The following is a 69,035-nucleotide window of genomic DNA, read 5'->3' as shown; positions in this document are numbered from 1 at the left end:
CACATTCTTGATTGAAGCAATCATCAAACGGGGGGGGTGGGTTCTTTACAAATTCCTTAGAAAACAAGGAGGCACCAGCTGTAAAGAGGCTCGAGATAGAGAGGGGGTAAAGAGGGAAAAAGAAACAACACAAAATCCAGGACATTTGTTTATTGAGGTAATTAAGGGTGAAATTAGTGTTTACATACCTCTTATGTTTATCTTCTCTAGCGCATATCTTTTTTAGAGTATATTAGGAGATCAAGAATATAACTTACAGTTGAAGATTATTACCTACCCATAGTTGGAGACTATTAATTAGTTGCATTCTCAGATGCTGACTGTGCAGGTTACCTAGACAACATAAAATCTACTACCAGCTATTGCACGTTTTTAGGCGGCAATCTCCTCCCATGGACTTCCAAAAAGCAACCTACAATCTCAAGGTCAAGTACTGAATCTGAGTATAAGGCTTTAGCCCATGCAACTGGAGAGTTACTTTGGATTCAATCTTTGCTAAAGGAACTTGAAATTTTTCTCGAATCAGCACCCATATTATTTTGTGATAACATCGGTGCCACATATTTAATTTCAAATCCCATGTTTCATGCTCGCACGAAACACATCGCCATTGATAATCATTTTGTGCGTAATCTAGTGGCTCAAAAATCACTCACAGTCAAATTTCTCTCCAGCAAAGATCAGCTAGTAGACGTGCTCACCAAGGCTCTCGTCTATATATTGGATTGACTCTTTCAAATACAAGTCATTCAACTGTAACGGAAGATATGAAACAAGACAAAATCAATGATTCTATGAGATAATCGTATCTCATACCCTAACAATCTCTCATTCATGCTTTTGATTTTGAATTAAAGATAACCACAGTAAAAGTTGATGTGATATTAATGATGAAGATGATTAACATAATGTAAAGATATGTGAAATAATATTATCCCTAAGCACGCTCTACTTCTCTTTCATATTACCATATTAGATCTCATATCTTCTCGAGCAAGCTAACACCCTCATACTTGATTCAGAATAGAAATGAAGGTAGAATTATCCATCTCAGTCTACATTTATTCATTTCCAGGCCAAAATTCGAGTTTATTTGGTAAAACTTTTTATAGGATTTTTTGGCTTTTTGGTTGTGATATAACATAACAGTAATAATAATTTTTAGGATTTACGAGTATTTTGTGTATTGAATTGTTTGTTTTAAAATGTAAAAAATTGTGATAAAAAGTGTCGTCAAATGAGTATCATGTGTAAGAGCACCAGTAGCAACTTCCTTAAATTTCATTCCCTTTCTTACATGTAGGGAAAACTCACAAAAAATTACTTGAATTAGATTTCCTTGTTATTTTTTAAACTAAGGAAATACCAAGGGAATTAAAAATTGTACCCTACATCTAAGGGAACAAAAGTGGTTCCCTTAGCATTGCTTTAATATAATTTTTTTTTTTTTTTTAGAAAACTTTCTCTTTCCTCTCTTATTGCTCTAAATTAAAAAAAAAAAATAAAAAAATAAAAAAATAAAAAAAATTAAAGAAGCTGCGCGCTGCCATTTTTTCTTTTTCATTTTTAACGAATGATCTAAGTATTTCATTTATTAAAGATCACGAGCATAAAACTCTTACATCACAAAGCATAAAGCTCTATAAAATCAAAGTCACATGTAATAAAGTTACATAGTCATAGATATAAACAAAATTCTTACAATAAATTGTTATCTATGATTTTCATATTCTACTAACTATGTACAAAAATAGTTAAAGATCATATCTGCTCCAAGCAGACTAGATCTAAGATAAGGGTAGCCAAACATCCTAGAAAAAATTATTTAAACCGGCCGTGAGAGATAACTCCTCACACCGAGCTATTCATGCCGTGAGAGATTGTAACGCCCAGAATAAAATAATTGCGAATATAAATAATTAATGAAAACGTAATAATTAAATTTAAGTAGTATTTATTATGGTAATATTTGAATTAGTTATTTTAATTAATGAAAGTGTTAGTTAATTAGTTTAAGGTTAGTAGCTAGTAGTTAGAGCTAGTAATAGATAATATTTTGAAGTGATTTAGAAAATAATACTAGAAGATTAAATTAAAGAAATAAACATTTGATTTGGTCAACAAAAGTGTCTATGAGAAAAAGAAAAGAAAATTGTGTGAGAAACATCTAGGAGACAATGCTAAGGCTTAGCTTTGTAGACATTAAAGTTTGAAAGAAAATAAGAAGAAGAGAGGTTCACGTGGGTTTTTATTAGAAAATGAAGTCTTGCCTTTGTAACTCTCTCCATTGAAGAGAAGTGCATGAATAAATAAAAAAATAAATAATAAAAATAAAAATCAAAGAAGTCAACAAAGCATGGAGATGTAATTAATGTTGGTTCTCTGCAATATTCACAACCAAGATGAAAATGTTGCAGAAATAATGCCAGCTTTTGCAGCATGAAAGCTGGTAACATCTTTTCATTTAATTCATCTCCACGTTTTGTCTGTAAAAATACACATTATTTGTCATTGTTTTAATAAGTTCAAAATACGCATGTTACATTCAGACAAGATGAGTAATAAAAGGTAGGCTACATTAATGCTTAGCAAACAAATGAACCAAATAAGACAAATCGTGAGAGAAGCAAATCCCAACAAAATCATTCAATAGTTTCTAAGCCTTTGGCTATAAGAGTACACTGATGCATCTTCATATTTTGTCTATCATGTGTTTGGTTTCTGAGTGTTCATTTCAGGAAATTAAGCCAAAGCTGTAAGTATAAAACTTACTGACCCTACACCTGATGTTTTATTGCATAAATTGTATAATATTTTTAGTGTGATTAGGAACCTGTATATGTTGGGTTATCATTATGATAAATTATGTTGATATGATATATTTAATGTGTTTAAAGAAAATGAATTTTCAAAGGAAAATGAGATATGATTATATGTGATATGTGAAAAGTTTGTAAAAGATGGGAACCCAGTGGTTAAGTGGGGTTATACACTTAGCACCTCGAAGCTATAAGAGGATAAATTGGTAGCAATCCAGCGGTTAAGTGGGAGCATACACTTAGCAAACTCCAGCGATCAAGTGAGAGTGTACACTTGACATATAGAAATATGAAATGAAAAATGAATATTTAAATGTGTGAAATGAACTTGTTAATGCATTTATTATATGAATCAAGCATGTGGTATGATATATATTGTTTTATGTTTTTATTTATCGTTTTTCATTAACTTGATATAAATTGTTTTAATACTCCATGGTATGAGAAATGGGTTTGATATGTATTAAATGCAAAGAAAAACATTTTGAGTGTTTATTAAGTATGCATTAACAAAACTCTAGGCTTGATTTACAAAACGGTTATGAAATTTTAGAAAGTAAACACCTTTGTGAAAACCTTACAAAGATTACCGTTTAATAAATTTAAGATAGAGATTTTCAAAGGAAAAAGAGGGGCTCACATCACATATGTATGATCAGAATATTTTATACTTACTGAGTGGTGGACTCACACATTTCCCTTGTAAAATTGTGGTATTTTACAGATACTGTTAAGGAGGAGATAAATGTTGACCCTTATGATTGTTTATGATTTTGCTCATGAGGCTTGCAGGAGGCCTTTTACCTTTTGAAGGATTGACTCATGTTTAGTCAATATTTAAAATTATGTGTGTAAATGTCGTTGTGGCATCCTTGATTTTGTCTCAAAACAATAGTAGTTTCATGTTGTTGTAATAATATTATATTCTATTTATAATATGGTATCTCAGATAGAAGCTCTGGTATTATGTGATGAAGAGTGAGATGTTATCATTTTTTTAAAAAAATTCATACATGTTTTATTCCGTTGCCAATGTATGTAAATGTAGTAGCGCCATGTGGAATTATGATATTTTTGTTTTGCGACTTATATAAAAGTTGGGGCGTTACAAAGATAACCCCTCATACCTAACTAACATTTATCTCATATATAGCCCATGATGACATCTAAAGAGAAAAAAAACTCTTATTCAACCAGCAAATGTTGCTGCTAGTGATCTAAGCAAAAAAAAAAAAAAAAAACCAAAAAAAAAAGCCCTCATGGAAGGCCCGAAGAAGACAATACACATGGTCTGAAATTGTTGCTCTCCTGTTATTATTATTTAGGCCAAATATTAGTTAGAAGTTAGAACACACCCATGGCCATACCAAAGGATCTTTGACTTGAGCCGATCAAGTTTTCGGATTCGGATCCTCTCCAATTCATTAGAACTGGAGAGGGGCTGATTGATGGCTTTGATCTCTTTAAAGAGATTCAAGGCCAAAAATAAGCCACGTGGCTGAAGGAAAAAAGAAGAATAAGCAAATGGGACTTCTCCGTAGCTTATCTCTCATAACCCTTGCCTTCCTTTGCTACTCCTTGTGCATACTACTGAGTCAACTCAGCCTCCATTTTCCTGTGACTCCTCCAACCCATCGACAAAATCCTTTCCTTTCGGCAAAACCTCACTACCCATCAAGAAACGAGTCCAGGACCTCGTATCCTGCCTCATTGCCCATCATTCTCTGTCTCTGTCTCTGTCTCTCTCACGCACAAAGAAAACAATAAAATAATTTCTATAATAAACATAGAATTGCCTGAAATTAATTTCTCACTCAAAATCCACCCATCTCAGTTCCCCACAATTTAACATCAAAATTACATAAGAAAACTCCCGAACCCTAATCGGAAACGGAGAAAAACTCCATCCGAATCGAAGAGATCACGAAGCCCCCTTAAGGAAAATGACAAACTTTGCAAAAACAAATCCAAGCCCTGAATAAAATATTATCAAAAATAAACAAACAAACGAAAAAACAAATATATTTCAAGAAAATATAGAACTAAAAAGTTCTAGAAACTAGAAAGGCCGGCTCGGCATTGGCAGTGTGTCAAATTAGGGAAAAAAAAAAGAAAGAGAGAAAGGGCAATACAAAGAAAAACCGAAACAAAATTACGCGTAAAAAGGAAACAAAAAGCACAGTGTGTAGAGCTTCTTGCGCTAAATTTGGACTCAAAGAGAGCGACAAACTTAGCGGGATAGTTAGCGGCGAGAATGATATGATAGTTGGATTTTTGTTTTCTTTTTTTGGTTTTAAGAAACGTGGGCCTGAGTTTCTTCGCTTTTATGGTTTGGTTTATTTACTAATATTACAAGCTTTTATGGTTTGTTAATGGGTTGGAGGAGTCACAGGAAAATGGTGGCTGAGTTGACTCGGTAGTACGCACAAGGAGTAGCATAGGAAGGCAAGGGTTCTGAGAGATAAGCTACGGAGAAGTCGTGTTTTTCTTTTCTTAGCCACGTGGCTTATTTTGGGGCTCAGATCGCTTTAAAGAGATCAAAGCCATCAACTGGCTCCACTCCAGTCCGTTAGAACTGGAGAGGATCCAGATCCCAAGTTTTCCTACTTCTCATTGTCCCCTCGTATATAAATGGCAATGTTTTTCTGCTTTGATAATAGAGAGCACTGCCAAGACAATCAATGTGACCAATTAAGAACTTTTAATGTATGTCTATAAGTTAGATGGATTAATTCTTTATAATTGAAAGAAATTTTAAATTTTCAAATTATGTAAAGTCAAACCGTCTTCTAATCAAACGACATGAAAAATGCTATATATTAAAAATATAACATGTTATCGAGGCAAAAAAAAAAAAATATATTCCAAAATGTTTTTTTCTTCATTTCGGAAGAGACGCTTATTCTTTATTAAACCAAAAGACAATTTTTTGCTCAAAGCTTTTATATGACATAAAGTGTAAGAACCTGATAAAAATATACTTAATTCTCATTGTGTTAACATGTCACATTTTTAATATGTAGAATTTTTCATGCCATTCGATGCATGAAACGACCTAAATTCACATCATTTGAGAATCTACAATTTTAAAGAAATTGTAGGGACATGTTTGGGTGTTGTATTAAATTTGATTATATTTGAAAAAGTTGTTTGGATTGGTTTTTTAAGTTAAAATTGTACTTGGAATTTACTAGACCTGTTTTTAACCTAATTTTAAAAAAATTTAACCAAACTCAAAAAGAATGAAAAAAAAAAAAAAACCCAGGGGCCTGGGTGTCTAGGGGTGGTGGTCGGACCACCCCCATCAGACGCCCCCGAAATTAATGGTGAGTGGCCGAGCCACCTCTAAGCGATTTTCGGTCGTAGCTCGACAACCCCCGTCTGAGCCACCCTAAAATAGCGGCTAGGGGTGGCCGATCCACCCACAAGCAATTTCGGGGATGGTCGACAACACCCTGTGGGGTGGTTCAAAAATCACCCCAATTTTATTTCGTTTTTTTTTTTTTTTAAAGAAAAATCAATTTTGTAGTTATATAATAATAAATATATATATTCAATTTAATTCACACAACCAAACATATTTTTTCAAATTTTGTTCTGAATTCTTTAAACCATTTAAATATAATTTAGAAAAATAATTTTTTTTTTTTATATTTACAATTTTAAATATTAAAAAAAGAAAGAAAGAGAACACCCAAACAAAAAATCTGTTTGATAAGTAATTGTGAATTGAAATATTTATTTGAATAGTAGTAAGAAATGATTGATGTGACATAAAATTTGAAAATGTTTTATAGAACAGTAAAAAAATTTTATTTTGTAGTGAATTTTTTTATTTGAATAGTAATAAAAAATTATTAATGTGATGTAAAAAGTGTAAAAAAAAATTAAAATATTTTTGATTTTATATGATTTTTTTAAAAGAAGTGAAATGGAAATTGTGATCCAAGTTGGATAGCACCTGAGGTTGTCTAGACTTCCTTTTAAAAGTAAGTAAAGCATGCAATAACTGGTTCCAGACTGTCTCTGCTGTACCTTTTCACAGGGCATTTTTTTCCACATGCTTACCTCATGGCCATGGGTGAACAGTTTTTTCCACATGCTCACTCAGAAGGAAAGCCCACCGTAATTTCTCAATTCTCACTGACAATAATTACAAATCGTACAACTTTGGAAATTTCAGACTTAAATTGCTCTGACAATGCATTTTGTCCGATCTTTTGACTTTTACCCCTCCAACCATTATAATCGCAAAATTAATTTCGTTGTTGACAAAATTTACTCTGCAAGATCGTGTAGCACACGCATTTTTTACATGGGCTGCCCCCCGCCAAAAATTCAAAAATGATTTCTACCTCCAATCCCCCCTCCCCCCCCCCCCAAAAAAAAAAAAAAAAAGGTTGCGTGGACTTTTTTAAGTCCAAACTCAAATTACACCATAAAAATTCAGAAATAATATTTTATGTAAAATAACCTTTCAGAAACATGACATGACCCGACACATTTTTATTTTTTATTTTATTTTTCATCCTTTTTTTTCTTTGAATTTTTCGGCGTTGTTTAGTAATCTCTTCCCTTTCTCCCTCCTTTCCTAATGCGCACCGACAGGACAAGCTTTTGACAGGAGGGCTGAAAAAATTCAGCCAACTTTTTTATGATAAGACAAGCTTTTTTCTCGTTTTACCACTGTATACAACGTTTATATTGCATAATTTTTTTTTCCTGCCAGGGGTAGAATGAATAAAACAAAACATGTTTTTTTTTACCCATTCTACCATTGTATACGACTATTTAAGCTGCTAAATTTTTTTTCATGTCAGAGGTAAAATGGAGAAAAAAGGGTTGTCCCATCTTGAAAAATGGCCGAATTTTTTCAACCCTTCTGCCAAAAACCTGCATTGTCAGTGCGCGTCAGGAAAGGGGAGGAAGAAGGGGAAATGGATTACTAACCAGGGCCTTTCTCTTCTTTTTTTTTTTGGATGAATTGTTCTTTCTCTTTGTGTCCTCACTTTCTTCTTTTTCTTCCTTGATATTCTATAAATCATCTCATCTTCTAGTTCTAATCTTCTTCTTCCTCTTCCCGGCCTCCTCGCTTTTTCTTCTTCTTATTCTCTCAGTTATTCTCATTGTATTATGTTATTTTGGCCAACTTATATATTGTAATACCCAAAAAAAATTAAAAGCTAAAAAAAAATTATAAATAGATATTCGGAAATAATGACATAAAATAGTGAATACTGTCGTATGATGGTAAGTATAAACTTAAGATTTAAGGTAAAAGAAAATACAAGAGAAAGCGACATAATTGCAAATATGGAAAAAAAGAAAAAAAACACCCTAGTCACTCCGAAGGAAAAAAAAAAAAATTTTAAAAAAATGACAAAATAATAACACTAATAATAGGGATTCAAATGTGAAAACGGTGAATTTTGAAACTGAAAATGACTCGCGCCGAGCATAGCTGGACGGCCATGACATGAGGGCCAAAAAGAGGAGAACAAGGTTTACATGCATATAGTTTTAATTGTGGGACAAATTCAATTAATGAACTAAAAGATAAAAACAAAAACTCGTGGAACAATTTGATAAAAACATTAAAAATCAGGAAGTCATTGAGGAATTTTCCTTAATTGTTTGTGTTTGTTTCTTTATGTTTTGAAAAAATATTTTCAATATTATCACATCCAAACACACTTTTCAATATATATATATATATATATATATATATATATATATATATATATATATATATATATATATATATATATATATATATATATATATATATATTATTTTCATTAAGTAATACTTTTCAAACATAGTTTTCATGGACTTCTAATAGTTCATTGGAAAACCTATCTAACAAGTTTTTTCGGTAGCATCTCTTTTCATACAATAGATCCTATAAAGAATCCTACCCCGTAGGAAAGGATAATGTTGTCGAGTAAATAGAACTACTATTAATGCAGTTTTAGCTGTGAGTACGTTCAAAGCAAGACAAAAGGGTCCATTTTGTTGCGGGAGGGGGAAACAAATAGTCCAATAGCTAGGTTTATGTCTTTATTGGGGCTATTTCAAATTTCAATTTTATTTATTTTTTAAAATTCTGAAGATCGAACACGTGGAATGCGTTCATGAACTGAGATTCTACAGAAGGGGCCATGCAGTAGTAGTGATCGACTAAAAAGACCTTCTAGCTATTTAAAGCTTAAAATTAAATGTTCATGATTCACAAAAAGATTGCAACCATGATAAGCTAGCTAGTGTTTCCACAAAACGAATTAGTAACGTTGAATTTATATCCCTCAAATTAAAGGAGTTATAATGTCCATACATATAACATTTGACCTCGACTTTTTTGGGTTCCACTTGGCCATTTTCATTCCTTATTTGATGTTTCTACTCCATTAATTATAAGACTAATCAATCGCAAAAGATGACTTTTATCAACAAGTACAAAACTGTAAATCCTTTTTGAACTTCTGATTATACATGGCATATATATGTCACTAAAGTAATTCCATTATCGACCACGCAGGTCCCATTGGTCCAATATTGTTCCAATTAAGAACCCCATAAATCCATGTTGTCGAGACAACATACAAAAGTTAGGGATCGATCATCATTTCTTTTTTAATATCTAGTGTATTGCAGGACTTGCAATTCTTGAAATTCAGGTCGTTGCTTTATAATTAAAAGTAATGATTCAATGCCACTCAAATATACAACTTTTCATCACTTTGTCTATGTGTCAAGGTGGTCTCCTAATACTTTTTGAGTTTTTTTTTTTTTTTTTTTTTTTTTTTTTTAAAAAAAAATAAATTAAGGTGAGGGACCACCTTGCCACATAGACAAGGTAGTGAAAAATTGTATATTTAGATGGTAATGAATCATTACTCTATAATTAATTGACGGCTGAAAACACCCTATGTCAGTAAAAAAGTAAGAAAACCAAGAATAAGTAGTGCACATAGAGATATGATATATTTACAATTTTTGTACAATTTTTTTTTCTTCAAACTAATTAATTATTAGATTTGTCTTTCTACATGTAGACATAAATTTCCTATGATTAATTTTTTTATTTTTTTTAAAAAGAGTTATTTGTAGTTGTACAAGAGTTATATAAATGTCATAAATGTTTCATATCTCAACTGCACAACCCCCTCTTGCACACCTGCGTGGTGATTGATGGTAGTGTTCTCATAGCCTTAATTATAGGATAAAATTGTTATTTTGGATAATAATTTATCGTAATTTTATGATTTAGAAAAGAAAAAAATACCTTTATCATATATATATTGATTAAAGAGGAGTTTATAGTTTAATATAGAAATGTTTATATCCCATATATATTAATTTTATGAAAGATATTTTTGTTATTGTGAAGCATATTAATATTGTTTGGTAGTTTAAGAGAGTGCATTGACACAATATATAGTTTAAGAGACACGTTAACAATTTGATGATAGTTTAAAAAAATGAGTAATTTTTTCTTAATTTTGTTTAGACCTATTATATTTTGATATATATATATTCTTTGAGTTTATTGTCAGGCAACTCATGATTATTGGGAAGTGTCAATTGAATACCAAACTGGTCGGGCAGTGCTCTATAGCATAAGACAAGACCCATTTGTTGGATTAAATGTCAAAAAACATAAGGATAGAGGCAAAATTGCGATGTGAGCTGTATCTCACTTTGAAGGGCAGGGCAGACTGGGGAAGAAGACGACCTTCAAGGCTTTTCGTTGCCTGAATATGCCTTTAGAAACACTACAATTACTAGCTCCAGCTGCTGCCAATCGGATAGGAGTCAGAATAACAGTAACGTGCTGATATCATGATGGTTTCAGTCTACTTTGGAGGGAAAAAGTTTTGGCAAAGATGTCATTGATTGGACAGTTAACTTTTTAGTTAAATTAAAATAGACAAAAATCCTCCAATATATATGTTTTTTCAGATCAACAACGTTATATGTTACTGACATTAATGCAATATTATTCATTAATATTGCTTTAAATTCCTTTATTAAGCCGGCCGTTAAACTCCCGAGTAATCTGCAGGATGGCCGGCTTAAATTTATGGGAAAGGAAATATAAAAAATAATTTTTATTTTTTATTTTTCTATCTAATTATTCAAATCTCGCACTCCCGACATCGAACTCACTTCTGTACGTACAAGACGAAGAATTCGGGATATATTCTTAGTTCATGAACTGAGAGGAGACAGAAAACTAATGGCCGACAGGAATTTGAGGGTTAAGCCGGACCCACGACCTGTCCAAACAAGGTTGTGCCCCGGGTCCGAACTTCCACGTTCTAACTTCTAAGGATTCTGAACATTAAGCAATCGGGTGATCCATGGACCACAATGGTCCATTGCTGAAATGAGTACACGTTGCATGACAATTACCAACAACGAGAACTCCTTCCCCGGCACTCTGCTTCTGTGCATTGCAAAAGTAGCACCTTTGCATCTTTATGGGAATGGACTAAAATTGTAGATAATATATTTTAAATGTTATAGACTCTTTTTCCATAATAATTGTTGGGGGTAAGGGATATATGGGCACATGACGTAAGATGAGATGGGATGTCACACTGTAACATGTCAGCAATTGAGGATGTGTGATACTTTTAACTTGTTTGGTGTGTGCTGGACAAATAGCCATCTTCCATCTATCAAAAGTTGATTTAATGTGGTTCCCTGACCCAAAAAAATCTTATTTCTATGAGAATAACTTCAGTTCGAACTTGGTAGAAACCATGTCCTTTATACCATCTAATAGAAAAAAGACACATCATCATATTACACCAAATGAAATTATGTAGAACACACACGATTAAAACTTTCATTTCTCAAATCAATCGACAATGAAAACTCTCATTATTGTTCAATCTGCAAAGCCCCATTTCTCGTTCAATCTGCAAGCACCTAGTCACTGCCCATTCAGCGGCGGTGTTTCTCAGATTTCGCGGTGGCTTTTGAATCTTGAATGGGGAAAATGGGGTTTTGTGAATGAGAATAGCTTTTCAAATTGGGTGGGAGTCCAATGTTGAAAAAGCCGGTTGAGTGGTTTGGCATGAGTGGTGGAAGTGTGGTCCTGCGTGGGCGGTACCAGAGTGGTCTGACATGGGTGTTGGCGGCGTTTTTCGGCTTGGGCAATGCAGACAGCGTCCAAACCCACATCGGAGGATCAGTGTTTGGTTTTGCCTAGCTGTGGCGGCGTAGTCTAGCATGGGTGTTGGCAATGTGGCCCAACCTGGGCGGTGTTGACAGCGTCTGGCCTGACTGTGGTGGCGTGGATTTGGGGTTGGTGGCGGTAGCGTCCAGCCTAGGCAGTGCCACGGTGGGGCTGCGGATTTGGGGCGGCAGTGGTGCCTATCTTCCGGTGGGGCAGCGATGGTGCAAATCTTCAGGTTATGGGAGGACCACGTCACATCAGCTTAATTAATTTTATGGATGGAAAGTGGATACTTGTCCAATATACAGCATTACTCTGCGCATGAAGAGTAATGCTAAAAATTAACAACATTTTTATTCCACAACTATCTAACATATGTAATTAATCTCAACCAACCTTTCGATTAGTACTCCCTGTTTAGAGAAAAAAAAATCGACGGTTGGTTAGTATTACCACATTAATTAGCATCGCGCATAAAACACAAACTAAAGTTGTTATTGTGTTAGGATAAATTTCCTTCAAACTAGATTGAAGGAAATTTCTCTAACCAAACTAAGAGGAAAAAATTAGCCATTATATTAAGAGATGTGTTATATATCATTTTCATATCATTATCTGTTGACGTGGTATTACCAATTAATCCACATCTAGATCAATTTTAATTAAAAAAAGAAAAAATCAATGGTGAATTGACATTGCTACGTCAGCAAAGAATGATGAAAAAATGACAAGAAAATACAAATTAAGTAGCATATCTCTTATAGTAAATTGAGACATGCTATTTAGTATTATCTTGTTATTCTTCTATCATTTTTTGCTGATGCTGCATTGTAAATCTACTTTTAGATAAATCTTAATTAAATTATAGGATTAGTAGTAAATGATATGGTCTCAAAATTGGCATAAATAAAGATCCTGAAATGAATTTATTTTAAAAAATTATCTTAAAATTAAATTGTCAAAACTACCATGCATATATAGAACTATATAATATTGATATTGGTACGTTTATCTGCATAAATAGTGGACGTCGAACAACCTTCCTTCTTCTTTTTTTCTCTCTCTCTGGATAGGAGTTGATTCGATCACGGTGATAAGGATCCTCTCCAATTCAATGAATCGGAAAGAATCTAATTAGTTTTATTTGAAGGGCAAAATTAAAAATAATCCAAATGCTCACAAGAGCACTTGATCGAACTTTGTTTAGAAAGGCCGTCTACAAAGAGGCCAGGGACCAGACTAGGGTGCCATTTCCAGCAGGGCGAGCGCTCCCAGCCGTCGGATTCAAGATTTTCCACGTACGTGGATGCATGGGACAAAGTGATTTCAGGAGGTAGCTATTGGAAGTACTAAGTTGAGAGATACCTTAAAGGCTAAAAGAGACATTCTGTGTTAATCAGATCATAACTTCATAAGTCGCCTGCAATTAAGGAGGATCGATAGAAGGGAATAATTGCGTAGATTGATACCCACAAAGAGATCGAGCGGCAGGAAAGCATAAACTCAATATTGGCCACAATATATACCTAGCTAGCTAGCTCACGTGAGGATTATATATATTACTCAAAATTAAATATTTGCCCTATAGTTATTGAGAAAAGCTAGAAAATTAAAGAAAATTAATAACAATGAAAATGAAAGAAACAACCTGAATTAATGAAGAAGTGGGCCGGTGTCGATCAATTTGGATTAATAGTAAAAAACTAAAAAGTGATGAATTAATTAATTTCATAAAAAGAAGAAGAAAAAAAAATTATGACATTAATTAATTAGTTCAAAGGTCGCTGCAAAGTTTGTAGACGGGGGATAGCTATAGAAGATAAATTAATGCTACGCTCTTCCTCCCCCCGATCCTCTCCTTAATTTCAGAAAATCTGTGACCAATCGTGCTGCTAGTCGGCATGTTGGAAATACACTTAGACTTGTTTGAAGGGATAACCAATAATAAAATGGACTTCCACCGATCAAAATTAGAGGAAACATTTGAAAAATCTTATTGAAGTCAACGCGCTTTTAGTTTCTCTCTAAAGTATTGTGGCTTCTCTTTAGAATTCATTTTTCAAAAGAGAAATCTATGATGGGGTTGTAATATAAGAGAAGTATGTACTTAAAAATGTATTAATATTGATTTTTTTTTTTAGTCTAGGTTGATTTGTGTTTTCTAGCTTGTATAAGTTGATTTAAGTTTACTTGTATAGGTCGACTTATTTAACTATAAATAGGGACTTATGTATTGTAAACAATTAAGTTAATGAGCACTATGTAGCCCTTAATTAGGGCTAATTTAGACGTAAGTGTCTAATATCAGACTACCAATAATTCATTGTTTCATTTTTTCTCTATTGCTTCTGCTTTTATTATCATATTTTAGATTTATACACAAATTTCAGCAAACATATAATTTATCCTATAGGACAAACTTAATTCAGCGACTCAACTACCCCCTATAGTCTATAACACTCTCAAGAGTTATATCCTTTGGCTAATGATTTAGTTTGGGAGAAATGAATTGGATTAGATCATAAAACTAAGTTGTTTTGTGGGTACATATATATCATATATTAATGGGAATATGGGATAGGGATGGGACTGCAAATTGGTCAATGGGGGGCCATGGGCCCCTTTGTTTTCAAATTTTGTTAAGTTAAAATATCAACGCATCTTAATATGGGAGACATTTGTTCTTAATGACTTGCATAGTTGCATCTAATGTATAATTAATGGTGCGTTTGAGATTGCGATTTCATACATAAAAAGTGCAATTTTAAATCAAATCACAGAAAATGAACCGTTTGGAAATTGAAAACGCAGAAAACTTATTTTTCAAATCGTAGGCAATTTGGTGCTTTTTTGAAAATGTATAATTTTAAAAGACTAATCTGCGATTTTAATGGCTAAACTGCGATTTTGCCAAACGCTTAACTGCGTTTTTAAAAATCACTTTTTCAAATCGTACATTTTAAAATCTCACTTTTTGAAATCGTAAATCCAAACGGACCCTAAGTATAATCGAAAAATATTTTGCTTCTTTAATTTATTTAATAATATTATTTTAAATTTCAGTTTTTTTTTTTTGTTTTCATTTTAAATTTCAGTTGCTAACAAATGTATTAATTCATTTTGTATCCCATGTTCAAGATAATGATTATTAATTTTACTATCTTGAATACTCATTACTGAATTTCACCTAAATTATATATCTTTTATATTTTGTTTATTGATAATAAAAAAATTATTTAGAGATCCTTTTTGACATTTCCAATTAATAAAACCTGATTTTTCAAAAGGAACTATTTCAAGATTATCTAATACTTTTAGCTTGCACAAAGAAAGACAAATTAGTTCTAAATTTGTTGTTCTTAATTGTAAAAATATTTCCTGAGATCAAATAAAACAAAAACTAATGCGCGCAAGCGATTGAGTGAGTAATAGTAACTAACATTTTTTTTTTTTTTTCCTTCTAATCACTTATTAGCTATGAAATGATTTGAATGACTTGAACAATATTGTTGGAAAATAATGAAATTGGAGAAGGAGAGAATAATTCAAATTTAAATAAGCTACATGCATGTCAAAAAAAACATAAAAATAATTAAATAAGCTAGACTTAAATAGAGAAATAGAGATAGCAAATGAAAAGTCATAAAGATAAGAGTTCGTAATTGAATAAAATATTTAGAGACTTTGCATCTTCTTAGCATTTTTCTTTTCATATTTAACCACGTGTAAAATGTTAAAGAGAATCATAAATCGTATTTCTTTACTTTGTTTCGATAATGAAATATTGGACTCCAATCATAAATTAATCCCATATGTTGAACTAATTTGTTTTCCGTTAGAATATATTAATTCTTACTCAGGCTTTCAAATTTTTGTCTGTGCGTGGACATGTGTCGCAAGCAACCCATGTCTCGTGAAACGACAATCCAGTGACATCATAATTTATTGTTGTTCCTTTGTATATTTTGATGAGAAATGCTAAAAATACTCCTAGTGCACAACATGTGCACTAGGAGTACACGGATCATTCTCTATATTCTGATAGGAATCTTGGCTACTCATCACAAGGCCTAAAAAACATTTTTCTTTCAAGAATATAACCTTGAAGAATTAAGTTTTCAAGATAATCAAATGATATTAATGCATACTCTAATTACTTATTTATCATAATTAAGGGCGTTAATAAAAAATATTAACCTCGTAATTAAAACTTTAAATATTTTTGTATGAAATAAATCTTTATTAATGTCTATTAATTGGGGCCTTAGGAATCCACCTAATGGTGGAGCCGCCCTAATAGACTTGTATCATATTATATAACTATTGGTCTTTGTAAGAATTGTGCCGTCAAATCCCATTTTCAGATTATTGATAGAAATGAAAATTAACCTTGAATCTAACCTTTGTACACAAAAATTATGTAAAGATCGAATATTTTATTTTTCCGGCAATTCAAAATGACCACCGGTTATTAGATATCGATTATTAAGAGCACAATTAGTTAAGAAATAAAGGGTCTGTTTGGTATATATTATAATGTAACGAATTTTTAGTGTTTTATAAATATTTTATTTGTTAATATTTTTGCTTAAAAAAAAAAAAAAAAAAGTTGCATGTCCTAAAAAGACAATATTACCGCAGGAGCTAAAATTTTCGCAAGATTGAGAGACGTGTCGCTCCCCTGTCAAACGTGTTGCTTATAGATTCGAAAGTCGTATATCTGGTCATTCCCTGATCACTTGTATAAATGCAACTCTACATATTAGTCATAGCCTTCATTACAAATCCTCCTAGCCAAAGTCTCTCTCTGGCTTCTCTCTCTCTCTCTCTCTCTCTCTCTCTCTCTCTCTGGCTCTGAACCTTTCAGGTTTGTTCGATCACCCAGTTAGTACGGATATAGTGTAGCTAGCCTGAAAATGTTGTCTAAGAAAGCTAGTTGTGATCAGTCACACGGCCAAGACTCTCCCTACTTCTTGGGGTGGCAGGAATATGAGAAGAATTCTTATCATGAAGTTCAAAATAGTACCGGAATCATTCAAATGGGCCTAGCAGAAAACCAGGTAAGAGAACTCAACAATTCTGTTTTTCTTTTTATTTTATTTTATTTTTGTCTTTTAAGCTCCTTTGTATTTACGATTTTAAAACGTGCAATTTAAAAAATTAATTTTTAAAAATATAGTTAAACATTTGATAAATTTATAATTTAACCTTTAAAATCGATTAAATCGTTTATTTTTAAAAAGCACCACATTACATGCGATTTGAAAATGCAAATTTTTTTACATTTTCAAATCATAATTTTTTTAAAAAATACACTTTCAAATGATACATTTTTTATAATTTACTTTAAAATTGTATATTTTATCTACGAAATCACAATATCAAACACACTCTCAAATGGAATGAAACTTTTGTTTAAAGTTGCAACTTTTAGCCAAAGTAAAAGTATCGTTCCATTCTCGATCATAAAGTTTTGGCAAAAAAAAAAATCCTAGGAGTGTAGGATAAAAGTGCTAGCAAGCTGTTTTTGGCCACTTGATTTATAGTATAGGAGAAGATATATTTGGCATATTGGGACATCATGATGGGCGTCCATTGCCTACATCACGCATTGCGGATTACTCTTACACATCTCATTAGGTCTAAAGATCAGTCTCTCTTGCAGCTTTCGTTCGATCTTCTCGAGTCATGGCTTGAAAGCAATTCGGATGTGCTGGCGTTGGAGCGAAAGGGAAGATCTGTATTCAGAGAACTGGCTCTCTTCCAAGACTATCATGGCTTTCCTGATCTCAAGAATGTATAAATCTCTGTAATAATATATAACGTACTCCCTCTTTTGATAAAAATAAAATAAAATGGAGTGATATAAAACTACTTATTTTCAATTTACCTGTACAGAGATTGGTGGAGTTCATGGCAAAATTAAGAGGGTATAAAGTAGAGTTTGACCCTAACAAGCTCGTGCTTTCCGCCGGCGCAACTTCTGCGAATGAGATTCTAATGTTCTGCCTTGCTGAACCCGGTGAAGCTTTCCTTCTTCCCACTCCATACTACCCAGGGTAACAATATATAACTTTTTGTTCTTCTCCAAATCTTCTACTGACTACTGCATTTTAAAAATATGATTTATTCTGTTTTTTTTTTTACTTCTCTTTTGGCAGGTATGATAGAGATCTCAAGTGGCGTACTGGTGTTGAAATTGTTCCAATACATTGCACGAGTTCAAATGGCTTCAGAATTACTGCGTGCGCACTGGAGGATGCGTATCAACAAGCCCAAAAACTCAATTTAAAAGTTAAAGGGGTGTTGGTCACGAATCCTTCGAACCCTTTGGGCACGACAATGAACCGGGATGAACTTAACCATCTTATTGATTTTGCTATCACAAAAAGAATCCATGTAATAAGCGATGAAATTTATTCAGGAACCGTTTTTGACTCTCCCTCCTTTGTAAGCATCGCAGAAGCTTTGATGGAGACAAGTACTGATGACGCTGACATATGTAACCGCATTCACATTGTCTACAGTTTGTCAAAGGATCTTGGTTTGCCAGGATTTCGAGTGGGCATGATCTACTCCTACAATGAAACAGTTGTTGCCGCGGCTACAAAAATGTCAAGCTTTGGACTTGTTTCTTCTCAGACTCAGTATTTTCTCTCCAACATGCTCTCTGACAAGAAATTCACTAGAAAATACGTAAAGGAGACTCAAAAGAGAATCAGAAAAATGAAGGAAATGCTTGTTTCCGGCCTTCGTGGCGCAGGTATTGGGTGCTTGAAGAGCAATGCCGGTTTGTTTTGCTGGGTGGACATGAGGCACCTGTTAAGCTCCGACACGTTTGAAGCAGAAAAAGAGCTTTGGAAGAGAATTCTTTTCGGGTTTGGTTTGAACATCTCTCCCGGGTCTTCTTGCCATTGCTCTGAGCCGGGGTGGTTCAGAGTGTGTTTTGCAAACATATCCCAAGAAACATTGCAGGTTGCATTGCGACGCGTCGAGGCCTTGGTTGAATCCTTCGGAGATAATTTCAACCACCAGCGAACTGTTCGCAACTCAAGAAGAAGCCGGCCGTCACTTTCCAAGTGGGTTCTGCCTTTACCGTACGATGATCACGAACAAGCCGACCGTTAGTCTCCTACAAATGTGAGCCGAAGTCAAATCTGTCTTCTAAGTTCTGATCCACGAAGCATACACTTCTAAAGGCTGTCTAGCCTGTTTGTCAGTTCCCTATGACCAATAAATAAAGGCCAGTTATGTTGGTGATTTTAGAGTGTAGGGTTATTTGGTCCATCCACCATGATGACTTCATGTTGTGGATAAGAACTCTAGTACTCAAGGCATTCCTGGTTGGAGAAGTACTGTCAGATTTCTGTTATAGTGCAAATTGCAAAACCTTCATGCATTCACATATTGACGTGTGTGTTCCACATCCTACAATCTTCTCAAAGTTTGAAAATTGTGTCCAATGTTTACTTCTGCCGGCGAAAGCGACAGTGTCGAGTGTGTGTTTAATTGGGGGGTGAAAATACGAACAAATAATAACCGTCTATATTTACTATTAGTACGTAACAGCTATTTGCATAAGCACGTATCAGCTATTTGCATATACGGTTATAAAAACTTATTATCCATATATGTGGATAACGAATGACGATTTAAAGGTATGCTAATGTAACTAATAACCACGTTTGAATTTCCTTTATATGTAATATATATTATAAATATATTTAATTAAATTTACTAAAATTATATCGTTTTGAATTTGATAAGTTTAAAACTTTTAGTTTATGTTAGGTTTTTTTTTTTTTTTTTTTTTCATCTTAAAATCTTACCTCACTATGTTTACTTTTTTTTTTTTTATTTTCTCTATGATAATTAAAATTCAGATTATTCTATAAGACAATACCTATATAATTGATAATTGTCTATCAAATAAAATGGTCCATCCACCATGATGACTTCATGCTGTGGATAAGAACTCTAGTACTCGGGCATTCCTGGTTGGAGAAGTACTGTCAGATTTCCGTTTTAGTGGCAAAATCTTCATGCATTCACATATTGACGTGTGTTCCATGTCGTACAACATTCTCAAAGTTTGAAGTCCACTGTTTACTTCTGCCTGCCAGCCAAAGCAGCAGTACTGAGTGTATGTTATTGGGCGAAAATGAAGCGTACAATAACAGTCTGTATCCACTAGTAAAACACTTAGGGGGTTTTTTGCCCACCAATAACCGGTCCACACGTCAGTTAAAAAAATTAAAACAAAAAAATTGAAAGGAAAATGTTAGATTTACAACATCAATACAACAACTGCACAACAACCAAAGAGAGAGATGCTGTCGGAGAGAGAAAGAGAGATGCCGAGAGAGAGAGAGAGACGAACAGAGAGAGGATCCGATTGCCGGAGGAGCAGGAGGCGACTTCCAGTTATGGGTCGTCAATTGGTTGCTGGAGAACTGACTTCCAGCGAGGCAGGGACGGTCCGACAGGGGCTTTGCAGACTGAACAGTAATTGGAGGCTTTGGAGCTTTGCTTGTCGATTGATTTGAGAAATGAAGGTTTTGCTTGTGTGTGTTTTGCATATTTTCATTTGGTGTAATATGCTGATGTGTCTGTTTTTTATTAGAGGGCATAAAGTGCTTGGTTTCTGCCAAGTCCGAACTGAAGTTATCCCCTAGCACATAATTGCTATATGTATATACGGCTATAAAAACTCATTATTCGCATATGTGAATATGGATAGCGATTTTAAGATATATATATATATATATATATATATATATATATATATAGATGTAATTAGTAACCCTATTCGAATTTCCTTTATAGGTAATATATATTATAAATATATTCGATTAAATTCACTAAAATGAGATTATTTTGAATTTGGTAAGTTTATAACTTTTAGGTTATGTTAAGTTTTTTTTTTTACTATCATTTCAAAATCATACCTCACTACATGTACTTTTTATTTTTATTTTGTAATTATTTTGTAATTTTTTTTTTAATTTTCTCTTGGTAATTCAAATTTAGATTAATCTATAAGGCAATGACCTTATATGATTGATAATTGTGAATTGTGTAACAAGTGAAATCTTAATTTATTTAAGCTTGTATATAGTAATAATCATATTATTTAATGTTACACATATATTTATAAAATATTAGTTTATTTAAGCTTGCATATAGTAATAATCGCATTATTTAATGTTGCACATATATTTAGATAGTAATTCAAAATGCCCATTACCTCATATGCGGATAGCGGATAATAACCGCAATAACCGCGCAGATACGGATAATACTAACATGATGTGGATACATATACTTAAAAACGATAATTACATTATGCGAATGCGAATATTGTTAATGACCACGTTCACATTTTCACGCTCAATTAATAGTGTACATTTTTCTGTTAGGGAGAGAGAGATTAGAGGCGCAGAGCGGGCCTTATTCCGAAATTGGGCCTTTGCATCTGGCAGGCCCATCTGACTCTTGCGTAAATCATATGCAACCGCTAATTATATTTATATTTAACCAATATCACACCCTAATTCCGCAGATATCGCTATCGGGAATGCGAAGGTCCCTGAACTCGAGCACATGTTAATAATGGTAGATCGTGATCCAGCGTGACATTATTACCTCTCTCTTTCTTACACGCACGCCTCTTTCTGTCTCTGTCTATGTCGCATATCATATTTTTAATACATTTTTCGTATCTTTATTAAATGCATGAAATGAAAGGACCTAAATTCAAATAATTTCCGTCTGCCTCTCTGTCTTACGCGGACGGTTGGGGGCGTTTGGGCGGTTCGAGTCTCTTCAACTTGGACGGTAACCCTCGCTGTCGGCCACGTGGCGGTCCAGCAACAATTTCTAAATCGAAACCAAAATCACTCGCACTCGCACTGGACGTGGCGTTCCCTCGAATTTTTGCAGATTCTTAGGAAACACGCGAACGTATACATACACTTTATGTAATTGCGTGTTGCTTCCATTTTCTGCTCCTTGTGAAAAATCCAGGGTTTCGGCTTTTCCTCGCTTTCCCTTCAAATCGAATCCAATTTTTGTTTCTGTGAAGTCCAAGCAGAGCGCCGCAACGGCGTACAAGTTTTGATCCGGTCGCGTTCTTCGTTTATTTTCTAATCGTTCGGCATTGGTCGGCATTGGTCGCATAATCGACGAGTTCTTGTTCGTGTTTGTCAATCAAAGACTCCTGTAGGTACTCTTTTTTTTTTTTTCTTCAAACTTGTTTTTTTCAATGGTGTTATACTTTAATTTCATGACTCTGGGGTTTATTTATAGCGATTAGTTAAGTTTCCATTATGCAATTCCAGCCGAAAAAGGTTTGTAAGGTGCAATTCTTTTATTATAGATGAGGTTTGATTGCATGACATCAACAGAACAATAATACGTAGAAGGAAAGTGTAACACTTTTGTTACCACTGAAGGAAATACTTGAATGAAATGGAACAGGAAAATGGAAAATATGAGAAAAAGAAGGTGAATGAACTTTTATTGAAAGAGCCGATTCGAGATGGCTAGTCTCCACAACCTTGGCATTCGAGGTGCCAAGAGCCTCCAAAGTTCCAAAGAACCAATTACATTCAGCATACCCAAACTCATCCCCTTTCCCTCCTATTTATACAATACAAGAAGCAACATAACTACTTCTAACTCCTACAACTACTAACTAATTCTCCTTCCTAACAGACCCGATATCTTCACACTCCAACTCCAGCTTCTCCCAATTGATGTGTTACAATACTCCCTCCTTTAGAGCACCTTGCCCACAAGGTGCGGGTAAGTGAGAGAGATACTTATTACAAGGGAAACCCAACTTATGAACACACAATTGCATCCCAAAGCCAAAAACTAACCCAAAGGTTGAACTGGTAGTGGAATCTTCTGCAACATACGTGAAGGTATTTTCTTGATTGTGAGCTGTTGAACACATACACACCAACCCACCAACACAATTGTGACAGAAGGAAAACCTTGCATGTGTGGCATACATGCATGGTGAGCATGTGTCTACTTGTGAGCTGACTAACAAACGCACGGAAGACATTCCCCTTGATAATCTTCTTCCTCGTTCTTGTAGTACTTGTTCTCCGCCTGGATCAAAAACCCCGTAGCCGCAGCCAAGGAAGAAGATAGCATTCATGATGCCCATAGATTTAGCGATACACCCCTGTACCAGACCTGGTTGGGACATTTCGACAAACAGTTGATAGGGAAGAATTTCAGCCATAGTTTTATTCCCGATGATTTCCACACCTTGATTCCTGAAGTCGTTTGGAATAACTTTGACTTGTTGTTGAAGTTCCACTTCTTCTTTAAGTGGACAAGAAGTATTTTGGCTACCGGAAGTTTCTTCTTGCTTCAACAAATCGGTCTTCTTGTTTTCTTTTTGATATTTCTGATCACACCCCTCTGCTCGATTCTTGATTTTTTCTTAGTTGTCTCCTCCCCAGCAAAAACTATCTTTCTTGCTTTCTTGATTTTTCCTGGAACCCTCATGGAAAGAATGATCAGCCTCACAAAAATTCTGTCCATTAGTGCCTTGATCCGCTCCACCATTAGTGCAATTATTACCTCCAAGAACACATCTACCCATTTCACCAGTAGCACCACCATTAACACCGTGAATAGCGCCAAAACCCTGTTGAGGGTGGGGCTGCGCCACCGAATTTCTTTGCTGACTTTGAATTCCGAACAATTGCGCCAGTTGTCTGTTGTTTTCTTGAATCATTTCTTGCATACGAACTGCCAAAGATTCCATTTCTGACTTCCTTTCAACCTTGTTGGCCTTCAAAACCTCCTGCAGTTGGGCGACCTGACTGCCCAATTCTTTCACGTCCTTTGCCAACTGTGACTCTTCAGCCATATCTTTTTTTGATAAGTAAGTAGAGAATTTTATAAAAAGCGTAAAGGCGTCCCTAAGCATACATGAAGTATACAAAAGGACACCAAAATAGGAAAGAGAGGGGAAGGGGAAAAACACCCAAAAAACCCAAACAAAAGGAAACCCAGAAAACCCCTACAAAACCAGCCCACAAAACCCCGAGACTAATACATCACATTAGGCCGCTTAGCCTTGCCCCTACTAGAACCAAAACCTCTAGCTTCATTATTAATCGAGCACTCTAAATTCTTCACTTCACGACTTCCTTTAAACTTAGAAGAGGAAACTGAAGCCTCTAGACGATGCTCCATATCAATTAGAGTCATGAAATCTACAAAGCCCTTCACATTCCCCTTGTGGGAGACCCCTAAAGTATTAACATAGAAGCTAAGATCAATCGTTGCCCCGGGAGGATTACCAATCTCTTCAAAACCACGTCCCCGCGAAGATTTACCCACCTCTGAGAAAGACATTAAAGGCGGGCACCCAAGCACAGATTGGACCGAAGAGAGTGGAACCACTCCCACTTCTGACGGAGGAAGAGCCGCGCCGCTTGGGAGAAGGAAGCCACGCCGAAGGATAGGCTGATAGCCCTCGTCTTGAGCAGCCGTAGACTTTGCACGAGTTGACAAGGGCTTGGAGACAACCCCACAAACTGGCCTAGAAAGCTCCTTAGGAGCACTGAAAGTCTCAAGAGCCTCTGCAAGCAGATGCTTATCCAATTTGCCAACCTTGTTCTTCCGAGAGTATGAAAGCATCGACTTGGATTCCGACGGGTAAATAGGCGCGCCAGACTCCGACATCACAGGGAGGGAGTAACGCAGCCTTTCACCTAGAGCATCCGCGCCTGAAGAGCAAATGCTGAGAGCTGGAACAAAGGGAGCCGGAGAAGGAGCAATCTCAGACAAAGGCGACAAAGGAGGATCCCCACTCAGAGTTGACCTCACCAAAGCAGAGACACCAACGCCCTCGGAACCAGAAGTAACAGCCGACGACGACATGTTAGGAGCTTCAAAACTGTACGGAGTAGAGGACTTTTCCCCGAGAATCTCCGTAGCAGAAGAAAAGGGAGAGGAACGCTCTTTTGACTCCGGAAGAGAAGCTGAAGAAAAACCCACAACTTCCGGCGCCGGGGCACCCAAGCCCGAAGGAACAGAACTCATACCCGCGTCAGATCCATGAACCGGAGCTAACCCACATTTCTTAGCCTTCTTAAAGTAATCCACTCTTCTAAGACCCGACTTCTTGGTCTTTTTAGAAAAAGACCTACAGCCCACCCTTCTTGACCTAGCCCTAAAACTCATACTGCCCAACCCAAGGCAACACTTAGTCCTGCCCATGCTACGCTTTAGCTCATCAGAGGAAACCCAGCCCAAATGAGACCTATGCGCACAAGCCCAAAGAAGCCACTTTTCAAAAATATCAACAAGCTTCCTGAATATCCCCAACTCCTGCACTGCAACGTCACCTGCAGCCTCAGCAGCATCGACTGCATCCCTCTTCTTGGAACACGCAAGAAGGTCCTTACCCAGAGGACTGGGAGAGCTCTCCAGAGCGTAGCAGTCGACCGCAAGGCCTTTACCCAGAGGACCGAAGGAGGACCTTTCCAAATCGTTGCGGACCGAGTTTTCATAAGCGTCCCGACCGTGGGCTCTGATACCGCTTGTAACACTTTTGTTACCACCGAAGGAAATACTTGAATGAAATGGAACAAGAAAATGGAAAATATGAGAAAAAGAAGGTGAATGAACTTTTATTGAAAGAGCTGATTCGAGATGGCTAGTCTCCACAACCTTGGCATTCGAGGTGCCAAGAGCCTCCAAAGTTCCAAAGAACCAATTACATTCAGCATACCCAAACTCATCTCCTTTCCCTCCTATTTATACAATACAAGAAGCAACATAACTACTTCTAACTCCTACAACTACTAACTAATTCTCCTTTCTAATAGACTCGATATCTTCACACTCCAGCTCCAGCTTCTCCCAATTGATGTGTTACAAAAAGCTATCTTTTGAGTAGGTGAGCGCCACCGCTTGTGAATTGTTTGTATTATGTTGGCTATGTCTGACGTTGGTCCTGCTGTTTTTTGTACTCTATGTGAGTTTGATCTCTGAAAAAGGATAAAACGAATGAAAGAGTAGAAGCTTGCTCTAAGGATAGAGGTTTTTAAGGAAGTGGGGTTTAGAAATGTCATAGTTATGCTTAAAATCAAATCAAATGTTAAGAGTTTCCAAACGAATTTAGTATTGTGGAGGCAGTTGAAAAAATTAAAATAAATGAGCAGTGCCGGTATTTGAATAATAAAAAAGCAATTCTTGTTCAACAAGAGAGGCTTGTATGCTCATCTTGGAATTATTCAAAATAATGTGGAATTTCATGCTAGTTACTTGCATATCCATGGAACCCTTCATTTGGTTTAAACTTGTTTAGTTCTATGGTATAGATTTATACAATGTACACTTGGTAGAGAAGTTTGCATATGATATGAGACTTATTGAGCAGTTTTTGCGGATTCTGCAGCAATTTCAGCGCTATTGTGATTGAGCTTGTTGCCTTGTTCTCAAAGCTTTTATATTCTGTCATATTTTATTCTTGGAATGAGTATAGCATATATATTTCCCTGTTCCGTCCTGCCTGCTTATTTAGAATCGGTGTAACATTGACTATGTGTTGTGAACATTGTCCTTCGTAAATATTTTTTTATAGTTCCTAACTTTTGCCTTTTAGAGAAATTGGCAAAACATGCTCTTCATCATCTCTCTCTCTCTCTCTCTCTCTCTCTCTCACACACACACACACACACACACACACACACACACACACAAATGTAATTCATAGTTGGGAATAGGGTTTAACCAACTTGCGCCTCTTTTTAGAGGACCTCATGAGTGGAATTTGTTTTGGCTTCTATTATGTTGACCTTTTTGTAATTCTCTTGTGATTATACACATTTTCTGGGGTTTTTAGTGAAAAAAAGTGAAAAGAAATGAAAGTAAAGACAAAAATTTGGTCTCACACCAAGTAGATTAACATTTTCTCTCTTTCCTTTTATTATTTTATTTTGTGTATTAGAGACGTTGTAGAAAATACAAGCACACAGATAATTGATATCTGGAATTAGGTTTGTTGTTTGCGTAGTCCAGTGCTTCTGTTGCATATCAAGTTCATGCTACTATTTTTGGCATTTTTACCTGGAAATTCCAAAATTGCAACATGATTGCTGTATTCAATTCGATATTCTGCTTCAGTATGCACTTGCATGTTAATAAGGTTGAAATGTTGTTAATTTCTTTGCTTTTGCATATGCTTCAACATTATTGTATGCTTGTTTTAGTAAGAAACTAACCTGAATTCAGTCCACATACCATGATACACTTGCATGTAGAGTTTTTCATTAAGCAGTAAAAGAAGAGAAGACACTGACATATAACTTTTGCAGCACAAAAGCCTGAGTTAAGTAAAGCTGCTTCTCCATGCAGCATTGGCCTTTTTAGACAAGCGCATACTTTCAGATCATGGAAATAATCTTTACATGCTGCGTCCATCTTCTCGGGTAATGGGTTGCTTGAAGCTTGAAGATATAGTGGTCGGAGATGAACATTTCTGCACTTTTAACTTCTGTAGGAATTAATACAGGCGTCTGTGTGGTCCTTTTAGCACTATATTCCATATTGAGAAAACAACCAAGCAATGTGAGTGTGTACTTTGGGCGAAGTCTCGCTTCAGTGTGCCCAAGACGCAGTGATCCTTTCCACTTTGTTAGGTTTGTTCCTTCGCCTAGTTGGATAGTGAAAGCATGGGAAACATCTGAAAAAGAAATATTGGCCATTGGTGGCATGGATGCTGTGGTTTTTCTCAGGGCAGTTGTTTTCAGGTGATTACTTACTAAAAACTTTAGACAATGAAGGGTGATAGCTCTGTGCCTTATAATTTGTTGGTGACTAATTTAGTGGAGATTATACCAGTTTTTGCTGGTGGATATCTTGAAAAGATAGTTGTAGTTGGTTTCAGTTGATGGTTTGACTTAGATTATTGTGATTTTGTTCTTTTCATATTTCTTTTTATTGTGAAACTTTCTATGTGAGATCAATTCTTGTATTTCCTATGAAATGCTATCCTTGTATTGGTTTATTTTTCCTTTTCTATATTGGAAATAATTTTACAATGTGAAATCCAAACAATTGAAAGGTGAATTTAGATTTTTTTGCTGTTGGTAGTGCTTTACAAATCATGCGCCTTACTCTTGACCGTGCTTCATTTGGAATGGGAAGCATGTAAAAACATATGTTTGTTAGAAATTCTGTTCTTATGATTCCTGTTGTTAAGAAAAGCTTTGACTCTAGTGATTAAACTCTATCCCAATACGTACATGTAGTAGTACTACTTTTGGTATGATGTAATTATAGTACAAGTTCTCTTCTGATGGCTTTTAGGGCTATGAATGACCAAAAAGTTGTTAACTATATTACAGGACTTTAAATAAATTATTTGTAGAATGGTGGAAGATAATGGTTAAGTGCATTGCATTTTGGAACTGGGTTCAGCTGACAGGACCAAATTTAGGCTGATTGAGTTCATGGCCATAGGAGGATGCAACCTTTTTAGACTTGGATGAGGTTTCTAGATCAATATGGTTCACATATTTGTGTCCTTCTGCGCTTTTTTAATGATATGACATTATTTATCAAAAAAAAAAATAAAAAATATTAGGTTCACATATGATAATGCATATATGCTTATGTGTCCCTTATCCAGATGATGAAGCTGAGACCAATAGCTTGTTAAATCTTTCGAGCACGTCATTTTTTATTATAAACTAGTGAGGTGTACTCTAGTTGACACTTTATCAAACTCGCATAGTTTCAACTATATATGTGATATATACCATGACATAAAATTTTAGTTTATTTAACTTCTTCATTCTGTTTGCATTTTCATATTTCAGGCGTTGTGTAAGTTTTCTCCCGTTGTTCCTATTTATTTGGTAACAAACTTTTCATTTAAGTTTATATATCAATGGATTTTTTAGCAATATGTTTTATAGTTATATTTCGTTAATACGTGTTCAGAAATTGGTCTCTATTTTGATCTATGTTTCTACAGTTTGCTTTCAGTCTCATTTCCATCTTTGTAGAAACAATTTCATCTGCCGGTTTTTCAAGTTTACTTATTGGTGCCAATTATTTTTTTTACAGTATTCGAATCTTTGCCATTGCTGCCGTCATTTGCTTTCTTTTAGTACTTCCGGTGAATTATTATGGGCAAGAAATGCGTCACAAGCAAATCCCTTCTGAGTCAATGGAAGTGTTCACCATCGAGAATGTTAAGGAAGGTTCAAAGTGGTATGAGCTATATACTGTTGTTGAAATAGACCAATTTTAAAGTAACAGATAGCTCTGTTATTTTTATTGTTATTTTTTAATTTTTTTCTATCGAGTGTTTAGATGCTCACCTTTGAGACATATAAACAATGCTATGTGATAGAACAAGAATATTTTGGCTCTTGAAACCGTACTCATCTATTGAGTTTTCATTGATATATATAGGAGGATACAAGAGAGTTTGAATTACAATACATGACTGTATCTCATTCCTATATAATAGGATTAGAATTCTTAGCTATCTTATCTCTTATCTATTTATCATAGAATTTGAATTCTAATATAACTGAATCTTATCTAGCTTAACACTAGAGTTTGAATAGAAGTTGATTTCCTAGGTAGTATCCTTAATACCCTCCCGCAAGATCAACGGGGAAGATTGCACGTTGAGCTTGTGACAGAGGTGCTGAAAACGTTGGGAGACTAGAGGTTTAGTAAGTACATCCGCAAGTTGATCCGAACTAGGAATGAACCGGATTTCCAAGGATTTATCAGCTACCCGATCACGAACAAAGTGAAAATCGATCTCCACATGCTTTGTACGAGCATGAAAAACCGGATTAACCGACATGTATGTAGCCCCAATATTATCACACCATAGAGTAGGTGGAGAACGTAAACTGATTCCAAGTTCTTGAAGTAAAGCACGAATCCATAGGAGTTCGGCAGTAGTGTTTGCAACGGCTTTATACTCTGCTTCTGTTGAGGACCTAGAGACTGTAGGTTGTTTGCGGGAGCTCCAAGACACCAAGTTTGAACCAAGAAACACACAATATGCACCCGTGGAGCGGCGATCATCGGGACATCCAGCCCAGTCAGCATCCGAGTATGCTTGCAACTGAAGAGAAGAAGTACGGCTAATAAGAAGTCCATGAGAAATTGTGTGTTTCAAGTACCGAAGAATTCGTTTCACAGCTTGCCAATGAGGTTGAAGTGGGCGGTGCATAAACTGGCACACTCTATTTACTGCAAACCCTAAATCTGGTCTTGTGAGAGAGAGATACTGTAATGACCCTACAGTACTCCGGTATAGGGTTGGATCTTCCATTGGATCACCAGTGAAAGCAGAGAGAGTTGAAGAAGACGCCATAGGAGAAGATATAGGCTTGGCTTCATGCATATTTGTTTTCTTCAAGAGATCCAAAATATATCGTTTCTGTGAGAGAAGAAGACCCGCTTCCACTCTATTGACTTCAACACCTAAAAAATAGTGAAGATCACCCAATTCCTTTACTGCAAAATCAACACTTAGAAGCTTCAAAAGTTCTGTAATTGCACCTGGATCTGAGGCTGTAATGATTATGTCATCGACATAAATTAAAAGAAAAATAGTTACTGTCTTGGTGCGATAAATGAATAGAGAGGTGTCAGCCTTAGAACCCACAAAACCAATCTGAAGTAACTTATTGCTGAGACGAGAAAACCAAGCTCGGGGAGCTTGTTTTAAGCCATAAATCGCCTTTTGAAGCTTGCACACATGATTAGGAAAGCTGGGATGAATAAAACCAGGTGGTTGTACCATGTATACATCCTCGGATAGAAAACCATGCAAGAATGCATTCTGAATATCAATCTGCTTGATGGACCAGCCTGCTGAAAAGGCAATAGAAATAACTGTCCGAATGGTTGTAGGCTTGACAACAGGACTATAGGTCTCTCCAAAATCAACACCGGCCTGTTGATGAAACCCCTTAGCAACTAGACGTGCTTTATGACGTTCAATAGACCCATCAGCTTTCCGCTTAAGCTTGAATACCCACTTACAGCCTACAAGATTCTGAGAAGGCTGCTTAGCAACAAGAGACCAGGTCTGGTTTTGAAGAAGGGCATTAAATTCAACCTGCATAGCCTGTCTCCATTCCGGAACTTTGACTGCATTGGAGAAGCAAGTGGGTTCAACAAGGGCTGAATGTGTTTCTGCCACTAAACCCTGTGGAACAGGGTATCGGATGGTGCCATCTGTAAGTTGCCTCTGCTGAAAAATGTTATTCATTGACCTTGTACGCATGGGATGTACCCGAACAGGAGGACTATCTGTGTGGGAGATGGAATTAGGTTGACTAATCTCAGCAGAGGTAGGAGAAGGAGAACTGGAGGGAGAATTAGAAGAGGAGACAACTGCTGGAATATGTAGCTGAGATGTGATAGGAGGTGTTGGAAGTAAAGGAGGTAGAACCGGTGCCAGAACTGGAGAAGGGGAAGGAGAAACAGTAGGGACAGCAGCAAAAGGAAATTGATCTTCATGGAAGATGACATCGCGGGAGATGTATACCCGACCAGACTCAAGGTGGAGGCATTTATAGCCTTTGTGATGCGGACTGTACCCAAGAAAGAGACATTCTTTGGATCGGGGGGAAAACTTATGAGAATTATAGGGTCTTAAGTTGGGAAAGCAAGCACAGCCGAACACCTTAAGAAACTTATAATCTGGAATTTGTTTAAACAGTGTCTCAAAAGGTGATTTATTGTGTAACAAAGGTGTTGGCAAGCGATTGATAAGGTAACAGGAAGTGAGACAAGCCTCATCCCAAAATTTTTGAGGGAGATGACTTTCAGCCAAGAGAGCTAGAGTAGTGTCAATGAGGTGCCTATGTTTTCTTTCGACACATCCTTCTTGTTGGTGTGTATGAGGACAAGAGATACGATGAGTTATGCCATGAGTTTAAAAATAAGAGTGAAGTGTGCGATATTCACCACCCCAGTCAGATTGAACGCTTATTATTTTGGAATTGAGTAAACGTTCAGCCATGGCTTGAAATTGAAGAAAGGTTGGCATAACATCAGATTTAGCTTGAATTGGATAAACCCAAGTGTAACGACTATAAGCATCAATAAAGGACACATAAAAGCGATTTCCATTAATTGAAAGAGTTGGGGAAGGTCCCCATACATCTGAATAAACTAATTCTAAAGGTTTACAAATGCTGGAAGTAGAAGAAGAAAACGGCAATTGATGACCCTTAGCTTGTGGGCAGATCTTGCAAGGTGTGACTGCCTTATTGGAATGAACCGGAAGCTGAAACTGAGAAAGAACACGGTGGACTGTTCGAAATGCTGGGTGACCTAAGCGCTTGTGCCAAGAAGTAGATGATGTACGAGCACCAACAAGTGCTTGATTTATTGGTGGAGAACTCGATGAGGGAAGAAGGTGATAGAGACCATCTTTAGTGCGCCCTTGATGGAGGATGATCCCGGTTTGAGAGTCCTTAATGACAAAGAAAGATGAATGAAATTCAAAAAAGACAGAATTATCAAGTGCAAATTGTCTAACCGAAAGAAGATTTTTACAGATGGAGGGAACCCGAAGGAGTTGATTTAGAACAAAAGTACGACGAGAAAGAGATAAAGAAGCTGAACCAATATGAGAGATAGGCAAACCTGATCCATCACCCACACGGATTTGATCCTGTCCATGATAGTCCTCATGAGAGATATTGAGGTTCTGCAGCGTATTTGTCATATGATGAGTAGCCCCAGTGTCCGGGTACCAAGATTCCTCAGCTGGTAGAGCCGGAGATGTATAGTAGGCCTGTGGAGAGAGCTGCTGTTGTGGGGGCTGAGACTGTTCAGAGTAGGACATATCCTGTCGATGGTAGCAGCGAATAGCAGAGTGACCAGGTTTGCCACAGATCTGACAGGAAGGCCGGGAGGAAGAAGCCGCATCCTGAGAGAAGTAGGAACCGCGTCCGCGGTTACTGGAGGAAGACCCACGGCCTCTGTTGTAAGGACGACTACCACGTCCGCGAAAACCACGTCCCCGAGAAGAGGAACCACGGGTGGAGAAGTTTGCAGCAGGGGAAAGATTATCAACAGCTGGAAGTTGCTGATCCAGTCGCATTTCATGGGCGAGAAGATGACCGTAGAGTTCATCAATGGACAGGGGATCGACTCGGGTTGTGACAGACGTCACAAAGGGATCATATTCTGACCCGAGACCCTTGAGAAGAAAAGAGACGCTTTCAAAATCATTGAGAGGCTGACCGGCAGCGGCTAGAGTGTCGCTTAATGTCTTGATAGTCTGAAAGTACTCAGTGATTGAGTTGGAGCCCTTCTTGACAGTGGCGAGTTGAAAATAAATCTGCATGACACGCGCACGAGCTTGAGAAGCAAACATGGTGAGAAGCGTGTTCCAGAGAGCAGCAGACGAGACGCATCCAACAGCATGGACGACGTATGGCTCGGACAGTGTAGAAATTAGGATGCTCAGGATCATCTGATCACGCTGAGTCCAGGCAAGGAAGTCAGGGTTGACTATGGTGGCAGGAGCACCGGCAGTGGAGTTGGGATTGGGAATAGTTTATGCAGGAGGTAACGAGGAGCCATCAAGAAAGCCATAGGCATCTTGGCCCTTGATATAGGCGAGAATTTGAGTTTTCCAGGCATTGAAATTGCCTTTGGAGAGTTTAATGCTAAGGTTGTGGTTCATATTTGGGACGGTGAAGACAACTGTGGGTTGGGTAGGTGGCGGAGGTGGCGGGGGAGGCTGGGAAGCATTGGAGGTTGCCGAAGCAGAGGACTCAGCGTCAGAATCGGCCATGGATCACGACGTTGGTCGGTGAGAGGGCTCTGATACCATGATAGAACAAGAATATTTTGGCTCTTGAAACCGTACTCATCTATTGAGTTTTCATTGATATATATAGGAGGATACAAGAGAGTTTGAATTACAATACATGACTGTATCTCATTCCTATATAATAGGATTAGAATTCTTAGCTATCTTATCTCTTATCTATTTATCATAGAATTTGAATTCTAATATAACTGAATCTTATCTAGCTTAACACTAGAGTTTGAATAGAAGTTGATTTCCTAGGTAGTATCCTTAATACTATGAAAGAAAAGTATGTTGCATATTCTCTTTAAATTGGTTTGAGTAGAAGTCCACTCAAGCACTTTAAAACTTGCTATTTTATCAATTACCCTTTTTCTGTGGTCACATATTTAATGGCCTTTGTAATTGAAATAAATTATTTAAGTTTTTTTTGTTAAAATATGCTGTAAATTGGTTACTCATTTTCTTTTTTCAGGCTTTGGGCTCATTGTCTCGCATTGTACATTATAACCTGCTCAGCTTGCATTCTTCTTTACTTTGTAAGGATGTAATTCATCTGCATTATTTGTTGTTCAAAGTTTGTAGCAAATTTTTTCTCTCTTTCTTTTTTTTTTTTTTTTTGATAATTTTTCTTTATGTATTCTAGGAGTACAAGAGCATCACCAAGATGAGGCTAGAACACATTGCTCAATCTCCTCCAAAGCTAAGTCATTTTACAGTTCTTGTCCGTGCTATTCCCCAGATTTCACAAGAATCATACAGTGATTCAGTGAAAAAGTTTTTCACTAATTATCATGCATCAAGCTACTTGTCACACCAAATGGTGCATCGGTCTGGTAAAGTTCAAAAGCTGATGGTACGCATCTGCTTTAAATGAGAAATGTGCTATTTATATTCAGCGACACTCTTTAAAATCTTTAAATTTGCATGTCTACCAATTGATTTGATTCTGCTTATTAAGTCTTCATTTTGTTTTACATGCTAACACATGAGAACGATGATGCCGGAAACCAAAAGGGACTTCTGAGAGGCGTGTGGAACTCGCCACCAATAGAGAGAGAAGAGTGAGGAGAGTTTAGAGAGAGAGAGAGGAGAGTGTCTCGAGATCCCTTGGCAACAAAGACAGGAATTCAACATATTTATATCATATGCTTGAGTTCAGAACCTTATGTGCTTTAAGTTGGATGCATATATCACATAGTTTTTTCTTAAAAAAAACAGAAATTAATGCCTACTCTCCTTTATTTTCTGAAAACCAATTTGCATATCCGGGGGAGTCTACTCCCTCTTTTTTGACAATCAAGCGTTATGCCTGTCTTTCAATCTGAGAGCAGAAATGGTTTTGGTAAATGTCATACTGTAGATTAATACCCCGAAGCTATGATTCACAATGTAGATGTCATATTGTAGATTAAGGAATTTTCAAAATATTATGAATCATAATATCATGTGGACCTTTTAATAAGATTGGTTTATTAGTTATCAAAAAATAATATCGTGTGGACCTTGATTAGCATTGTTATTTGGACTGTGAATTTTGTTTTATTCCAAATACCAAATGATTAGCAGATGTTACTTTGTGATTGAAGTGAATGGCTAATTCTTGTTTCTACTATTTGTATTGGTCAATCATTTACGGGGCCATACTTTATGAAATTGAAAGCTGCTTCTTGCAATCTATATCCTGTTTGCCTTCTTCTTGGCCCTTCAAGGCATCTTCTTAAAATGTATTGCCTGGTACTCGCATTATTGCACAGGACTAATTGCAACTAACTTTCAACATTTTCTTATATTGCTTCTGCCTGACTTGTTCATGAATGTAGTCAATTGCATTGTCATCTTCTCTAGTCTTACAAGGTCTTAGCACTCTTATTTTAGGTGCTTCCATGTGAGAACAAGCCAACTGTGCAACATGCTATTTCATGTCTTTTATATAGTCTTCAATTTGTCCATTAGCACGATTATTATTCTTCTATTCTGTTAATTGACAAGGATTGCAGTCTTTAATCTGTATATTTTTTAGTTTATTTGGCGGTGTTATTAAGTTCTAACAAAACAAGATGATTGTGATCACTCCTACATGCTAGTTGAGATTACCAATTTAATGGGAGATGCCCCATGGCTCTACTGAGCTATTTAACATTTATATTTGGGGGCTTTATTTGAATCTCACTGTGATAGTCGAAGTGGGGACTTTTTGTTGTGTTAAGTCTGATTGAGTGAGTGCTGTGAAATAAAAAATTTTGAGTGCCTTATTGTCTCCTGCTCTTTTGGATCCTAAAATGTGTTTTACATTCGCAGACTGATGCAGAGAAGATGTACATGATTTTTAAGGCTGCTTCTCTTGAACAGAACTGCAAGCCAAATTTAATCCAATGTGGCCTTTGTGGAGGACCTACACATTCTTTTAATATCCTTTCTAGTGAGATGGACAGGGATAAGGGAAAAACTGGCTTCAGTGATATAGATTTGGCTACAATAAGAAAGGTCACAAATCTTGTAGTGAATTGATTTAAATATTTCTGATATCTGGATTATTTATTATTTGGGTCTATACAACTGGGTAATCAATGTTTGGCTTCTTCTCTCCGCCTTCTTCTTCCTCCTTTTTTTTTTTTTTTTTTTTTTTTTTTTTTTTTGGTGGTATACATTCTCCAGTTTTGCAATGCAAGCTGCTTTAGTTACCTAGCTTTTTCTTGGATATGTAAGTACTCCTGGTTTGTTCAGTTTTGCAGGTTTTTACAATATGTAGATATTTATAGAGGAATATTCTTCAGTTTAAAATTTGTGAGAAGTGGCTTTCAGGGCTTTCCTTGAGAACAGTGTGGTAATATATTTAAGTTTTTATTGAAGTAAAGAATTAAAACATGATATAGTAACTACTTATTCCTGTACACATATTAGTAATAGGGTTAGATTTCTTAGATTTTATGCGGCAAGGGTTAGATAGGAAGGATGGATGTTGCTGGGTGGGAATTACCTAGAATTTACATATGTGAGGTTAAATCATTCTTTATAGTTTGAATGCTTCAGGTTGAAGGTTTTCTTTCTTGGATAAGGCGTGGACTGCTACACCACAAAGAATATTGACTTGTGATAAGTTACTTAAGAGAATAAATACTGCTGTCAACTGAACTGTAGCACCCCAAATTTTAATCCCTAAATAATGAGGTTTTAATTTTTTAGGTTAGTTCAGCATTGTAATATTTTATGAATGAAATAATAATTTTGGAAGATTTTAAGAAACATGTTGATATTTAGGGTGATGATGGTTAGTTGGAGATTTTAGTGTATAAGATTTAGGATTTGTTATTATGGAATTTATCTTAGGTTTTGATTTTTATCAAGGGAGAATTTAAAGGCATTAGGGGATTTTATTTGGACTAAAAGAGAAGTTTTTTTAGGTTGTAGATAATTAAGAGAAAAATGATAATGTATTTTAATTATAGTGAGAACTGAAATGAGCGATGAAAAAGAAAGGGGGAAGAAAATATTTAAAAACAAATGAGGTATTAGTACGAAAAAGCTATGGTTTCCCTTAATGGGGGATATCAGTTTGTAAATGCTATGGTTCCCCTCGTGGGATATCAGTACGATGAATATGTTAGAAGTATGAAGTTCAAGTAAGGAAAGTAAGATGATATGCATGATTAAGTATTACAATGTTCATACTATGTTGTGTGATATTTGAAGTTAAAGATATGATGTATCATGCCAGGTATTATGGTGATTTTATGTTAAAGATTATAATGTTTCATGTTATGATTTATGATGCTTTGTGTTAAAGAATAAAATGTTTCATGTTATGATGCTATTAGAGATTGTGTTAAGAATAGTTTTTCAAGGATAGTTTTGCGAGATTAGTTTACAAAAGTTAGTTTGCAAAAGGAATTTCCCAAGAATGGTTTACAAAAGCCAGTGTATGAAAAAAGCAGATTTGTGGAAAAGGATTTTGAAAGGCAGTTTTGTGAAATGATGGTTTACGAAAGGAATGTTTTACAATAAAAAATTAAAAGTTTTAGAAAAATGGTGACGATGATTTTGAAAGAAATGTTCTACGAAATAAAGCTTCACGTTTTAACTAAGGCTCACTACATACACTTCTCATGATTGATGTTTACTTACTGAGCCGTGGACTCACGTTTCCACCTGTAAAACATTGTTTTACAGAGATTGAGTATATTGAAACAAGCAACCGGAGTGAGTGCAGGACGAAAGCTTCGGGGTATTGGGATTTTGGTATTTTGGGCTTCCCTAGACTAGCACTCTGATATGTAAATATAACTGATTTTTTAGTTGACAAAATATGAGGTTTTGATTTAAGTTGTAAGTTGATAGTTTGATGTAATTATGTGACTAAGAATGTATGTAGTACTTTATGATTAGTGCTCTGGTAAATATTGCCTATGTGATGTGATAGATGTAGAAAAAGAAAAAATTTATAGCAGTTTCCGCTGCCAGTCATTGTAAGGAATAGTATTAATGTCCTGTGGTAATTATAATATTGCATAATTACCCCTGGGTGTTACATGAACACCATGTCAGTCAGTGAAGTACCCTTTGTTGTGAGTGGCTTATGGGCTTTGGTGCCTTTTGAGCTCTTTGTTGGGGTCTTGGGTTTTGCTGCAATATCTAGTGTTTTTTTACCTGCTTTTGGACATTTGGCAGTACTTTTATTTGCCAAATCTGGATTTTTTTTCCTTCTTCCTGATCAAGTTTAGAAGTTGTTCTATTGTGTTTCTTTGGTGCCAATGGAAGGAGTGGAATTAGTTGACTTTTGGAGGGGGTTGCTTTTTCTATTCCTTGAGCTTATGGTTTCCTTTGTGCTGCTGATTACCTGATTCTACCTCAAACTTTTATACGCTGTCCTGGATATAGTGATTTGCTACAATATTTATGTTTTAGTTCTTTTCTTTTTCTAATGTACTTAATGCACTTGGGTTGTGACGCTGTGGCATTTTTAATGAATTTATTAATTAAATAAAGAGGTTTATAAATTTGATATTGTACTTTTATAACATCTTCAATGAAAAAGAGTGTCGGACTTCTACTGTAAGCGGGCAAGTTTGATTCTTTTGGGTGGCCACTTTACTTGGAATTAAATCCTTTAGGTTAAGATTCTATACAGATCTCCCCCTCCCAGGATCCTGCTTTTGTGGGATCAACACTAGGGTAATGGAAATTTTCTTTTTGTTCCTATCAACCATTCAAAGATTGATTCTAATATGTTCTAAATCAGACCAGTTGCTAAATGGTTTAAGATCCAAATATTGCTTGCTTGCTTGTGTGCACTTTTGGGTGTTGTAGAATGATCGAATGGTGTAGATGGCAGTGTAATGAAATTGCTTGCTGAACATTAGAATACGTGGTGTTATTCACATTTTCTAGGTTTGGCATGCAGCACAAGGTTTGCACTGGTTCTCTTCAAGGAATATTAGTATGGCAGCTCCATTTTCTTTTAATTCAATGTAGCTTAGTCTATTAATTTATTTGAAAATATAGTATACCAGTATGTATTCCTGCAAATGTTTTGTGTTGCATAGTTTGAGCGGTTATCAGAGCAATAGAGAATATTGGGTTATGGCAAATGCCATTCTCACATTATCAAATTTTGGGCTTCTCAACAGTTTTTGTTCACAGATTCACTTGTTTTTTTAAGTTCTTCTTCATTTCCATCTCCCTCCCATCCTTTCTCTCGTGTTGTTGTCTAACTTTGTTTACTGTACTGCTTGTTTCTTGAACTGGTATCTTTTTATTAATTTTTAGAAGTTTATGTGAAACTCGCTACTAGCCTAAAGCATTTTGGTCTTCCATACAGGTGTGTCCAGCTGCTTTTGTTTTTTTCAAGACTCGCTATGCTGCTGTTGTTGCTTCACAGGTTCTTCAATCTTCAAATCCCATGTCATGGGTGACAAACTTGGCTCCAGAACCACATGATGTTTATTGGTCAAACCTTTGTATACCATATAGACAACTTTGGATCCGTAAGATAGTAACACTTGTGGCTACCATTGCCTTCATGCTTGTGTTTCTTATTCCGGTTACGTTTGTACAAGGCTTGACTCAACTAGAACAGCTACAAGAAACATTTCCATTTCTGAGAGGACTTTTGAAGAAGTAAGTAAATATTGTGACAGCTCAGAAAAAACTAAATATTGTGACGATGATAGCGCTGTGTTGTATGTTAGTATTTTTATAATTCACTTAAGCTAGGTAACTTTGTCATTTTTCATTTGTTGGTGCCGTGTGTGGATAAGAAGTGTTAAAGAACACATTTACTTCATGAACTGGACATATGAGGTTCCAGGGCATCGTTTTTATGGACAATTCAGAGAATTCTAATATCTTGGAAGTATGCAAGATACACTTGTATATAGATTCATGATAAAATAGCTCAGTCCAGTTCCCAATATGAGTGTTTTATTTTCAAGCATCAATCTAACATGACCCAGTTTTTTGTAATGAACTATAATTTACTGTGACCAAATGGAAGTTAAAACATTGATGGTTTTGTGTACTGAGATTTTATCTTCTGAACTCATGTCATGTGTTATCAACAAAATTGCTACATGGCTACAACTTATTTCCCTCAGGGTTCACATATATTGTAATAAGGCCTTCATCCCAACTGTTGAGGTATTAGGTGAAGTTATTGATCATTCATCCCCTTTATATACTGAGTGTTCTTGCTTATAATGTTTCTTCTCGAGTTTTTAACTTAATAGTTTTGTAGTTTTATATGACCTAGAGTATAATTGAAAAAATTAACGATTCAGGAGCTACTGTTGGTGGCACCACATTAACTGAATTTTGAAAGACTGATCAGATTTCCTATTTTCCCTGCAATAGACACACATTTGCATGTAGACTTACCCCTTGTTTTGGTGCAGGAAATATGTGAGTCAGCTGGTAACAGGTTACCTTCCAAGTGTGATTTTGATTTTAGCTTTGTATACAGTTCCACCTGCCATGATGCTATTTTCAGCAGTGGAGGGGTCTATTTCCCGTAGTGGGAGGAAGAAGAGTGCATGCTGCAAAGTCTTGTACTTCACAATCTGGAATGTTTTTTTTGTTAATGTTTTATCGGGGACTGTTATCAGCCAATTGAATGTCTTTTCTAGTGTAAAAGACATACCTGCGCAACTTGCCAAAGCGGTGCCGAGACAGGTAGTCTTCACTATTCTATGATTCCTATGTTAATTTGTTATTTATGTTTCCTTGATTATGCTACACTATGTAGACTGTTCCATTTGCTCAGTATTTTATGTTTTGATAATCAGGAATAACCTGTCTCTGGATTTGTCATGTTATGTGAGTTTTGAGCAATATTAATTTTCTATTACTGATTGTAATAAGGCTTCAAAACTAAGATTTTTATTTTGAAACTAATCCTTGACGATGGAATTTTTCCTATTTAAGCCCTTTCTTCGGTTATTAGATTCTCATGAAAAGAAAGGTTTTCAAGTCTTTCTTTTTCTCTTGCAATTTTAAAAGTTCTGACCCCAACTTTTTACTAGAGTTTGGTTTTGAAATTGTTGCAGGCGAGCCTCTTCGTGACTTATGTTTTAACATCTGGTTGGGCTAGTTTGTCATTTGAAGTGATGCAATTTTTTGCTCTTTTCCACAACCTGGTGAAAAGATTCATACTCAGAACCAATGATGATTCTTCCAATGGCACTTTTTCGTTTCCATATCATACAGAAGCACCACGAATCCTCCTGTTTGGATTCCTTGGCTTGACATGTGCCATCTTGGCACCCTTGATATTGCCCGTCCTGCTGGTTTACTTTTCACTTGCTTACCTTGTATATAAAAATCAGGTGAGTGCCTTTTCTCCTCTTTTACCTTTGGTGATATTACTCGCTCTTTATGGTTTTATATGTTGCTTGAATGTGTATTTTTAGATAAGCCCTTTAATTAGTGATTGATTGTACTTTGTTTATGTTTCAGAGCCTGTTCTTCCATTCTCCATCCTAGTAAGGAATGTGTTTGGATAATGCATTCAGTAGAGTTTTAAACTGATGCATTTCTTTTTATTTTTTATTTAGATCTCCTTCCAGATTTTTGTATTACACCCTTGTCTCTTTTAGTACCTGATTTCTTCTCTCAAGTTAGTCATAGGCACTTATCTAAAAAAAAGAAGTTAGTCATAGGTTTATCTCTAGAAACTTTTTTCATAAGTAGTCATAGGTTTATCGCTAGAAACTAAAATGTTCTTAGTGTCTCCTCATGTGTTTGTAGACAGCTTAAAGAAAAAGGGAAAAGAGGAGGATTTCTACAAACTTAGTACATTGTAAAATTATTGAGGTAGCACCTGCTCATTGAAAGTTATGAGGGCCAAAATGATGGTTTGGAGAGAAGCAACTTGATGCAAGATAGCCGAGAGAATTTTTTGCTTGGGGGATGCCATTGCAAAGAAGATGGTGGAGTGAATCAAGGCGATGAAAAATGAATTTAGTAGGATTGTGAGGGCTGATTTTAATATTAGATTCTGTTGTATAGCAAGCAGAGGGCTAGTTGCAGAGAATAGTGTGGAGCAATGAGATAGCGCACTAACAAATTAAGAGTAAGAAAAAGGGAAAAGTGCACTCGCTAGAAAAACAAGAGAAGAAGAGATCAGAGAGAATTTTGGTAAACATGCCTTAAATCTAAATTTTTCATTAATCCGTATCTGAGATAGAAGACTAGGATGGAGCACCAAGAATAGTGGGGTAGATCAGACTTGATGCTTACAAAATAAAAACTACCTAAGAAACCTATAAATTAAAATTTCAAGAAGCTGACCTAGTTCAACTACACAGATTTCATATCATACAGAATTTGACTCCATCGGCCATTGCATGAGACAAAAATTATAGACTTTCAAAATTAAATGCACATAAAATAAAGCAACCACTTTTTGGTGGCTGTATTACATTTTGTAGTAGCTACCCCCCCCCTTTTTTTTTTCTTTCACTAAAATAAAAGAGAAAACCAACTGGGATGTACAATCAATACTTAGTTGCCTGTAATCATGTTTTTCTAATACATCAAAGCTTATCTTTATTCTTAGTGGTGATGATGTTGCTATTGGCTTTTCTGGTGATGGAGGGATTGATAAGTAGCATCTGTGTTTATTTGTTTTCTAATTTGGTGTTGTGGCAACATATTTGGAAACAAAACTTTGGTACTGTAGTTTGTAGACTAGTTGTATCTAGTTATTAGCTGTCCGAGTGTGTTTGCAATTAGTTTGGTGTGGTGTCTCTCTTGTCAATCAGTAGACTACATGAGGGAGATAGAGATCTGTCGTAGAGATCCAAAATTGGATGATATCTCAGCAGCCCAAACCAGAAATTCAGGTATGATATGTAGTGTCTTGGGAATAAGCCCAAAATTCAAACATTAAAATTGATTGACTACTACCATTGCATCTGTTCTTTTATGTGGTGGTAATATGAGAGGGGCCCAATTCAAAGGATCCACTTCCCTTCAGTGTCCACTGGTATCAGGTTTCACAATAAACTCAACTTTCTGACTTCGTTTTGCACTTTTTGGACTAGCCAAAAATCATGCAAATGGAAGATATATATATATATATATATATATATATATATATATATATATATATATATATATATATATATATATATATATATAATTTTATTTTTTGTTTGAAAGAGCAGTACAAACATGCTTTGTGAGGGTAAAAATGGATTTTTATGAAAAGATAAATCAATGCCTTATCATTTAAAAAAAATATGAATATGGCCTCCTAATTTGGGCATGTAATGTTCTGTTATGTAATATTGAACAAAGATATTGAGTTTGGTCTTAGCTGTCAGCTGAATTACTTGTCCTGATAATAAAAAGAGTTGGATACGTTTGTCCCTTTGAGGCATAGATGAAAATCATCATTATAATTTGAATATTTTAAAGTAGATTAGGGCATTTGGAACTTCCACTTTCCGCCAAATTTTAATGGAGAGTAACAAGTATCAAATTATATAGTGGGAAACAACTTTTTATAAATAGTTAAAGTAAATTTGTAGATCATGCCACTGTTATTTGTTGTGGTTAAAGTGATTCAGTAAAATACAACGTAATATGAAGAGGGAAATGAAAATGGAAATTTAGTGCTTGTTTACGTGCGCCCACAGAGCAACTAGATTTTGCTGTATTCAAACCTAGAGAGAATTTGAAAAAAGGCTGAATGTGAAATCAGTGCTAAATTGGAACACTGAAGGGGTATAATGGGAATTCCCCTGCATTCTGGAATAAAAATTTGCTAAGGAAATAGCCTAGGCATTTTGTAGTTTTTTTTTTTTGGATCATATATACCCTATGATTCATTCAATGTGCACACGATTGGAAACTTTTATTGGGTGATTCTTCATAATAGATCCCTGCTAAGACAAATCATTTTTATCTGATTAAAAAGTCTTAGTTAGGCTATGGATTTATAGTTCTTGTAGGCGGTGTATAATTGATCTTATATATGTTATAGACTGACTGCGAGTATTCCATTTAGTTTAGGCAGGTCTCTTCTCCAGCCCAAAAGTATAATGTGTTATATTTTTTTTATTCTTTTTCCTTTTTTGACTAGAGAAATTGATCTTTCCCATTATTTGAAATGTTGTGATTTGTTCTCTCTCTCTCTCTCTCTATCTCTCTCTCTCTCTCACACACACACACACGCCCGCCCGCCCGCAGATATCCATGCCATTAAAAATGGATTTTAAAATCTTCAAATATGTTTTTCAGATTCTCAATGTATATGTGTCAAATTATGAAAGTGGGGGACAGTACTGGCCTATTGTCCACATCACAACAATCTTTTCGTTGGTGTTGTCACAAATAATAGCTCTTGGTGTCTTTGGAATCAAACGATCGCCAGTCGCTTCAGGTTTCACCATTCCGTTGATTATTGGCACTCTTCTATTCAATGAGTACTGTAGGCAGCGATTTCTCCCAGTATTTAAGAACGACGCTGCAGAGGTAGCAATTCAAAATGGACTCTCTCTCTCTCTCTCTCTCTCTCTCTCTTCCAAGCTTGATGGTTGTATTGTTTTTCAGGTTCTTATTGAGATGGATCGCAAAGATGAACAATGTGGGAGGATGGAAGAGACTTATCGACAATTACAGTCAGCATATTGTCAGTTCAAAGTAATTTCTCAGGAGTTATGTAGATCTGTGTGCTTGAATCATCAAGGAGAGGGGGACAGCAGTCTGGATCCCAAAACGTTGAGGCCAGGTTTGATTCACCCGATGCTTGAGAGACTCCCACTTCCTGGAATCAAAGAAATAATTGGTTGGCTGTCTTTGCTTTTCTATTTTCAGGAAAGGAACCAAGCCAGCTAAACGAGTCATGTACTGTTAGCAACTTGGATATAGCAGAAACCAGCAAGAAGTAGATCTATCTCAATTTTCTGTACATAATCCCCCTGTTAATGTGCAAATTTTGGATATAGCAGAAACCATCAAGAAGTAAATTGAGCTCATTCTACTGCACACAATCCATCTGTCAATGTGCAAATTTCAGGCGGCAATGGAAAGGCTTGTACAGGAAATTAAGGTACTGCTCGGACTGGCTGAAAAATACTAGTATAGGAATTAGTATCCCCTAAATTTTCTGTATGGGTGATGATAGAGGGAAAGCAAAGTTGTTATACAGTTGTGATTGAACGCTTATATTCTGTGACTGCGTCTTTAACCAATTGGTATGCATTGTGAGAGAATCAAAAGAGAGAATTGAACAGCTAGTGTTATGGATAATGCATGCTACACTAAACTATGAGTTACTGTAGATTTCTTTAATCAGCGCAGCTTTTTGTGTGAAATTTGTAAAATACTGGTGTAATTATTAATTACATGTCAGACATTTGGTGATAATTTATAGGTCGATACAGGCATCTTTAACAATTTACATTTATTTGCTTTCATTCTGCTGACGTATATAACATGGTAGGAGTGCATTTGTTATTGATGGAATCACTATTTCCTTCACAATGTGACACCCAGAGCAGTTTATATCGATTTGTTCAGGTGGGGGCTTGAATATATGATTGTGACGAGGCAGAGAGGCTCTCTGTTTTTCTTGTCATGAGCTCCTCTTCAAAAGTACACTGAAGTGACCTTGTTCTCTTTATAGCCTATTCATTTATGTAGTACCTTTTGTAAATTATTATTTTTTCTTTTCTTTTCTTTATAAAAATATCCCATAGAGGCCAGTAAGACTCGACCAAGATGACTGAATTGGCGGCTTAAGCATGACTGCATGAGCACCAAAACGGGTGCCAAATGAAAATATCTAAAAAGAATAATGAAAAAGAAAAGGAAAAAGAAAAAGAAAAAAGGGCCATTGCGAATTATGAATTATGATATATGTATCATATAGCGACGTATAACAGTATTAGATACGTAAAATCTAATCAACCAAAAAATAACTTTAAAGGAAAAAATCATATTCCATCTAGCTTAAGACCTTTTGGATGAAACAACATTATCATATGCCAATTATGCTTTGTAGGACCGATTTATGCTGATATTTCAGGCAAATGGTTCGCAGATTACCTCTCCTGGCTCAAATCCATCCACATCATTATGGGAAGATGGTGTTGAATCTCTAGGGAAATGGGAAGATGGTGCACTGGAACATTCTTTGCTCTGATTGTTAAATGTATTTTGAGAGAAATTTTTTGTTTTTGATTTGAAAAAAATGTTCTGATATGACATAAAACAAAAAGACAGAAAACAAATTTTTTTAACAAATGGAGCACTTTATTTGTTCTTTAACACGGTCCCTCTTGTACAACCCCAGCCGATACATGTACAAATCACGGGCCAGAATCAAAACTAATAAAGAGAAAATGGTCTAAGCCACTTCTCAAGGGAAAAATAGTACACTAGATAATTCCAAAACTTGGTTCTCTGAATAAAGCTCTTGGATTAAGATCTTTGTCCGTTGCTTTTATCTCTCTCTCTCTCTTCTGGTAAGCTTCTCCACAGCCACAAAAGTTGCATCAACCCACCGTTTGCAACAAGTAAAACAAACAACCTTGCTCGTATCAAGAGATTTGCAGAGAGAAACTTAATAAGCACTAAGAAGCAACCGATGCCCATAAATTGCCAGTTCAAACCTTTCTCCTGTTGCAGAAATCAACGTTGCATATACATGAAGATAAAACGTATATAAAATAACAAAAGAAGAAGAAATTAACTCAAGATTATATACAGATAAAGAGATTGAAAACAAACAGGAAGAAATGAAGAATGCATAGAAAAATATACCTCTGAGTTGCGAAACAGTTCCCGTGATATCTCTTTCAAGAAATCAGTCATCAAGCAGCCAACAAAGAGACCAAGCGGAATCATCAGTTCTTGGTTTCTTGAGATGGAAAATATGACATCCGATAAGGAGCTAAAAACAAATAGAATAATAAGTGTCCACTTTAATGCCTTCTGTCCCAGGAAAAGTAACCGCTCAATCAGTATTTTCTCTGCTTTCTTCCATGGAATTTCTTTGACTGAGTCAGGGATGGCTTCCCATAACTTTTCCCTCAAAATACTGATCTGCATATTGACCTTCTTTGGTTCACCGAACTCTGCCATTGATACTTTCATAGAACATGTGGGGGAGGTTTGGCGATGTGCACATAGTCTCAAGGACCTTCGGAGTTCAAAGGGTTGGCCTTGGAAATTCTTAATCTGCACAAAGGGGAAATGCTTCGCTTGGTCACGGTTTTAAAAATACTTTTATGTATTCAAAATTTTTTTTTTTTTCTCTCAAAACCATTAACAAACAATTCAAAATACAAAACACTTTTGAAATGTGGAGCTTACCAAAAAACAATTCTCACATTTATAACATATCAAAGCACTTTTTCAATCCAAAACCAAAAGACAGTTTTAAAAACCATTAAAAACACCTTAAATTTTTGTATGGGTAATAGAAGGGAGGGGGCAAACATGTGAGAACCATAGAAATTAAGTTGCAAGCCGTTCAATATAATGTAAGTGGATTCTGAGTCAAATCCGAATGGACATTTGATTGCGACCCTACTAGTTTAGATGGGGAAGAATGGAAAATCATTGGCACTCGGCTAATATATCCAAAAGTCATAATATTGTAATTGAACATCAATTTGGAAGGATGAAGGGAAGCATGCAGTCACTTTACAATTCATGCATGATAGATCCATAAATGATGACCATAGTTTCTGAATATTCAAGAAACAAAGAGCAACTCAAACACAAAAGAGTAACAACAAATGCTAAGACGAGGTATTAACCAGCTCACCAAAGCAAGCTCGGCTTCAAATTGATGCATTATGTTGCTACTAATCCAGGAACTAAAAGCTGCACAAGTTATGCATCCTTTGCTACACTACACATATTATACCAGAAAATGCGAAAACTTCTTGAAAATTACAGAAAGAATGCCAAAGGAGGGAAGACAATTTGAACTTATAAAGCGATTAGGCTGTGACCAAGCATTTCCATGTGTATTCTATTTACAATTTCTCTATCTGCTGACTTTTTATTATTCTTCTTCTTTTATATATATATAGATATATAAACTTGCAAGTAGAATGTACCAATCTACAAAGAAAATTATTCATTTGTACGTTCTACTAATTAAAAGCTCCCAACACTATCAACCACAAATTTCTGTAGCTGAACATTCTAAACCCCCATTTTCCAAATTTATGAACTGCATATGCATGTTAAAACTAAATGTTAAAACTTGGAGAAAGATAAAGCAACTTATCAACTAAAACCTAACAGAAATGCAAATGTGTGAGACGTGACAACGCGCAGCTCAGACTCAAATTCCAATCTATTGGGGATTCGAATAAAATTGGGCATTCCACACTCACAACCATCTGAACGAAAGATGCAGCTCCATTTCCAAAAGGGTCAGAAGCAACCCCCCCCCAAAAAAAGAAGAATAAGAAAACCCACAAACACACACACAGAGTTTTCCATAAGAAGGGATGGTCCAAATGGAGCGTACCCGGAACTTCGAAGTTGACGGAAATATTGTCGATGCCGGAAGACCCATTGATGCCACTTTCTTCATCTTTCACCTCCGCTGCTTCTTCATCACTCTCTCTGTCTCTCTCTCGCTCACTCTCTCTCTCTCTCTCTCTCTCAAGGGTTTATTATCTAAAGTTTTTGGGTCAGCAAGATTCTTTCTTTTTCAGGGTACTGGGCCTGATCATGGGGGCCCAGTAAACATTAAAGCCCTAAAGATTATAAGCCATTACCAAACTCGGATCCAACCAGAGAAGGCCGCACTGTGGTGCGCGACACCTCTCAAGGCGTGCTTTGGACCCCAATTACCGCTCCGTAAAGTTGTTTATTATTTGGAGGAAAATATTCCCATAACATTTTTTTTTTAATTTTTTTTTTGACAGAAGAATTCTTACTTTATTCAATTTTATTAAAAATAATAAATTGCTCTAATAAAACAATATCACAAATACAATTAAGAATTTTATCCATATAAATTACATCAATGACTTGTTTAACTGCTGCCTTAGCTAAACTATGTGCCGCAAACAGTCTGCCAACTAGATAAAGAATTTAGGTATTCTGTGCATCATACAATAATGGACCAAACCTGCTGAAATTACGGCCATTACATTTCGAAGCTGTGTGGACCGTCATCATTTACCTTAACAAAGCATATCCTAAAAAATAAAATCAAACCTTTAGAACTTTGAAGTTTGATTCTAACCGGCCTAATGTTTGGATATGGAACAGTTCAATTGCTTATAGGTTTGATTCTAAATGGCCTACAATTATTTCACAATACTGACATGATAGTTCTAACAAACTTTTGAATCAGTACGTAAGACAGTCATATTAACTATCAACATTGTGAAATAATTGTGAGATAAAAAAATCTAGTATATAACATTACTACTATTTTAATTATAAAAAAAAACACTTCCAAGCTTGTCACATAGCTTAAAAAATATAGAGGCGAATTTCTTTTATTATTATTATTATTACTATTTTGTGAATGAGCAATTTGGGCCAAACGAGTTGAGTACACAAATGGAGAAAAATTATAAGCTCATATATACTAATGTACTGCTTTGATCCGTTTGGGTGTTAAAATCCGAATATTATTCTAATTCACTGTTCGAATTACGAGGTTTGACTTTGTGAGATAAAATTTTAAAAAATTAAATAAAATATAATTTATTTTTAAAAAAAAGTAAATTATTAATATTATTAAACTTTTTATTCGAACCAAACACACCATTACCATCTTAGCCCGCTATATAGTATATACGCAAAAGCTTGCTCCCAAGAATAGAACTGTTCAACTGTCGCATGATCGATATCCCATCATTGGCCAGTTTCATGAATGTATACATATATAATATTGTGTAGGCTTTTCTTTCGATTTTCTCAAGAAAATTCACATTAGCTATATCATGAACCCTGTTTGGGATCTCAATCATCTCATCCTTTTCAATTTCTTAATAATATCATCGTTGTGGGGGGAATGCTAGCTACATGTATCCGTACACCGTCTAGCAAATATAAAATTAAATTACAAAAAAAACCAAATAAATGAGACAAATAAACAATATATAAATATATATATATATATATATATATATATAACATGCAACAAAATATATTCCATGAACTGTAATTCTCCCTTATATATCTTACTTTCTGACAAAATAAAACAATTACACCGACGGCTATCTTGTAGTTTTCAAAAACGGTATAATTGGGAATATTAAAACTCATTATTCCGCAGTACATTCTTAACATGTTCTTCCATGCGTATTCTGATAAGTTTAAGCCTGTAATTAGCTAGGGTATAAATTAACTAGGCAGGACAAAACGAAAAGAATTTCTTGTGTTAAAGTGAGTGTCATCGACAAAACTAAAAGAATTTCTTGTGTTAGTGAGTGTCATTGTCATTAAATAAACAAAGATCAAGGGGCTTCGTATAACATTATAAAAAGAAAAAGTAGGAAATGAAGTCGTCGTTTGGCTTTTGTCAAGGATAAGGGCCGTCTCCCTGCCAAAGGCCTCAAATACGGATGCTTTTTGGTGCTTATTATCGTCACCAAGTTGACGGAATGTGGCTCAGTAAGTCAAGTTTGAAATCTTGGTTTTTTCTTTACACCCTTTTCCGTTCTGCTTCTTCTTTGAGAGGGATATTCTCTCCTTCCTTTACAGGGAGAAATTAGTTATGACTTATGAGGTTGCTTTTTATTTTTTATTTTATCTTTCTAGCGCTCTGTCTTCTGTAATTAATTTATTTTATAATTGTTTTTTTTTTAGAATCAATAATCTCAGACCTGTCTCCTTCATTTGCTGGAGCTTGTTGTATCATCCGCATATATATATATATATATATATATATATATATATATATATATATATATATATATATATATATATATATATATGCTACTGATCGAGCAGACTATATATCTTAATTAGGGCATCTATATGAGCAGATGAGCATGTAGTTGCTGTACCCATCTAAAGAATATATATGTTCATATATTATATATTCGGTTGTTTGATCAGAAAAAGATGTGTGAAAGTGCCCAATAAACTATTCCACATTGGAGGTAATTAAATCTTCATATCAATATACCCATCAAAGATTCAAAATAGGTTATCTGTCTTCCTCCTAGTATTAAGAAAGCATGCATGAATAATGTCAGAACTGTAGTAATTTGGCTACAATTTTTTTAATTTTTTATTTATTTTTGTGTGTATGTAGTGGAAATGACAGTACTGAAGATAAGTGCAATACAAAGTTTTTTTTCGTAATGAAGTTTCCGAGCCCTAGACTGCGAGTAACATGCATAGACTTAATTAATTAACCCTTTTCTTTAATCAACCGGAAATATATTCGAATACATTATTGATTTACTTATTCATCAACTTGTTACTTACCAAAGCTCGTGAGAGGCTAGGGCTTCGTTTATTAAATAAAATTTTTGTTTTCTATTTTTTTTTTCAAAATAAAAATATTAACAATTAACCCATGCAAAGGTACAAAATACTTCTAAAAATACTTCTAAAAATAAAAATCAAATATCCCCTAAAATACATAACAAACAGGGCCTAGGGTTTCTCTTAATTTCCTTCCCGTAGGATATCTCCAAAGACTGGACCACGTACGTGATCGATCGTTTACGTTTATGTATGGATAGCTCTCTCATGACGTTACTACGTACATGTCATGAACGTACCCTAAATTACTAAGAGGATTCTAGAAGTCACTTAATTAAGAAGATAGTCCACAACAATTTCAAGCAAAAAACAATCCATGCTTAAACATTGACATGCATGTAGTAAACATTAACAGTATGCATTCTTTCCTACCATTTTATATGTCTTCTATTTCATTAAATTAAAGGATTTATATTGTTAAATCACCATTTATTTCAAAAGTTTAAGCATATAATAAAGAGTAAATTTAATTATTTAATTAATACTTTCATATTTCTTTTCACATGTAGTCTCAAACTTTCACATAATAAGTGAGGCTCAACACGTGCAATGTTTATTAAAATGAGAAGTAAAATCACATGTACTTATCCTAAAATTCTGTCTCTTTTCTCTTTCTTGCTTCCGCTGTAATTCTCATATTTTATATTCTCCACAAATTTCTACACATATGAATTAGTCACAAATGGCTCCATGCAACTATCATTCTTTGCTATATAATCAGAACCAAAACAATGCTTACACGCTCTCAAAATCACTTGCCTTACATAACACCGAGGTATATACAAGTGTACGTTATGCATGTTGTTTCATGAACACATTGCTTGCAGAGAGATATACATATTGCTGCTACTGTTTAACATTTTTTTTTTTTAAAAAAAGCAACACAGATCACACGCGCACACACACACACACACACACACACACACACACACACACACACACACACACACACACACACACACACACACACACACACACACACACACACACACACACACACATATATATATATATATATGCACATATTTTCTCTTCCACATGTAATTGATTATCATTGAGGTATGGAGGGCTCAACTGCCTACCACAACCCCTTTGAGAAAGGCCACCCACCAGAAATAACTAGGAAGGTCGGCCGCCATGAGCCAAGGGCCTATTAGGCCGATGGTCTACTTAAAAAACTCGAAGGGCCCACTGGATCATGGCCCAGACAAACCAACATGGTCTTGAACCCACGGTCTCCTAAAGGTAGCCCTCAGCAGTCGATCGGGGACCCCGCTAACTCATCTAACAGCATGGACGCATTGTTTCCGAAATGCAGCCCCTAGCAATTGATCAGAGGCCCTATCAGCTTGGCTAACAGACTATTCACACCTTACACCCCATCCATGCATGCGCTCTTCTAACAAGCCCAACCCTCTTAACAAACTTAATTAGGGGGGAATCTTTACGACAGTAACAAATTACTGGTGCCTAGTGGGAGGCCCTAAAACCCTAGGAGGGAGGGCAAGAGACGGGGGCTTATAAAAGGGACCAAAGGGGCTCTCACCCTGCACGTATGCCTTGAAAGTACTCTACCTTGATTTCTCCCTACTTTCCAAATACTGACTTGCACATCGGAGGGGTTATGTCGAGTCCACAACCGGCCACCCTCTTACATCTCTTCTTTCTTGGTTCTCCACCCCAAAAAGGAGGCTTAAGGTCATTGAAGGTGCTTGTACCAACAAAATATGTAGTCGACGGATCGACTCCATTTATTTGTTAATGCTTTTTAGAAAGAGTTTTTGTTTTTTATTTGAAAAAGTGTTTTGATATGACATAAATATGAAAATAATTTTGAGTATTTTGTGTTGTTTGCTAATAGTTTTGTTTTGAAAAGAAAAAAGAAAAAGGGTTATAAAACAAAGCTTGTACCATAGCTATCATCTTATCGATATATCATATTGTTCTTCTCTTATAACTTGAATTTGAGAGTAGGTTTAGCAAAGGGGACCCACTTTTGGAATCACTTGACAAAAACACCATCCAATTTGAGAATAAGTCAACCAATTCTAACAAATCATGACCATAACTTACCAAACAACGGATAGTCAACACAAAGGACATCTTTTGATCTAAAGTATTACAACTGTAATCAACTATTGTACTTGTTGTTAGCCAAGGGATGAGCCCATGCATGCATATGTAAGACATGCGCCATATATCTTCTTTGACCTTCCTAAGAAACATAAGCAACCAATTAAGTCGTCACTAACATAGAGGTTTGGGACTTTGTAAAGCTTAAATCAGCTCAACTAGACTTTTATGCCTTCATATGGAAAAATATCTATATTATGTGCAAGTGATACACGCCTGCACTTGATTTCTCCGCAAAACCTTTGAACCCTAGGCTTCCTGCCTACGTTCCAACAATGTCAACAGGTTGGCAAGCTCGGACGCTAGCAGTATTAACTCTTGTGGTAGGAAGTCATGAATTAGATTCTCTTCCCTCATTAATTTATGAGCAACCGAGGGGCCGGGGGCCACTGCTATTGGTTAGCTAGGCTTTTCATTTGTGTAGAGTAAACAATCAAGTGACAATTAGAATCACTAATTGTCTGTTTTCTCTTCCAATTAATTTTCCAAAACCAAACACAGATTAACTGGGATCAGTCAGATGATCAAAAAGGAATGCTGGTACGTAGTACGAACGTAACGTAGCAAACTTGTACGAGAAAGACAGGAAGATTTTGAATGATTAATGGAATAATTAGAGCTTAATTAACTATGCTGAGATACCAAGCTACTGATCGAAACAGGAAATACGTAGTGGTCGAGTTGGAAGAAGGCTTAAATGAGAAAAGTTGTAGTTGGAGATGTGCTGATTAAACAACAATAATTAATCTACACAATAATAAAAGCTTCTATTTGTGATGTTGATTGAAACCAAATGTGACGAAGAAACCCTGGAGCTCATGATCACATGCAACCACGTTGACAATTGATAGTTATATAATTAATTAGCGATCGTTAGGTAGAAGTCAGTATCAAACATTTTGATGGCTTTTGAAGTTTTTCTCTCAACATATTAATGCTTAATTAGTCAAGAAATATAAAACCATGCTTAATTTGTATCTTTTATGGTCTCATGCGCCGGCCTCTTAAATATAATTATTAATTATTATCTTTCGGTTTAAAATTTAGAGATAATTGTGATTTAACATGGTACGTATAAACCAATTTCTTAGGTTCAAAAAGTCACCACAGATTTATTCTTTATTTTTAGTTAAATATTTCATATGTCGATGAACCTCGCTTGTTAAAAAAAGAGTTTGAACCTAGCTACACGTGAATTAGAGCGTTAAAATATTAATTAAACGACTAAATTCATTCTTTTTTTTATAAGATTAAAATATGGAAAAAGTAGTGATTCAACTCAAATGAATCAAACATGAGATCGAGCTTTAATGAAATTGCTATTAGATTGAAACCCTGCTCTAGATCTATTTAATTTCTTAATTTTTAACTTTCATTTGTCTCATATCTGTCAGTCTGTGTAAGCCATTCTCCTCATGCTCTTGTCTGAATTAAGTTTATAACACGTACGATGATCAGATGTTTTAGTAAACAGCAAAATGCAAATCCAGCTTTGCATTGAGCGAATAAAATATATCGACGAGAAGTCGTTAACGACACTAAATTTATAGAAATCTTCAAAGAAAAACCCTAGCGGGCGGGAATCGTGTTCTTTTGTTTTACTATGTTTTTCAGAGATTACTCTATCACTGTTGCCTATTTTTTTAAGAAGGAAAAAAAAAAAAAACGAATTAAACCCCTTAGACATAATCTAATTCTCTCTCTCTCTCTCTCTCTCTCTCTCTCTCTCTCTCTCTCTCTCTCTCTCTCTCTCTCTCTCTCTCTCTCTCTATATATATATATATATATATATATATATATATATATATGACACTTGTCATGTTTTGGTTTCTATATATATATATATATAGAAAAATGAGCAACTCAGCTAACAATCTTCGCTTGATGAAATGGTTTTTGGTTACTGATCTTGCAATGTATGAATGGGTTATGATCGAACTGCTAAAAAGAAAAACTTATATAAACTCAGTAAGGACGGCTAAGGCTGCAGTTTATGTCATATTTTCTTCAATTTTCGATAAGAAATACTCCAAGGTTTGATTTTTCTCTTATTTTGTCTTAATTCCTTAATTTTGTTCTTGATTTTGAAAAGAGTTGTTAGTCTTATGTTGTTTGATTTTGCGATCCACCACACTGCATCAATTTCCAAAATTTGCAGTGAAAATTAAGTATGACATGCATGCTTAGAAACTGAACGTAGGTTTATATATATAGGGTAGAGTATGATGCTTAAAGCTCGACATTGAAGTACTTGGCCGATTGAATACATATATAAGTTAATTAGGACAAGTCACACCACAAAGACATTCGTTAAAAAAAAAAAAAAAATTGGAAAAAAGGGTAGAAAAACAAAAAGAAACCATTAAATTCCTTAGAAAGGTTGACTTATTGATGAAAGCTACTATGCCTGATAAACATGTAAAACAGCAGATTGGTAACTTGAGTACTTGTTCTGAGTTTAAAGGTTGCCTACATGCTCGGGACGAGTACCTATGCTTAAATTAGTGCATTGAAAAGAGGAACTACTTAATTCTTTCAACATTCTGCAATTGTGATGATGGGTATTTAGAATAAACTCAACAAGGAACTGCAGCTTTGATGACAGTAGCGAAGGGGAACTCCAAATTACAAGAAAGCTAGAAATCAGCCCAAGAACTAAATATGGGTGAACACCCTTAAGCAAACTCTCTAAGAAAAACAAATTAGAAACCTGATAAATGAGAAATGCAAATTCGAATTAATTTTTTGTTCATTTGCATCACCCGTTCAAATGATTATTACCAGAAAAATATCTTGACCTAAGATAATATCTATGTTAGTGATGAACAAGATGTAGAAATAGGAACACAAGGCTAGACAAAACCAAAGTGTTTTCGGATTTGCCTGCTTAGCTTATGATAAAATAATCACATAAAGCTGGCATTGGGAGATGAATTAGCATTTAATTTTTCTACAATGGCTAATGGGAAAAAAAGAACAAAAAATACAATTTGGCTTATGTACTTTCCGCTTTCATCCACTCGATCGAAACCTGTCTATCCTCTGCATAAACAAGAAATTAACTTGCCTATAATATCATTTTTTTTGCTTGGAAGATTCACGAATGCTACTAAACTAAATGAGCTTATTCTTGAAGATACATGACTTAATTAGGAATGATGGCATCTTCTCACGGGTCTTGTTGAAGTCTAAGGCATGAACATACTACAAATTAATGCAGCCATATGTCTCAACTTGTAAAAGCTCAATTAGGAAGTCGTGGCCAAAATGTCAAAGTCATCAATCCATTCTCCTGGGATTTTCCTTAATTATACACAGAATGTGTTACATACGTATGAGAAAACACGTACAATTATTAGTAGATTTTTCCTAAAAATGTTTATTTAAACTAGCAGTTACAACAAATACAATATTCTAAAAGCATCATCAGTCGTTCATGAACAAATTATGAGCACAAGCTCCAAATCCCCATTATATATAGTAACCTCAGAAATTTAGACTGAAAAATACAGTTCAAAGAGGGCTCACCACGCACAAAATAGTAGACAAGTATAGCTAGTGATCAGCCTGGATAGAGAAAGCTTGATAAAAGCTATAGATATGAAAAGTACTGAGTTTATTACTAGGGTTTTCTCCGAGAATCTAATTAACACTACTTTCCCTAATATTGCTACAAATTTATACTTAATGTACAGCAAGTAATTAATTTGCTCGGGAGTACCTCAACTCTTCGAAATCACATGCTTGTTGCATACCTACATAGTTGGAAGCCGGAGGAGGATACACCGGAGAGCTCATCTCGCCCCAATTGTAGACGGCCATGTCGTTCCCACATAAGAATTCTAGCCCATCTAACCCTTGTGGATTGCTGTACACGATTTCCTCAAGCTCTACTGGAAAAGTAGTACTGCTTTGCCCTTGCAGCATGTTTAATTCTGCCCCATCCCCATAGGACTGGGCGGCTTGAGCAAATTGAATGCCAGTGTTGTTGTTGTTTAGCGCATCTATGGGAGAAGAAGAGGGCATATTGACCGACTGATCATACATTTGTTGGGCGGCGGAAACACCATTCTCGAACTGATGGATTGGCAGATCATCAACATCAGAAAACTTCCCTCCAAGTTTGATAAGCAATTTTCTGATGGAAGCATGGTCGTTAAAACGAGGCTCTTGGTTTGAATATGGTATGGGCGCCGCCAGCACAGGCAGCTCTGGCCAGTAAGGGCTTTGGTTGTTGTTATGATCAGGAACCAATCTCTTCATCTCCTGCTTTAGGCTGTTATCTCTACGAGCTGCCTGCTGTTCTTTTCTCTGCTTACCAAGAAGTTTCTTCTTCAGCCTTGTGTTCCAGTAGTTCTTTATATCATTGTCGGTTCTTCCGGGTAATTGTGCCGCAATAATAGACCACCTGTAAAAGACAGTAGTGTATATATATTTATATATGATCTCTGTAACACCCAAATTGTTAGATAAATATATAACTTCATATATATATCTATAGAAAAACCTGCTTCCGATACTAATATAGAGGCTACAGATTATGTTATCTTCCTCTTCTGAAAATCCTCCATGCTTGATATTTGGGCGGAGATAGTTTAACCACCTAAGGCGGCAGCTCTTGCCACATCTCTTGAGGCCTAATTCAGAAACAAAAAGCTCATATATTGCATGAGATATTTCTATTACAAAGAAGGGAAAGAGTTTAAGGTTGAAATTAATTACCGATTTTTTGTGGTAAAGCTATCCAGTTACCACCGGTGCCTTGCTGCTCTATATATGACTTGAGCTTGGCATCTTCTTCAGGCGACCATGGGCCTTTCTTGACGTTTGCTTTGTCACAGCAAGGAGCTCTCCCCATATTCTCTTGGTGTTGCTTTGAGCTTGATGCTATGGCTTCTCTCTATACAATATTCCAACAAGAATTGTAAGAGAGATAGAGAGAGAGGATTATGAAAGCTGGAAGATAGACAGTTTCCGGAACAGCCATTTGATTTTTTTAAGAAGGGTGTGGCATAAAAGTTGTATATTAAATTCGAGAAATTAAGCATGCCAGAATAGGAGGCAGGGTTTTCTTCTTGTCCTTCTTAGTCGGGAATCAATTAAGATAATAATATCAGGGTCTGTTGATTTCCGTGGAGGCGTATTCTACCGCATATATCAAAAGCATTATACACTATATATGTACGCGCGTGTGCATGAGATATGCCATTCGCTAGCTGCATTTCATATTATCACGATATTATGATCATATTAGCGTTTCTTATTAGATGAGGTTTACATCCTTAACTAGTCTACAGTTTTTACACCGTCCAACCAATCATATTTGTTTTCATATATATATATACGGTACGTAAGAACGAACAACATAAAGCTCACTTATCAAACACTTGTTTTTTATTTTCTTTCTTTTTTTCTTGTTTAATTGGGAGAGTCTCACTCAATGCACATATATATAGTACGTAACATCAACCCAAATTCATGAAGAATAGGTGAAGAACTTAATATGTTGTTGAAATTTAGAAGAACATCAATGATGGTAAGGAGAGAGTTCTAGAAGGAGAAAAGACAAAACACTACCAGATCTAACGATTATGTGGAAACTAGCTAGGGCCTAGGGGATATTTTCCTTTTCGGTAGGTGACCAAATGATGAACAACAAGGGAAGAAGAATGCTATGAGAATTGAGGAATAATAAATGTACGGAGTCATGGTTTATGAAACTAGCTAGGTGTTTATATCCTGACCTACGACCATATATATGGCCCTAATATGTTGTTGCCACGTAAAGGAAAAAAAAATAGAAGGAAACGATTTTATTTATTTTTTATTTTTTAAATGAACAAGCTTCTTGAGGAGTATTTTCTAGCTTTTAATGGAGCGCGAAATATTAAGATAAAAAGAAATTATATTCGATATTTTATAGTTTGTATAATAGATGCTGGTTAGGAAATTCTAAATCCTAAATCTTAAATTACAAATCTCTAGAAAGAAAAAGGTACAAATAAAAAGAGCAAAAATGTGTGTATATATATATATATATATATATACCTCCATATGAGTTTTAAACAATCTTATTTTTGTAAGATGACCTACCTTAATTACATTACTCCTTAAATTGAGGAATTTGGCAATTTGCAACCATTGACTCAGCATATTGAGAATATTTACGTAAGAGCTAGAAATGTTTGGTTTTATTCTTCTACACATTTGTCAATTTCCGTACAAGTGTGCAAATTTATCATTAAATCTATGAAACTCACATGTAGATTCCACATATTTAATAGTAGATTTAAAAAGAGACGTATAAGATAATGAAACCAAACATATCTTTTTACAAAAATGAAATCAAGATTTTTACAAATTAACTCACTTTCAAATCTAAATGAACTCCATGTATAACTAGCTCCAATGATTCAATTAGATGTTAAAATTATGTTGCAAAAATGAGACATGTTTGGTGTCATTTTCTTGTACAAGTACTTTTTGCAAATCCACTATTAAATATGTAAAACCCCACATGTGGTCTCATACATTCAATAGTGGAATCGTAAATCTCTTGTACAAATATGGACAAGCATTAATTAATTGTGCAAGATAATGAACCAAACATTTTCTGAAAAAATATGCTAATTGTTTTAAGAGATGTGTTTGGTATTATTCTCCTACATATCTTTTGTCCATATTTGATTTTTTTTTTAAAAAAAAATCTTGTTTTACAGATTCAATAGTAGATTTACACGTCTCTTATATAGAGATACGTAAGAAAATAAAAGCAAATATTTTGGTTTGAAGGAGTCCGGAGTCCCATATAAATGGAGCATCTAATCAAATTTTAAATTCGTTCCTTGATAATTTTGCTTACGTGTTAATTTTTTTTTTTTTTTCAAACAATTTCATTGTTGTGATTTTTCTTTATGCCATCTGCTAAGGTAACGGAATTGGCTAATCCGGCACTTTCCTTTATTACAAACATGACTAAATTGTAAAAAAAAAAAAAAAGAAGAAGAAAGAAGAAGAAAGAAGAAGAAGAAGAAAAAATCTATTTAGTATCAGAAAAGCAATGGATAGTCAATCACGGCTGAGCTTTAGGTTCAAAAGCAGATCGAGCATTTAAGAGGCTGAATAGGAACATATCGCTAACATGGGTCAATAATTATCTCACATTTAAAAATTAGTCTAATAAAATGATATATATATATATTAAAAAATATGTATTTTTTACATACTAAAATACATATGTCATTTTATTAAATTAATTTGTAATTAATTTCTGTCATACTAATAAGAATTTTTAGTTTAAAATTGTTGCCCCGTTGTCATGTCACATTTAATTGCATGACTCAATAATCAACGCGAGAAAACAAAATGAAATATTTTAAAAAATATTAGTAAAGTTTTTAGTTTTTAAGATATGAATTAAAAATTTGGATATGCTTAAAAAAAAATTAAAAAAAAAAAAAAAAAAAAAAGAAGAAAAGAAAAAGGATTCAAAATGTGGCTAGTTTTTCCTAATTGAAAATATAATATTTACCCTTAAATTAGAAACATAACCAAGGTGCAATGTATTTGATGGGTATTGGCCGAGTGTCACATCAAAGGCATCCCTAACTTGACCTTTGTTATTCCTCCCGGCCGGTCTCGTTGGTGCGTGACAGACATGGTCGTGCTCTAGCGCAGCCATGAAACACAGCATACGTTTACCCGGACCACCATATCTAATTTTTTATTATATTGTGATTTATGTTAAATTAACACTGGTTTCAAAAGCTTTAAGTTAATTAATTTTTTTTTTAATTATCTAGTTTATATTCTAACGCTTTTTCTCATATGTAAACTCAAAATTTTCTCTTAATAATTAAGGGAGGTCCAACATATTGAATATTTTATTGAAATAAGAGGTGAATAAAAGAGACAAAATTTATAACCTTTATTTTGATGCTATGTTAAATAATCACTAGTAAAAAAATAAAAAAAATAAAAAAAACTGATGGAAGGGACTCATTTAATTATTTAATTTATATTTTAATACTCTCTCTCACGTGTGAGCTCAAATTTTAAAGCTGACCAGGCTGCTATACCATGAATTTAGTAATTTAGTTTATATTCTTCTTCTTCTCCTTAATTATTGTTATATTTTTTTTTCTTTGTTCTCCCTTTTTTCTTTCCCTATCCAGAATAATTTTATGCTTTAAATCAGATTTTATGTAAAATCCTACTTCATGTCTTTGATTAATTTTATCTCACGTATATGTTTTTGTGGGTCTCTTTTGAAAATATGAGAGACCCACAAAAACATTACGTACAAATTTAATGATAATTTTAAAAAACAAAAAGATGAGAGAAGGATACGAAGAGGCAGGAGATGAATCGATCATTTCTCATATGAGTATCAAAATACAGAAATCATATATACGGAGTAAAAAATCTGAATCTAAATATTGTGTACTTGTCACTACAAAAAAACCATGTTATAGCATGTACTGATTAGTTTTTGCTATGGCATAATCAATAATTAGGCCTATAAAATCATGTTATGGAACCAAATTTTAGGTTATTGCATGAGCAAATTTGAGATTGATTATTGGTGAATCTAATTAAGTAGCATATATATATAAATATTTGAAACGGGTCAAGGTTTACGTCGACTGCTTTCAAATTTTCAAATCTATATAGCTTAACTTAAGTCTTTGAATGGGAAAACTGTTCTCGATCAATATAGAAAAACAAATATTGTGAACAGTTTCTGCACAAAGATGAAAATTAATAAAATACAGAAAGTTAACCCAAAAGATGGAAAATTAATAAACAACAAGTGTGTGTGTGTGTGTGAAGGGACCTACATGTTTGAAATATCGGTCTTTTTTTGACAATCTTGTTCCCATTACAGCTCAAGGCGAACTCGACTTCTCCGGGCTTTATTATGTTTTCTTTGTTTGACTAGAATAAAAGCACAAATTTTGATAAAGAAATCTGATGCGCAGACGGAATGACTCCAAGCTGTATCTCCACGAAATTTCTAACCGCATTTAATTCTGTCTGTTTCGTTTCATTTTAATCTTTGATCGAGTCAGGAATAGTAGGCTGGATTGCCAATTTTTGACATGATATGCGAGTCCAACATGAAATTAAAATATAACTTATTTAATTAAGTAGGTCAGGTTATGTTTGATCTATAATTTTATACTCATTCTTTGATATGATCCGAGCCTGACACGCGATATGATGGCAGGTAATTTTTGACATGATCCGTAAATCCGACACGAACCTAATACAAAATTAAAGGGTTATAGTTGAAGAGTTTGATATATTTAATTAAATGGGTCAGGTTAACGTTGATCTTTATAGTTTTATACCTGTACTTCAACTCGATCTAAACCTGATACATGAATGCGAATTATCATACTGACCCAAATTTGACGCACGAACATGAATTAATTAACACCCTTAAAGTCTGCCCTAGCTATCTCCATCCTGTACTTGAAAGACCAATTAGTTGTGTGAAAATTCAGCTGGATGAATCATGCATGATAGATATAATGTGTATCGAGTACTATATGATTCTCATAGACAAATAAATTAAGGCCAATAAAGAAGGAGAGACATGATTGCAATGTCATACCAAAAAGAATTAATTCCACAGCGACTGTAAGCTAGATCAAAGATTGAAATGTATAAAGATCTTAATTACGATAATGACATGAAGGTCTCAATAGTAAATTCAGTTCGAGTATATATAGGAAAATATTGTAAAAATGGATGTATCCATTGCACAGAAGCTTGCGGCTAATTTTAGTCTTGATGGATCACTGATGGTCATAATATTGTTCGTACCCTTTTTGTGGTCTACAACGTATATTAGCTGTAACGGCGGATTTTTGTGTCCATTATTTTGGACGGTTCAATTTACAGTTGACGCACGACTATTATGGTTCATGCACCCGCTGACTCCAGCCAGTGAGCTCGCGCGTCAAAATTCCACAAGCCCTCCCCCACTGATCGCCTTCTAGATCTTCTCGGGAGAAGATCGAGCGCACATTAACTTCTCATGTATCCTATGAATCCGAGCAGTACTCGTCTAAAATCTTTTTCTTCTTTTACTTTCTATTTTTTGAAAAAGGTTAATTAACGCTAATCAGGTTTAACACGATTTTAATTTTAGTGTTGTTAAGGGTATTATAACTTTTACTACAAATTTCTTACAAACTGACGTAATAGTTATGTGACACGAATCACTAAAATGTATACTTTCTTTTGAAACTTATCACCCTAATCACTAAGATATAAACCGTCACTTGAATTGTTTTTTTTTTAAGATGGTTGTCGGACTACAAGAATTTTCTTTTCAATTTAATGCATGAACTTTTAGTTTCACCTACTAATTTCCCAGGATATATTTATTATTCAAATTTAGTACCGTTCCGTCCAAGAATTGAATGAGAGTTTTGTTATGTCAATAATTTACTATGTCACCGGTGGCAGAGTTAAGAATTCATTTTTGGAGCAGGGGTGAAACTAAAACTGGCTAAACAGCCTTAGAAGGTAAATTTTAGAATAGGACATATGGTTGGAATTTTACTCATCCGTTAAGATCAAATCCTAACGGAGGCTAGGGGTGAAAAGATTTTCAAAATATCTTTCCTCTTTTTTAGGAAAAAAGAAAAAAAAAATTGCAAGGATATAAGCGTTGATCATGATTTAACTGAATTTGTAAAAATACTCAAGCCTGAATCTTTGAATTTTTTTTTTTCAATTTTTTAAAACAAAAATAGGGGTATTTTGAGAATTTTGACAGCATTTAACAGAAAATCCTATTTGAGAGGTGAAATTGAAAAAAATTGAAAAATTGATACACTAAATTAAGAATTTTTTAAGTTTAGGAGAGTAATTGCAAAAACGACGACAATTTAAAAGAGTTATGTGAAGTTTTCTCTTTTTTTTATTTTTTTGAAAAACTTCACTTAATCCCTTTAAACTTCTACTTAACCTTGTTTGATATTTCTTTATCTAGCAATTGTTATCGATCATAACTCGTATGCATCAGTCAAATTGATGTCTAAATTAAATAGGTATCATATATATATATACTTGCGAGGATAATAGAAGGTTGAAATTTTTTTGTCTCAAAACCTACCACAAAATTCTCCATATGATGTTCCCAACTACTATTAATGTTGCTACTTATTCCATTAAACCAACCATGTCATTCAAAATGAAGTCTTAAAAGTAAATTATTCATTTTACTTGTAAATTATTTTGTGATCTATTCTCTCCCATGATATCATCTCAAGTCAGCATGGTATAGTGTCGTATACCTTTCTCCCAAAACCTGTTACCATATTATGATGACGAATCCGATGGTCCTGTTTTCATTGGCACATCCTGCGAGCTAGTCTCAGTTGGCCAATATTTAGGTGGTCTCAGAAGGTATTTAGTTTCAATTCTGTATTCATGTAGACCAAGGATATCCCTTACGAAGAAGCTCCGATCGATCCAGCTTGTTATAGAATAGTTGCCAACTTCTGATAGTTGGTAAAAAAAATGAGGGGTGAGAGTATAAATTAACTTCTGATAGTTAATTTTTTTTTTTAAGTTAAAAAATTTTACCCCTCAATTTTTTATTTTTAGTTTTGCCCTCCTAAATATTTTGTTTTTCAATTTTGCCCCCTAAATTCCAAACGCCGGCTCCGCCCTTTGGTACGGGTATAAAATATGAATACTTACAATTAGACTCTAGTCTTCGATTTTCTGTTACAATATTAATTAAATAATTAAATCAATTATTTCATGTTAGTTTAAGCTTTTAGGATAAGCTTTTGAGTTCGGACTTTGACTTCGTTATTTACTTCTCATTTCAATTACATATTTTACACGTGTTGAACTTTACTTATTAAGGAACAAAAGGACAGTTTGAACCCACAAGTGAAAAAAAAAAAGTGTAAAAATATTAATTAAATAATTAAATCAATTATTTTTTATTAATTTAAACTTTTGATATCGATAAATAATAATCTAACGTACACGTACAATAACATGAATAATGGTCGGTGGAAACTGACAATAACATGAATAATTAATGATTAGTGGTAATTGAAAAGCCCTTCACTTTAATTAGCCATGAATGGACTTTCTCCAATATTTTAAAAGGAGGTTCTCAATGGTAGCTCAATCGGCTGGGAACTATGCGTCATGAAGCGGAGGTCACTAATTCGAATCTCTCTTCTCCCTTTTGTGTGGACATGTAAAAAAAAAAAGAAAAAAGGAGAAGGAGGATCCTTGTACTAAACCATTCTTTCCAGTGGTTTCTTTTATTTATACCACGGACGTTTCTTTCATTTGCATAATCTGCTTATTAGTACTTAATATTAGTCGATAGGAATTGAAGAAGTCGTTACTTCCATGCACTACAAAAAATTAGGTCTTTAACGTCTTTTTTTTTTTTTTCCTGCCTTTTGCAAAAACGCTGTTAATTGTAGAGTATGACTACCTAGCCTTTTGCAAAAACTACTCCTTCAGCTAAGAGATAGAGTCACATTTTAGTTCAGACCTTGAAATTAGGGTGTTTAGGTCATTTTTTCTACTACCCTTTAATAAAGTGATGTTATGTGCTGAGTTTTAACAACTTTTTGATTAATGTTAGGTTGCTTTATTAGAAAGGTTTCCTAATTTTTTTTATTTTTTTCGCCCTTTGAAATATGTGACTACTCATTGAAGAGATAGCGTAACTTTTAGTTTGAAATCCATTTGAGTCACTTTCGTCCTTTTATTATTTTTATTATTTTTTTGAATTTTTTTAACTAAAGAAATTTTATAAAATAATTGAAACAAAAGACGTAAGTGGTTTTTTTATTTTACCATCAATGTGATGAAGTTTCCGAGAATCTGATGAAGAACATAACTCCAAAAGGCAATTGTTCGCCAAGAAAGCTGTTCCTAGGCCCAAGTACGAAAACCAACTAAAGAGACCTCGTATTGGTCTTACAAATTGTAAAGGCATCAGTATCGATCAGTCTATCAGAAGAAGCCCACCAATTGCAGTTGGTCCAGACGAGTTAGCCAGAAAAGACAAATTTCTCCACAATTATCGTGTATCACGAGGGAGGTCTTCTGATTCTCGAAATAGCTTATGAATCTGCTTTAAAACAAAAAGAAAAAAGAAATAGCTTCCAAAACTTTACACCTTCTGGATCAAGGTCCCTCACAATTCTTTCAATTCAGGGTTATGCTACGTTAGTATAAACAGGTATTAACTTGTTTTGCGGTGGTCGGACCACCGATAAAACAGGTTTTGCAATGTACAACCCCTTCATTAATATTTTTGGAATTTTTGTTTTTTTTTCTTTCTTCCCAGTGTTTATATGGCATTATCCGAGCGTTCATAATTAAAGAAATTACAGAGATTAAGCTAGAGAAATGTTACATAACTTACATGTACGTATTTAATTCCAACTCGATCTACATTCTTAATTAAGTGCACGTTTCCTGACGTGAATTCTTATAGTGATTTTCATTAATTACTATGTCAGAGAGTGAACTTGAGGGTATAAACTTGAAATTACAGTCTTGATAAGTCTAACTTTTGATTGCCGATCGCCATCTTTTATTGTTGCTGAGCCAAAATGTGAAGAAATATTTTCCATTTTTTTTGTTGTCGTCGTTGTTAGTTGGTTTTTGCTTCTGCTAGTTGTTAGATGAGATGGTTTTTGACTAGTTTCAGTAGGTGCCGATTGGATTTATTCTGGTTTGAGGTTGTACGTTTTCCAATGAGACAGCTTCAGAATCAATCAAACATATATATGAAAATGTTTTTCAATATACCAATCAAATATTGGAAAACCAGAAAAGTTTTATATGGCAAAAAACGCTTAACATCAACACAAATATATATTGCCTCAGTTACAGAAACCAATAAAGAACCAATCTTGTTCGAAAGCTTCAATTCACTACTGCTGCAATGTCCTATTCGTTCCCGACACGAAACTATGTTCTTCCCCTGAAACTAATTTATAAAATTCACAAGTGTATGATCACCAAGGCCAGGCTTATGTAATTTAATTTGTATCATTCCCCCCAATGTTGCTATATTTTTATATAGATCGCATTTTTTAAGTGTCCAAACTACATCACGTACGCTTAGGTCGCATGATGCTTCGCCTTTCTTGGAATAGCACTACTCCACTAAACCAACTGGGAATCCGCTGTTATGGGGTCGGATTTTAGGTTTGTATGAAATCATTTGCAACATATCAGCATCCCAAGGATGTATGTCTTTCAGCTAGCTATAGCTTTCCGCAAAAACTTGTCACCTAAACAGATCGATCGATGCTTAGTTAAATTGTATGATTAGCGCAATTATCAAGTCTTTTGCTATATAGAATATTACGATGCTGAAGGGCGCTGCCAACATTCCATTAAAGTAGTTTTTTTCAATAGAAATACATTGAAATTATGATGATATTAATTACCTCCGTCCAGTCCTATGTTAGGCTTGCATGCAACTGTTAATTGACATGAGAAAATAAGTAAAAATAAATGAGTTGAGTTCGGGTTGATGTTAATGGGTTGACGGGTCAAGTAAATCAATCCAAAAACCCAATCGGTCAAACTGGATTTCCAGCCAAGAAGGAAGAAAAGGTCAAAACAGTTTTGTTGATACAGTTTCCGGTATGGTGACGTATCGCCTAGTGATTCGCTTCTGGATTCTGATCTGCAACCTCAATCCTGCAAAAGAACAAACAACTCATCGGGGGTGCCGACTATGCCCACTCTGATGCCTAAGTCAGATCTAAACCTTATTTCTGAAGAATATCTGTAATCTCAAAAGCACAGAGAATGCATGTACCTTCATACCTGGTGCGGTAATCTTATTTATAGGCCGGCAGTTGTAGTCTTATTAGAATCCTTGAAGCCCAGTTGGATTAGGAGTTCGAGTCCTATTCTGTTTGAACCCTGTCCTTACTTTCAGGGAATTCGAATGAGGCTGCAGAGTTCAAATTGGATTGCATTCATACCTTTTTAATTCCGTGTCATTATCTACCTTGTCCCATTAATTATGGAATTGAGACTT

The 69,035-nt window shown here is 35.1% G+C and overlaps 4 protein-coding genes across 7 annotated transcripts; 2 read left to right on the top strand and 2 right to left on the bottom strand.

Moving 5' to 3' along the window:
* Positions 1–16,922: 16,922 nt before the first annotated feature.
* Positions 16,923–19,361, top strand: LOC133871785 (1-aminocyclopropane-1-carboxylate synthase 3). Its single transcript, XM_062309201.1, has 4 exons — positions 16,923–17,066; positions 17,672–17,803; positions 17,905–18,065; positions 18,168–19,361. The coding sequence occupies exons 1-4, from the start codon at positions 16,923–16,925 to the stop codon at positions 19,132–19,134; spliced, it is 1,404 nt and encodes a 467-aa protein (XP_062165185.1). The 3' UTR covers positions 19,135–19,361.
* Positions 19,362–21,799: 2,438 nt separating this feature from the next.
* LOC133870410 (CSC1-like protein RXW8) lies at positions 21,800–45,724 on the top strand. Of its 4 annotated transcripts, XM_062307530.1 has the most exons (12): positions 21,804–22,227; positions 27,360–27,794; positions 29,116–29,262; positions 34,332–34,395; positions 34,503–34,712; positions 36,158–36,343; positions 39,675–39,973; positions 40,747–41,023; positions 41,398–41,676; positions 44,597–44,830; positions 44,909–45,086; positions 45,173–45,724. In XM_062307530.1, exons 2-12 carry the CDS (start codon positions 27,514–27,516, stop codon positions 45,244–45,246), a joined length of 2,229 nt encoding a protein of 742 aa, XP_062163514.1. In that variant the 5' UTR covers positions 21,804–22,227; positions 27,360–27,513; the 3' UTR covers positions 45,247–45,724. The 4 variants fall into 4 exon arrangements, with proteins under 4 accessions (XP_062163513.1, XP_062163511.1, XP_062163512.1 ...); XM_062307529.1 differs by having other exon boundaries at positions 21,800–22,227; positions 27,400–27,794; positions 44,909–45,724; XM_062307527.1 differs by having other exon boundaries at positions 21,800–22,227; positions 44,909–45,724.
* An 837-nt stretch (positions 45,725–46,561) lies between these two features.
* On the bottom strand, positions 46,562–49,002 carry LOC133871239 (uncharacterized). Its single transcript, XM_062308638.1, has 3 exons — positions 48,849–49,002; positions 47,123–47,539; positions 46,562–46,978 (listed from the first exon to the last, which is right to left on the bottom strand). Exons 1-3 carry the CDS (start codon positions 48,912–48,914, stop codon positions 46,781–46,783), a joined length of 681 nt encoding a protein of 226 aa, XP_062164622.1. The 5' UTR covers positions 48,915–49,002; the 3' UTR covers positions 46,562–46,780.
* An 8,406-nt stretch (positions 49,003–57,408) lies between these two features.
* Positions 57,409–59,010, bottom strand: LOC133870864 (transcription factor RAX3-like). The gene is made up of 3 exons (XM_062308109.1): positions 58,694–59,010; positions 58,479–58,608; positions 57,409–58,379 (listed from the first exon to the last, which is right to left on the bottom strand). Exons 1-3 carry the CDS (start codon positions 58,827–58,829, stop codon positions 57,674–57,676), a joined length of 972 nt encoding a protein of 323 aa, XP_062164093.1. The 5' UTR covers positions 58,830–59,010; the 3' UTR covers positions 57,409–57,673.
* Between the last annotated feature and the right edge of the window lie 10,025 nt (positions 59,011–69,035).

This window comes from Alnus glutinosa, chromosome 6 (assembly GCF_958979055.1).
Source record: "Alnus glutinosa chromosome 6, dhAlnGlut1.1, whole genome shotgun sequence".
Classification (NCBI taxonomy): Eukaryota; Viridiplantae; Streptophyta; class Magnoliopsida; order Fagales; family Betulaceae; genus Alnus; species Alnus glutinosa.
This window is presented reverse-complemented; position numbering and strand designations above follow the sequence as displayed.

Coding starts and splice junctions, on each gene's coding strand:
- LOC133871785 (XM_062309201.1), top strand. CDS start 16,923: ATGTTGTCTAAGAAAGCTAGTTGTGATCAGTCACACGGCCAAGACTCT. Junction 17,067..17,671: donor TGGGCCTAGCAGAAAACCAG/GTAAGAGAACTC, acceptor TCTCTCTTGCAG/CTTTCGTTCGATCTTCTCGA. Junction 18,066..18,167: donor CCCACTCCATACTACCCAGG/GTAACAATATAT, acceptor CTCTTTTGGCAG/GTATGATAGAGATCTCAAGT.
- LOC133870410 (XM_062307529.1), top strand. CDS start 27,514: ATGAACATTTCTGCACTTTTAACTTCTGTAGGAATTAATACAGGCGTC. Junction 34,396..34,502: donor CTTGCATTCTTCTTTACTTT/GTAAGGATGTAA, acceptor TATGTATTCTAG/GAGTACAAGAGCATCACCAA. Junction 44,831..44,908: donor TTAAGAACGACGCTGCAGAG/GTAGCAATTCAA, acceptor ATTGTTTTTCAG/GTTCTTATTGAGATGGATCG.
- LOC133871239 (XM_062308638.1), bottom strand. CDS start 48,914: ATGAAGAAAGTGGCATCAATGGGTCTTCCGGCATCGACAATATTTCCG. Junction 47,540..48,848: donor CGTCAACTTCGAAGTTCCGG/GTACGCTCCATT, acceptor CCCTTTGTGCAG/ATTAAGAATTTCCAAGGCCA. Junction 46,979..47,122: donor AACTGTTTCGCAACTCAGAG/GTATATTTTTCT, acceptor TTTCTGCAACAG/GAGAAAGGTTTGAACTGGCA.
- LOC133870864 (XM_062308109.1), bottom strand. CDS start 58,829: ATGGGGAGAGCTCCTTGCTGTGACAAAGCAAACGTCAAGAAAGGCCCA. Junction 58,609..58,693: donor AGCTTTACCACAAAAAATCG/GTAATTAATTTC, acceptor TTTCTGAATTAG/GCCTCAAGAGATGTGGCAAG. Junction 58,380..58,478: donor TATATTAGTATCGGAAGCAG/GTTTTTCTATAG, acceptor TGTCTTTTACAG/GTGGTCTATTATTGCGGCAC.